We start from the raw sequence: 71,550 nt of genomic DNA, 5'->3' as shown, positions 1-71,550 counted from the left end.
CTGCATGGGAAAGACAAGCCAAACTACACTAAGAGTGCATCAGCCACCAGGGATTACTGAGGGCTGGTAACAATCAGTTAATCAATCTCAGTTCTCTGTGATTATCTGACCATACGTTCTTCATAAACATCCAAGCTGGCAATGAAGGATACACTCTATAATGGGCAAATCCAAAAAAACACCCGTGAGCTCTGAGGGAATCCATCTCCAACTAGTTCCTCGGAAAGTTAAATTTCAGGGACATGCCTCTGCAAAAACACTGAAACTCTCACAGGAAAAAATCAAGATTGTTTCAGACAGAGCACATGGAGATCAGACATATACGTCAGTCCCCGCTCACTGTCAGTCATTTAGTGTCAGCTAATCTCTGTGAATCAACAAAAACAAAATATTTCTGCTGCCAGCACTTTCCAGAAAAAAAAAAAAAAAAGACTACTAATCAGATTTTCTGGAGCCAGGTTTTGCTTTGTTTTCCCCTAATTTCTTAGCTGTCTCACATAACGGGCCTACTTAGGGTATTAAATATTTTGGTCTGCATGCTTCATGCAGAGGGGGATGTATGAACTGACCAAGCTCCTGGCTGCTGTGACAGCCACAGCTGTGCAGGAGCACAAGCACAAGCACCAGAAGCACAGGTCTGTGAAGCCACCAGCTCTGCACCAGATCCTTCTCCTTGCTAAGGCATCCAGAATAGGGCAAGGCAGTCCTGCTGCTTTCTACCATAGCACCAAGCACTGCAATGCAAGGCTAGACCACGAGTAGCCCAAGATTCAGCCCAGGAATGGTGGGTGACTGCTGACCCTACTGAGAGCACTGGCTGAATTCACCTGCAAGAACTGTGGGATGAGTGGACCCAAAGTAGGCCCTGTATTCTATTTATTATTGTTTTTGTCAACTTGGCTAAGAGAACTGGCCCACTACACTGGACTGGTGATCTTTGGTCACTCTGAATGTTTACTAGATCTCAAGAAAGTCAAAAAGATACTATTTTACTCTAACAGGTGGGATGATAAGTACTGGCAGGTATGTGGTCAACAACTCTCATGACTAGGATCACTTCTACTTGGAAGCAGAAAGGATGCCGACATAAAAGTAGGTCTTTTGGCAAGAAAGTATGTAATGTTCGCCTTCTGGCAGGTTGGTCGAAGCAAGTCTTTTGGCATAATACAACATTTGAGTGAATGAATATTACATCACATTGCATCACTATATAATGATGACATTAGTCAACAAATTCACAAGAAAAAGGATGAAAACACACAATTTTTTTGAAGTTGGCTATCCTAAAGTTATTGAAAAATAAATGATGCATCTAGCTTCACTTTAGTCTTGCCTTGCTTATTTTGGTATTTGTTCCCTGGGATTTATGAATGGCTTTACACAAAGGAGCCATTTTGATCAGAATGCAGAGGTTTACTGAGTCCAATTAGTTTTCATCTCCAAAGAGAAAAACCTAAATTTCTTAAAATGAGATGACTTTAATACCAATAAAGGTTAAAAGAGTCCTGGATTTAAAAAAAAAAAAAAAGAAAGAAAAAAAAATCCTTAGACACAAATTGTTTCAGAAAATTCTCTGTTTCTTAGCAAACTTGATTAACAAGCCCCAGCTGTGGAACAGAATTTCACCTCTAGCTCATATTTAAACCCCCGCGAAGTACATGTATTTGTGTTTCAGTCCTTTTTTTCAGCCATGACCCGCAGCCAAAGAAGACCTGCACATTGTTAAGCTGGTTGCTACATCTCTACCTACTTCAACGCAGTTCGTGGTGTTTTGGAGGAGGCAACATCCCCCCCATGTCTTTAAGTGCCTCCTTCTGTTATCTAAAGTTTGATAGAACAGCAGCTACCCAGGAATCCATTCCGAACTTTTCACGTAGTTCTTAGCAATAAATGCGGACAGTGACTCAGTGACTGGCTGCAGGAAATGAGTCACAGAGCAGCATCTCTCCTTACTGTGCTGGAGTGTCCTACCCTGTGCCAGTTCCTCCGAACACCGAAGTGATTGGATTATGCTCCTGCTGTATTCTCTGAAAGGAGTTAATGAAATAAAGCTGGAGGGAAGAGCTCTGGACTCCAGCCCTGCAGAGACAGGGCTCCCCACAGTGTACTGGGGTACTGCTTCTCTCCGTTACATAGAAAGGCAAATACCTTCCATCAATCACAGTCCCAGCTGATGCAACCCACATTCTTACGGAAAACAGAACGGGAATGGGTCTCTGAAGGTCAAGCGGTCTTCCTCCCTCCTGCATAATATTGTTTGAAATAATTAATTAATACAACCTGAATTATTTCTATGGGGCACGGAAAAGCATGCAGACATCCTGACAAAGCAAATCTGAAACAACCTTCTCCTGCATAACGCATGTAGGTCACTCCTTGCTTCTCCCCAGGCGTGTTGTAATACAGAAAGACATGAATTTGGGGCACCATCATTTCCTATTACAGCCACTAAACACAGTATAAACCAAGGCTATAAATTCTTTTAAAAATATCAGGCAAAACTGACAAAAGCATGCGGTTACTCAGGAACAGCAAATTAATCTTTGTGTCCAATTAATCCACCTGTATTCTTTCTAGTCTCATTACCCATGCACCATGGCTATTCTCTTGTTATAGTATCCGCATTAGACCTGTTTGAGCTCACATTGCCTCAGAAACCTGCCTCCACTGGGGGAGATGGCTCAGAATATATCAAGCTCTTCTCGTGCAGTTGCTTCCAGCCATCTTCCTCTCCCAGGAGGGACTGGGGTAACCTGTCATCTGCTAGGTTAGCTTAGATTAAAGATGCCTATTGGAGACAAAGAAAACTAGTTATTTAAAGTGCTGGCTGAAAATATACATATACATACGGTCATGTTTTTCAGCAGCTCTGAATTCTCCTATCCTTGTAATTTTCTAGTATTCTCTTAAATCCACATATAGCTGCATTTGATATTTATATACAGTTAGACTCTACTTAGCCAGGGAAATGCCACTACATGGAAGGAAGCCATCTGTTCTAAAAACAATCAGGTTGACCTTGTTTTCCAGGAGGCTTGGAGCTAAAAGGCAGACACGTCCTTGCCTCTCTTCGGAGACACAGTATCGCACTCTCAAAATGCAGAACAGCTTCATGGGAACATGCAGAGTTCCTGTGATAAAGCACAGAGAAGCAGTGCTTGCGGCATGCAAGGATCAGGCTGCCAAAGCAGGGAGTGCTCAGAAAAGCTAATTTTAGTCTTGTTAAATGAGCTGCTCAAGGCATCCTCTAAAGTCACTAGATTCCTAGCACAGGGCCGGGAGCAGGATCACAGCCACACCGTCACTGCTGGCCAAGGCCCCCTGCTGCCCTGGTAGCCACCAGCCCTGCACCCAGCACCGTGCATGCCAGCCTGCGCTCTGCAACAGGGTGCCCCATCTTCATGGGCACAGAGACATGGCTCAAGCCACAACTGACTCTGAGGATGCCTCTGAGCTGCTTTTGGGAAACAAAGATTAGGCAGTAACCGCACCAAGGTCAGGCCTTTGGTGCCTTACCTGTGATGCTAGCCCACAGCTGGCATGTTGGAGTCATCTGACCTCTTGGTTGAATCGTGACATATAGCTCTTTGTAAATCATGTGGGGTGATGTCACATCAAGGATGGAAGCTGGAAAAGAAACTCAGCCCTGGCTCAGGAGAAAACAAATCTATCCTCAGGCATGGGAGAAGCACCTCTTCTAAGTTTTTAACTTGTTTAATCTAACTTTAGAAACTATTCATATGGAAGAAACAAAGAACAGAAATGTCACAATGCAACCTTGGAGTACTCCGTCAATAATTAATGACAAATATAACATAATAAACTATGGCTTTACAAGAACCGCTAAAGGCTTGCTGTGTGAGTAAGACATTGACTGCAGCCTTGGAGAGGCAAGAGGTTCGAGGAGTCTGGACAAGCTCTCCCAAGCAAAAGCCACGAGGCCACAAGCGAGGCTGCCATGGGCCGACCAGCAGGTGATGTGCTTTTTCCTGCAGCACTGACTCTGACCGCCGAGCCTCTGCAGCAGGCAGGCCTGCACCTCGACCATGGAGCATGTTAATCATGTTAACCTTTCTCCAATTATTATTTTTCCAGACAAACTGAAACTTTTTTTGCTGGGTATAGAGAGCAAGAGATTAAATGGCTGGCTGAATCAGTTATTTTTAAAATAAACTATACTTGCTTTATAATTAGGAGAGAAAAATGTGTCTGGAGAAAGTTTTCAAGCTTGTTTGTAAACCTGCCTGCCCTTTGCACAGAGCGTACCTCCAGCCTAGAAAAGCCAGAGCGAAGCCTTCAGGTGCCTTCATCCACACGGAGAGGCCTCCCAGGAGCTCAGCATCACGCACAGACTCAGGCTTCAGTGTCTCAGAAGATTTCTTGTTGCTGCCTGCTGCTCAGCTTTGTAATATACCTCTCACATGGGCAGCTTCTCTGGGAGGCTTTTAATAACCTCTTCAGACTTTACTGCTTTCTTGCCTCTACATCTTACAGAGATACTTTTATTTTTTAATATGTTACTTAACTATGCAATGCATCTGATTTCTTAGGGAACAATGACTTCAGTAGGTGCCTTTAATAAGAAAATCAAAAAAGCATCTTTTGTAGAGTCAACTGCTGCACGGCATTTGACACAAGGCCTCAGAAACAGTGTTCTTTTTACATTTTAACTGATTTTCTCCTTTTGATTTTGTTTTATTCCCACGCTTCACAAGTTCCTGTTTGATTTCAGTATTCCTCAGCATTTCAATACCAACTTTGCTCTGAAAGATGACTTTCATTATATCATATGCTATACAAAACGTGCTCCATCCACAAGTAAGATTTGATTTGCTGGTACATTTTCCCCTGCTAGCATAAATAAAACTGTGATATTCAAGTGGGGCTCTATCCCACGTCCCAGACACTCTGGCTTGTGATGTTTAGAATTCGAATCTCATAATATCTCTGGTTATTCATAAAGCTAGATATAACATCATTAATCTATTAGAAATACAGCCTTCAGTATTTAAGTTCTTCCAGAACTTAAAATGAATAGGAGCTTGAAAATAGCTTCTGCCTACACATCAGTGGGATATCACAAATCCATGAAAACAATGCCCAAAGGTAGAAAGGTTTTTCAGACTCGAGTGGTTTCATGGTATACTTTCTTCTCCATTCTTCCGATACCAGCCAGAATAGCAACTTTCCACTCACATCCTTGTAGGTGACTGAAGTAACTATTCATAAGCAACCCCTCCGTCCTAACTGCCCCAGCAGTCCCACTGTGTAGGTGAAGTTAATCTAACATTCTGTCACAGACAAGTGGCGTGTTCCTGGTTTTACTGCGCACTTAGGTAATAGGATTACTTTGGGAGTAAAAGTGCTCATCTAACTCTATCCCTGGGTAAAAGACAGCAACTATTACCTAGGGCCCTTGAACAATGGAGATGAGCTGAACAGAGAATAATTCACCATGCAGGAATTTATCCAGTCTGGACCCTGGTGGAGATAACAGTCCTACTCTTCTGAAGCTGAACCTAATAAACTCTGATCATTACAAATTGGCAGCTGAAGTTTAAGCTCATTGTAGCAATGATGAGTACAACACATATTTCCAAGATACTGAATCAGCATTAACTCAAAATGATGGACCGCTGCCTCCTGAACAACACCCTCAAGGAAGATGCTGATGAGCAGAAGCATTGGTGAACAAACCTGGGCAGCCCTGCTTCCTTTGAGAATGCATACGGTGGATAGCGTCAGGCTATGAGATATGGCAGATCTTCAGTCTTTCAGTAGAATACGTATCTTGCCCTGTCGAAGGCATTTGCTTCCTCTAGAATACATAGATATGGTCAAACAGGTTGCAGCTACAGAGATGTAGCTGGTGGTGAGAGCTGTATTACATAAGCTTTGCATGAAATTGTTAAATCATATACATGCCTGACCGACACTGATGACTCCAACTGCTATTTACAGGGATATCAGCACATCAGTGAGATCACTGTCCTCCTCCTCGCTCCCCAGTACCTGGATTCTAGCAGATCCAGGTAAACCAACTGAGTCTTCATAATGAAAACAGAAATTTAATTATTCACAAGCATTCCCCTTGAGCTTTCTCTGGGCTTTTTGTGAATGATTAACAGAGCAGCTGCTCCAGACAGCTCTCTCAGTCCCTGCTTGCTGGCCTGTTAAAAGCAATGACTCATCAGCACATGACGTCAAACCCTCCACTCTTCTGAAATGGCAGGAAGGAGGTTTCATTAAAAAGATAAAAAAAGGTATCAACATAACAGCCTGAGCTTCCTCCCAAGCACACACTGTTTGGCCAGGGGTCATCTCTGCTGCTTTGCTTGAAGCACTGTGCTTACAGACTGCTCCCTCCGATGGTCAACTTTTGTTTTGGGTTCAACACAGCCTGCTCATCAAGCATACCTCCTCATGCAAGCTGGTGCATTAGACAGCGACTCAAAACAAAACCAGCAGCGTTAGGCCTCCTGCTAGAACCTGATGGTGCTTCCAGGAGCGCACCTGACAGGGATGGGCCTGTCACCAGGTGCTCACAGGACACCCTGATGAGCACTCCTTGAAGCTGCCCAGACAACACTCCCCAGTGCCACCCGATAAGGGCACTGTGGTAGCCCTGCGCCCAGGGCCGAGTGCAGGCCGCTGCAGCATGTCCAACCAGGAGCATGCTAGGCCTGCAGCAGGCAGCAGACACACAGTTCAGCTCCTGGCTGCTGCAGGGCAGCACCACTCGCAGCCAGCCATGCCAAGATCCCTAGCATGCTGCTGCAAGCCGGAACTCTGCTCTCACTGAGTCCCTTCCCCACAGGTACTCTGTTAGAAGCACACACACACACACACACAGCCAATGTGGTGCCAGGGCTGGGGAATGCTGCCCCAGTACAGCCCTACTCACCTGCTGGCTCAGGCCCCAGAGCTGGGCATGAAAGCCTGAGGATGAACAGAGCAACTGACCAGCAGCAAACAGGCTGAATGATCAGGGAGTGCAGGAAAGGGATGGAACGCCTCCCCTGCAAGGACAGTCTGAGAGCTGGGGCTGTGCAGCCTAGAGAATAGAAGGCTCTGGGGAGTCCTGAGAGCAGCCTTTCAGTATCTAAAGGGGGGCTGTAAGAAGGAAGGGAACAGACTCTTTGGCAGGATCTGTTGTGATAGGACAAGGGGAAATGGTTTCAAACTAAAAGAGAGATTTGGATTGCATAGAAGGAAGAAGGTTTTTTTTACAATGAAGGTGGTGAGGCACTGGCACTGCCCAGGGAGGTGGTGGATGCTCCATCCCTGGAGACACCTGAGGTCAGGCTGAATCAGGCTCTGAGCACATGATGGAGCTGTAGGTGTCCCTGTTCACTGCAGGGGAGCTGGACCAGATGGCCTTTAATTAAAGGTCCCTTCCAACTCAAACCATTTTATGACGATTCTATGAAAAGTAGCATTACAAGCAGACAGCTGTCAGACCACCCAACACTCTTCTATGAAGAACTAAACAAAAAAACAGACAATAAAGATCAATATTATTTTTACATTACTTTAGAAAGTTCACAACAAAATTGGCCTCTGGGTGCCTGTTTGAAGTCCAGGCAGGAGAGCACTCCACAATCACTGTCATCTCTTCTGCTCTGCATCCTCCTAGAATTGTTTAGCAAAGAAGTCCTAGTGGACTTGAAGTTTGCACACACCTCATAACGTCATCCTTGGGCCCCATGCAGTTCCTATTTCAATGTTCTGACAAGCTACCACAAGCCACAACCGAATATGGCTCACACATGGGAACTGAGGTTAAAAACACCTGGTACCCCCACCCTGAAAGTACAGCTGCTCACCCACCTAGGAATTACCTAAGCATTACCCGGAAGCTGCAGGCAGCAAAACAGAGTCCCTTCAAAGGGTGCTGCACAGGCAAATGCAGTAAGGAGATTTCTCTCTCTGTGCTCACTATCACAAGGAGTGCTGGGCTCACAGGAAAGGGAGCTGGGGTGGTCACCAGGAAGAGTTCCCTCTGGCAGGAGGTTCTGCTTCTGGACAGATTGTCCAAGACCATTTTAGGATCTTCACCACAGGCTGACTGGGAGAAGTCAGAAAAATATCACCCAGATACAGCTGAAGGGCAGCTGATCCTGACTGGGAGAAGGATGATTTCTTGAGGTCCTCATCTTGCCACTTTATGCCAGGTTTAAACGTGAATATTGGAGCATACATCCCTACATAATAATTTTGACACACTGATTATTTCCATCATCGTTTCAGACAGAACTGTCATGTGAAACATTGCGGTTTTCCCCACATTAACCTGATTGGGATGCCAGAAGGAATCAACAATTCATTATTACATTTAAAATAACTTCTAATTTACCCACTGCAGTCCCTCTTTTGCCAGCAGAACATTACCAATTTGTGTTAAATCCTGCCAAACAGAAGCTGATCACCCAAGCTAGTCCCTGAGGACAAGGACCCCCCTTATCGTTGACAGTACACACCAGAAAATATCCTTCCACCCCAAATGCAGCTGCCACCTTGCAAACCCAGCCAAGTCCCATCTCTGTTGTTTTTCACAGAATATTCCTTTCTTGCCACTTTGTCAGACTGTTCTTTCAGTACAGTTCTCCAGCTCACCCCAAGCACATCCCAAGTACACTAAGAAATAAAGAAAGAACATATCATTTCACCTGAAATTTCTTTAAAGATGTTCCCCTCTGGTTTGCCATTATCAGCTCTGCTCAGCTGAGGCTGGCTTCTCACCATCAGCTTCCAGAGGACCCTGAAGCATGATCTCCACAAGGCAGTGAGGCTCACACGGCTGTTGGCAATTTATTTGTGCAAGATTCTGGTCCAGGGAGCAGCTGAGAACCGTGGCGAGCTCTAACGGATTTGTCACTCTGTGTGCCTAGGGATTCCAAACCCTGCATTGTTTTGCACAATTAGGTCTCGTAATCAGACACACAAGATTCACCTTTGCAGGAGGAAAAACGTCAGCACTCAGAAGACTTTTATATTTGTGCTCTCTGTTGCAGAGCCTGCTGTGTAATGATACACGCTGGCTTTGGAGCAAGGAGCTCTGGAAGAGAGGAGAATTCTCAGCAGAACTTTAAAAGGAGGTGACAGAAGGGCAAAGTAAACTTCAAGGTACCCCAGCGGATTTTTCCATAGGAATATGTGCACAGAATATGTACCCTCCCTCACATACCTGAGCTATTCTTTAAAATGAACAACCACAACCGAAGGCAAATACCCTCAGCTGGTCTAAACTGCTGGGTGGGAATTCCCAGGCATGTTCCAGCATCCCTCACCTGCCAGTTTGGTTTCAATGCAGCCCTTCCACAGAATTTGGACAAATACTGTAGCACACTAGGAAAGAAGTATGTAAATAAGATACTACTTATTTCTAGAAGGCCTAGAGATGAGTTTTGAACTATTTTATAGCACTCTTTTTATTAAATCTCCTGGTTACTAGAGCTGCTAAATAAACAAAAGGACAAGGTTAAGTGAATCAGCCAACAGAACCTGAAATAACAGTAAGTTTTGGTGATATATATTGCTGGTCTTCATGAGGGTTTGCTGAAGAGTAATTTCAAGAATAGCTTCTTCCTTTCCCTTAACCTGGGTCTCATTAGTCATGTTTCAAGGCAACAGGTTTCCATGACAGCCAACGTTAAGTCTCCTGCAGCACAGCCCTTTGTTCCTGCTCTAAACACTAAGCTTTCACTGCTACACCTCAATCCAGACCTGCTAACTTAATGAAAAAACACCCTGAATAGTCCTAATAGATATCTGAGTCAACAACTGTATTTTATTTCTATTATGACCTTGCAAAGGAACATGCCCTTTATTGAATTCCGTAAGAATGTCGTCACATTCTTCAGAAGGATGCTTTTACCTGTTCTGAGCTCACAAGTTCTTGGCAACTATTTAAAACAAAAAAAAATATCTTTATGTAAAATAATGATGCAGAATCCATGCTCATAACATTAATGAAAATCCCACACAGTGACTGTCTGCACAACTGAGACCTCTGGTTATAGATATTTTACGCATGGTGAAAGCAACATTCCCCTCTCGCACAGAAGCTGTGCTAACAAAAGCATATCAAACACATTTTTAGTGGAGTAGAACATCATTAACAAGCACAGGTAGGAGTTTTCTCTCTCTCCTTAGGATATGCATTGAGTCTTGTTATTTTGATGGGACTGTTGATTTAATGTCTCTAGGTATCTTTGAAAGCCTCACTCACACTGTTAAACTCCTCTAATCTTTCCTTACAAACCAATCCCTCCTGACCCCTAATGTACCATTACTGCATGCTGTATTACTCCACTGCAGCACAGTGCTAAGCAGAGGATAAAAACAGCAAACAAACGTGTAATCTATTGGAAGGAACATAACGCAAATGAAAAAGAATCCTTTCACATGTACAGCATTATTCTGCCAACACAAATTTAGACACAGAACCGTATCTAAGCTTCAAAATAAGTTTCCTACAGGTTTCTGAAAACAAAGTTTTTCTTTTTGTAGGAGGCGGAAGGGAAAGGGTTTTGAAGATTCACTATCAATGGCTTTTTGTTAAACAAAGGCTGATAAGAGGTAACCAAAACACCAGTTGCCCTTGAGTTATTTTTAAGAGCTGACGCCTTTCAATAAACCACAGCAATTGGAAATGTACAATGAAAAAACAGAAATGCTAATAACTCATGAATCCTGCGAGATCCTGACACTCTTGCTCCTATCTCATGATGATTTGTCATACTTTTTAATATTCCTTCTGACATTATTACTCTTATTTTTATCTCCGTCTAATGTGCGTCTCTTTCTTAAATCATCAGGATATGTTTAAAGATGTCACAACTCATGAGTTGCAATTAGTTGCATGACAGAGAACCAGTCCTGTCACATCTGGTAAGTAGTAAGATCACAGTAAGAATCCTTCAGGCAGAGATGTTAACAAGAAAATGAAAAAGTTTTTTGTGAAATGCAGTTGGCAAAAGCAAGGATGGGAATCTAGGCTAACATGACCATGATTAAAGGTTATTTTAGTAAATGCTATTTTGCAAAGTAGGACGTGCTTGAAGCTTGTTAGCAAGGCAAGAGTTTAGATAACTGCAAAAGATGTTAGTGAAATTGGGAAAACTGTTAAGGAATCTATTTTCTAATACTTTTTTTTAATAATAATTTTATTAAGTAATAAGCTCAGACAGCTTTCTATTGAGCATTTCCTAGGACAGTCAGACAGATTGAAAAGGGAAACATCAGTACCAGACAGATGAAATGGGCGGCAGTGCTTCAAAGATATTTGCGAACATACACAATGGCCTGCTTTAAGAAAAATCAAAGAGCTAAGATATCAAGAGAAACGTCAAGTTTCTGATAAACTCTACTCCAGAGTGCACTAGGTCAAGGCACAGTCCTGTTGATGGCAATGAACTTCCATAAAGACGGAGGCACAGATGTTTTGACACAGTGACCTACAGGTAACCTGACAATAACTGGGTTTCATCTGGGCCTTTTCTCTTTGAAGAAGAAGGTTTTAAGTGAGAGCTAGATTGATCTGAATGCCATTATAACATCACTTAGGTGAGTGACCCCCTTTCTCACTGGAGGCTGTGAAAAACACAAATAAAAGCTTTGTGTTCGTGTATTTCTTTCTTGTAAGGTATTCTGCACATGAAATAGAAGAGAAAGAAATCCTACTGCTCTTTTAAAAATGACTAAATAGACAGGTTTAAGATATTCTTATTGATACCAATAAATCTTTTTGGAAATTCTATTTCCATATACTTCGTAACTCAATAAATTTAACAGTTGTAAAAGTCAGAATCACAGCATGGCTCAAGAAAAGAGTAAAGGTAAATGAAACTACCAATTATTTCATTGAAGATACTTATAAAAGTAAAGAGCTAGACTTGGAAAGAGCACATTCTGAAGTGATTTCTTAATTATACACTCTAGACTTTAATTCAAATCAGAAGAAAATAATAAACCACTCCTACAATTTCATTAATTTACCATTAAAAATGTGTATCTTCAGACCTATTAAAAGCCCTTCAGCAATTTCACTACTTTTTCAAAGCTGAAAGTATGTCTTTGACATCAACACAGAGAAAACAGATGGAAAAAGTAATTATAAAAAGTGCAGCATGACGCTATAAACCAACTTACCATAGCTTCACTAAAAGACAAGACAGGAAGAAAAGTGAGCTGACAACTTGCAAAGCTACTGTGTTGTGTCAAAGTGCTCCTACCCACCAATAAAAGAGAAAAAAACTCCCTGGGAAGATTCGTCAGACTGGGAAGGAAGGAGCAATGAGAAAATAACTGTGCAGGACATTTAAAGATTAGAAAAATCCCTGCAGGAAAATACTGACTGTACGTCCTAGAATCAAAGAAAATAAATGTTGAAGGGTAATGCAAATCAATGCTTGGATCATTCAGGCATGTTTGTCTGATAACTTACCTAAATTCTGTATAAGGTAATCTCACAACTTGACAGAAACAAAATATCCAGCTGCAAGTAATGGGATAAGATGATTTCTCTTGGCTTTGATGTCTGTTAAAGACAAAATTAATATCTGCAAGGATGCCAGTTCAAACAGTTTATAAAGTTCAAACAGCACTGACAGCAAGATAGGCAAGTTTACCCACCTAGATCCCTGCACACACATTTACAACATTTTATAACTCCAATGTCTTGTAACACATAATAGAGCGTACAGTCCAACCAATTCTTCTCCTCTCTATTTTGCTCTTTTTCCATTTGTGGAGCTTGTGAAGTTATAAAAGGTTAATTAAATTGTTCAGCCTTCAGAAAATAGCCTATGTTCATCTACTAGAAAGCCAGTTCATCCTATAAGGTGTATGAACTGGGGAATGGAAAACTCTCTTGACAAAGATGGTCACTGGTGGAAACCAAGTCAAACGATACATGAGATTCTTCATCCTAAAATCCCCCAAACTATTTTCTCATCTTAAGAATATCTCCTGCTCTCAAGCCATATGTTTCTTTCTAAAGGCTGTTGCCTTTCTCCAGGTCCAGGGGATCCAGGAAGACAGAAACAGGCCATCTACCTGCAGCAGTAAAAAGGATTTGTGAAACCTGGGAAAAGTCTGTCATGGGTCAGAACAGTCTTCTGGATTAAATGGCAGTGCAGACTGTGCTCTAATAGCAGCCGGAGAACTGCTGTACTAGCAGAGTAGAGCAGAAAACAGAAGGAAGTATGATCAAAAGAAAGTGGGTGGGTCGAAGAGAAATAAGTTTCTTCTTACACCAGATGGGTTAATCTTTCCAAAACAGGCTTGTTAAATCAGGGCCCACAACAATATGTCTTTTAGAAAAAAATTATTATTACAGCAGAATAATCATTACATTCAAAATAATTGACATTTGTACAAAAGTAGAGTCATATGGTCAGCAGTGGACCAAAACTAGTCAAAATATCTCTTCTGTGTACTGTTAGATTAACATTTTATGATGACAAAACCTGTAGCTAAAAGACATGGTACAAAACAAGTGTTCAGTTCAGCAAGGAAAAGAGAAACCAGACCAAGGGTAAAAACAATTCTGAGAAACTTGCATGCAGAGTAATGCAAATACAGAATTGTTAAACCCCGCACTACATTAGCTGACCTTCATCTTGACAATTATACAAACAAAGCCTTTTAGTTATTGGTTTTGGTTTTTCTCTGGCACATTGGGAAGCAATTTCAGCAAATGCATTTTGCAGGTGTATACAGCAGTTCTCTGTCCAGGTAGTTTTAACATTAAAAGGCAGGCTTGTTCATGTACTCTTCCACTGTCTGGAGAAAAAAGAAAGAAACAATTGACATGTTATGGAGTAGTACAGTAATATAAAATCATTGAACCAAACCCTCTGGTCTTACTTGAGAACAGTTGTAGTTTTGCATGGAATTAGATCAGATTAATGTAGAAATCATGCTACTTTTGAAACACTAACAGCCTTTTAGAATCTGATCTTCAAATAACGACATATCACAGCTGTGGCTAAACTCACGATGTCTAGGTAGGCACTGTGCCTAGCTCATTTGGTTTCATATGCTAGTGCCAGCCCAATTTGAAAAAAATAGGATTAGATCTACCTGTGTGCTGTTCCCTTCAGTACCCAGAAAAGTAAAGTCAACCCATCATATACAATTGCTTCTGCAATTGCTAACTCAGTGGTACAGGTTACAGAAGAAAATTGCAGCAGGGTTTTGAATAAAGGTTACGTATCTGTGCCTCGTAGAAAAGCAATGCGGGTGTTTAAGAATAAAAGGAGTTTTCCAGCATATACTGTTTCCAATTTTAAATGTTAAGTGTAGGCCATTTGTTTCCAATGTATTAGTGAAACAGAATACCTTTTTCTGTATTTATGTACACATACGTAGACATAAAATATAATCCCAGATGACTTACATATATGATTAAACACCTTAGGTGTATCATCATCTATTTCTTATTATCCAAAAAACCATAGTATTTAAATAGCAAGAATGCAACTGAAAGCTTATGCAACTGCTACATTAATTGTATTGTTACATTATTAAAATTGAACTTAAGACACATTGGGATAATTATGTACCAGAAGTGCGTAGCTGAATTTTAAACTCCTGTCCAACAAAGAAGATGTAGGAAGACAAAGTGCTTGCCTTTAGTCTTCTTCAGCCTTACCTCCTGCAACATGTCAGAGTCTTCTATGGCTTTCACTGCAGACCTCTTTGAAGTGTCTTGTACTTCTCCACCAATTATAAACTCATCAAGAATAAAATAAGCTTTTTCAAAATTAAAGATAATATCCAGCTCACACACCTGACAGAAGAAAAAAATATCCCACAATTTAAATTATTTTAACAGCATTCTAAGTGTTACTGGACCAAAAATTTTTGAAACAGTCAGAAGTATTCAGCATATGCACCCTTGTGGTAGGTAGCTAGGTGAAGGAGGATACTGCATTTTACACAGTATTTCAGCTTCTGCATATAGCAAGGATATTCTACTTGCTATATTTTATATAATACACTACCTGCATGCTGAGTTTCTGAGAACAAAGCTGACGTCCTGGCCCACTAGCCTTAAAAAAAGGCCTTTTACAGAACAGGTAATATGGGTTACATACGTTCACATGCTTTCACAAAGGAGGACAAACTCCCTGTCCCAGTGACCTTACAGTCACCAACTGTTTTTTTGTTTTGAGACAGTACAAACGTGAGTCACGGCACAGTGATTTAGATAAGAGATGAATTAAAGTAGTAGGAACAATTTCAAAATTATTCATAGAAAAGACAGGTCATTTACACTTTTTGAAGACTTTTTCAAATACAACTTAGTATCTTCTTTAGGTCTTTTCTTTGGAAAAAAAAACAAACAACTCCACTTTATTTTTCTCATCTTATCCAATACTATGAAAGCACTCACTTACTGTTTTTATAACTGAAGATAGGAGGGAGAATTAAAATACCATCACCAGTTTTGTTATTTTTTGAAAACACTATTCCTTAAGCTGTCCCCTTAAATTCTATTCTCAGAAAAAATATGTAAGTATCAACATTAACTTTGTTTTGGGAGAAAGGATGTAAAATTGATCTTGTGTTATTTTCAGCACTATTTTATAAAATACTCTAATCATGCATTTCTTCTGGACTGAGGGAGAATATGGGACAATTAGTGCAGACAGAAACACAAAGCAAAACAGTTTGCTGTCTGTTTATCAGCCAGTCAGAAATGCAGTTCATGGTGGAGAGCGAAACTTACATTTCCAAAGTATCTGTCCAGAAGTTCCACATATCGATGAACGACCTCTAGCGTCAGGAGCTCATTATCCTGGTCTTCTATTGCACAACAGAAATACAAACTAGCATATCTAGAAAAACAAAGGCAAAAATGTGAGAGTGAGCAGCTGCATGCTCAGTGCTCTGCTCTTAGAAGTTGCACAAGTGATAGATAGTTAATGTCTACCTTGTCTCTAAAATAATTATTTTCTTTCATTCTGATGGTGTCTTGGAGAGCACTGAAGAAGATTTGACAATTTAAACAAATCATTACTTTAATTAGAAAAGCAAATTCCAACTCTTGTCAAATCAGAACACCTACAACACTGGTCTGAATAAAATGAACAGCAAGTCAGTAGTACTTTAGAGGTCTCCCTCACCTGCTGCAATAGCACTACAGTAAGTGGGGTTCATTAAACTATAGAATGAGTCACTACTGTTTATTAACAAAATAAAAATACAGGAAAAAAACGAAGGTGGAAGGCACTATATCTCACTAAGCGTTCTGGATATCAAAGGACTGGATGTGTTTCATCTAGGGCCAGAAAAAATAAAACTAGTTAGCCCAATCAATCTTGCTACTTGCACCAAAACTTTCAATTTAAATCAATCCCAGACGAGATTAACAATCTACCTCAACTCTCTGGTGCTGTGGCTGAAGCCCCAGCTTGTCACAGCCCTGATGAGATGTTTACACCCAACACTTCACAGCAAGGAAAGCAATTTTTGCTTAATGAGAGACATCACTTAGTATGGTGTGCTGAATATTAAACCTACTTCTGTTTACTACTTACCTCTTTGCAAGAATTAAAAATCAGTTATTGCCTAGCTTTCTGTAAATGGGCACCAATGATTTGTTTGGAAAAGGAAATGGCAACTAACACTTTCCAACAAATATTTCAAAGATAAAAGTAGACAAAGTGTTGAAAGTGCCTCAGAACTCTTCTTGTACCCTTTCTCAGAGTCTGATGAAGCCTCACTAACACATGCCAGCAGACCACCCCGAAGAATGCCAAGGGGGAGCAAAGTTAAAAGCCTCCTCATAGAATTTCAACAGCTAATACTTACTATATTAGTCCATTTGTCTTATTTGACAAATAGTGCAAATATTTTTTTTTACCCCACAATTTACCCTGCTTATTTATCCAGGGCCATTGTGCCATTAGACTCACAATGGCAGGTTCCCAATATCTTTCTCCTTAAAATAAAACCAACAAGCCCCAAGTGCTAAAGCGAGCCTTTGTTTTCCCATTTGTAACACGTTATTTATACGAATAGTAATTATACGTTCTCATAAAATTACTCACACCTTTTGTAAACAAGCTTGAGGTCTTTCCAGTCAACAAAACTACTTGTTTTCTGATTGCGAGCCAAAACAATCTGAACAATTTCTCGAACGATCTTTTTCTTCTCTTTCTCAGGTAGTGTCGTATACCATTTCTGAAGCCTTAATTTCCCCTGTCGACTGAACAGCAGTATAAAGTGTATCTAGAGCAAACAAAGTGACATGGTTAATGTTGGGGCATGGCCTCAGCCCCGGGCAGCGTAGGAGGCATCCCTGTGCCTGCCAGGACCCCTCAGGCTCAGCTCAGGGTCTCTGACTGTCCTCTGACAAGAAGGACTGGGGGAGGCTGAGCATGGAAGCTGGGCCCCTTCCCCGCTGTCTCCTGTCCCATCCCTGGCAGATCTCCCCTCCCTGCATAACCCCTCGTATCCTCTCCCACTGCGCTTCTTTACTTTGTGCAACTGGTTGCTTTGCTTTCTATTTTGCTACATCACCACTTTGTGACAGTAAGAAGATGGGCCCAGCCCTTCCTCCAGCAAGATTACACACACTGGAAAAGGGGATGAAGATGTATAATACATAAGGGCTAGAGAGATCACAGATACACAGAGCGTGGCATGAGAGGAGAACATGAACGCCTGGTAGCGATGGCCATCACCAGGTTCTGGTAGTGCACTAAGTGGACTTACTGAGCACTGTGTTCCTAGAAGGGGCTACTAGGAGCAGAAGAAAGAAGCCAGCTACTTTGGAAAGGGAGCTCAACTAGTTTTTACCAAAGAAATCCCTGGATTCTGAAACATAGATGAGTGTGATGACACAAAATGGACTTCACCAACCTGGGATGTTACATGACAAAAAGCACTACGCATACAGATCTGAAATTTCAAAGCCAGTCAGAGTTTTACATGATTTGACCCACGATTTTTGCATGTTTAGCATCAACAGTGTTACTGACATATGGAAGTGCTAGATTTTAAATGCTGGAGAGCCTCTGGGAGAAACATATCCCAGAAATGTATACAAATAATTTTATAAGCTGATTAAAGAACTGACCACGATAGGCCTTTAAGCAGCACAGTAAGTCATTCACCCACATCACAGAAACGGCTTTAAGAGCACAGGAAATCTACCTGAGGATGACATTCCTCTCAACAGGATTCCCCCTGTTAAATGACGGAACCCAGTGGGGCATGAGATGGTGGCAAAGGAGAACATGAACTGCTCTGTGCCATACACACAGCTCCTCTCCACCACGCCACAGCCAGGCCTGCTAGGAGGCTCCCAGCTGCAGCCAGACCTGTGTGGCCAGCGCTGGGAGGAGGAAGAAGCATGGGAGCCTCCTCTTCCTCACCTGCAATGTTTGTAAGATCCCAGTAGAAGGGAGCCTGGGGCTGGCAGGTCCCTGGCCACATCCCCATTTCCCTTAGCCTAAACACAACCATCCCTACAGCTGCAGCCTGCACCCTAGTCCCTGCTCCCTCCTGTTTTCTAGTCTAGCTCATCGTTGGGCCTGTGCTCCCCCGTTAATCCATCTACCAAGTAAGGACTGAAGTTAAGGGTTACAATTACTATCAAGATTTTAATGCAGATTTCTGTGAAGAAAACTTAATTCCATGTGCTAGTGAAGTCCGAGCAGAGTTGTTCACCAGAGAAGTTTCAACTTAAAAGAAAAAGATAGCAACTAGACTTCATACAAATTGCAGTTCATAACCAGTCTTTAGCTATTAGGTCTCATAGTTGTTTGGTAATCTGGAAGTAGGATTAACTGCCTGTGGCAGGATCTACTATTGGAAATATGGCTCTTGCTATCGTTAGACTAATGTGCTTGATAGAATTACAAAGATTTTGTAGCTGCCTTGTGTCAAGCACTACAATAATCTCCAGATGAGTTTGCTAAATAAAACAATTATGCTACTGGCAATACACATGGCTTGATTACAGCGAAGATCAAAGCACCATGTTCTTCCCTTTCTCCATCCACATTGCCAGCTGCTTTTTGACATGGTAATATTCCAGCTGTCAGGGTTACCCCTTTGCAGCAGATGAAGGGGCAGTACTTATTGTCCGTACGCTTTGTCCAGAGACAAGCTGAATGAATGAAAGACTCTTTTGCTTGCTGCACAGCACATTCATTTTGGAACCTTTGTAAAGGGGAGTGCATTTTGAAAAGCAAAATACAAGTTCTGAAGATAAGAGCAGCAAGACCGCAGATGTCCATTTAAAAGCGATCAGGCACAGGTAGCAGCTATTTGATAAACAAATCTCAAAATATGCTGAAACAGATGGGAGAGGATGATCATATTCAATTGAAAAGGCAAGGCATCAGACAGTGAATCCCCAGCAAAAGCTGAGAGTGTCTTCAGCATAACAAGGTCACGTTGTTTTAGACAAGTTTCTAACATCCTCGGGAAAAAATACCTACTTAGAGTGCTTTAACAGGGGAAGATAATTAAAGGGTATTCAGGTTTAGTTTCACCTGCTGGACTTAATGAGCCTTACATCTAAGATCCTGCAATTAACGAGTATGCCTTTCCAGGAGAGCAACCCTATGCCTTTAAAGGGCTAAATATCAATAAGCCAGGGAATTTGGTATTATTGCCATTTTCTCCTGACTGGCATACTTTAGCATGCTGTGCTTCACCCATAGAAAAGCGAGCTGCTCTCCACTTGAAATTACTTTGAAAACTGCACTGTTTCTTGTATAGATGCAGCTGATGTTTCACCAACACTTTCATGAGTGAAGTTAGGGTTAACGTTCTTTGCAACCAGAAATTAACTATAGACATCAAGATTCATACACAAGCTTCAAAACTCCCATCTTTTGGGTCTTCCATACCATACTCTATTTCATATGCAAAACGTAACTGCAAACCCCGATGATCAATTTTATTCTTATGGAAGTATTTACAGCTGGAAAACAGGTAATAGCCTCTGCTGTACTCCATCTCTAGTTTTACAATCTGCAGCAAGATAGCACACCCCAAACTGTAGATACTTACAAGGACTTTTTGTACAGACTTTTTCCCCTCTTTTCACTCTTCTGCCTTTTTCTAACTTCTAAACTCTATTCAATCTGGAGAACTCTCTAGGAGGTAAGCAATATTACATTCTCAAGAGGTTGAATGGCTTAATTCCTGAGTGTATACGTCAAATTGCCCAGCCACATTGACATGATACAACACATTTTTCAGTCTCACAGCCCTGTTGATTACAGCTCACTGGAAAGATTCTGATGCATCAGTACAACTGGAAATGTTCAAGTACTGCGTAAACACAAATCTAACAGCTCATCTGTTTCTTGCTCTTTGACTGTGAAAGCATGCTTCCTTTTCCACAGTGCCACTAACAAGATGGATGTTGATAAAGGAACGTTGGGCTGGCTTTCAGCAGCCAGGCTAGAAATAGAGGTAGATTATCCTGCAACATTTTACTGATTTTAGAAGCTCTAAACCTGAAGGAAAGCAAAGACAAAAGACTTGTTTCAAACCAAGCACCCCCAAAGCAAAATGCCTTGTTTCATTTTGGACAACTCCAGGGTGTGCTGGCTATGACGAACAACCACCAGACCCATGTGCGAGGCCAGAGAGGATTTTGAGGTCCAAGCTGGAGTGGGTCAGAATGATAAGTGCAGTTCCTACCAGAACTGTCTTCAAATGTGGAATCCAGAGGAGACAGGCTACAGGCTGGGAGTTGAGTGTAATTCTGTTAGCTTGTTTTACCGAATCAGACCCAACCACTTACTGCATGGTGCCAAGTGAGCTCCCTAAATGTCCGTAAGTAGCCTAAAAAGATGCATGTTGTATTTGCAAGCCATTATTATCTGGTTGGAAAAAACAGATTTTTTTTTTAAATTGAGGATTCAAACCATATTTCTAAACCCGAACTGTTCCCTTCCCTGAGCCAGCTGTGCATATGTTATATAACAGGTCAGAAATTTACAGGCCTTCTGTCTTATTGAGATCTACAAAACTAGTCAGGATAACACAACACTTAGTTCCAGGGATACTGGAAAATCAGATAGTAGGCTTTGGACACAAAATAATTTCAGGGTAAATAGAACAGACATCAACAACACCAAATACAGGTGGTTTACACCCTAGGACAACCAAACACTTCACATTTGGCTTGCTGGTTACAAACTTGGGTCACTTGTGGTGTTCACAGAAGTTTCAAAACATACACAAATATGCACTGCAGCATACAGTAAGACTGTCTAAAGGACTGTGAACTAAATTGTATTACATATAGAACAAATCATCAGCAAAGATGTCAATGAAGAACACTACACAAGATGACAAAGCAGGTCTTCTTGACTCCCAGGGTTGCTTTCCCAGTTTGCTGTCCAATGATATAAACATCTGAAAGATGTCACATTTCTTCCTGCAAAGTGAGCTCAAGGGGCCTGTGCTGCAGGGATCTCATTCACCCCACTGCAAGAAGAACCCACGCTAACAGTGCTCTCCTCTTCCCATGAGTTGGCTTACAGACAGCATTTGCCAACGGGTTTAAAACCTGTCCTGTTGCACGTGGCTGCCCCAGGTCCCATGGTGGGAAGACCCCGAGTAGCCAGGGAGGGAAGGCAAGAGCTGGAAGGCTGCAAAGAAATGCAGGCCTCTCTCTGCTGGGTGCTTGGCTTTGGCAAGGAGTTGCTCCATGAAGCAGCTCCACTACTCAAGCAGCATGGCGTTTAGATTCTGTTTCAGCTGTCACCTTCCCAAATTCAGCTAAGAGCTCTCCCTAATCAAAGTCACCTTCATCAAACAGAAAGGCTCTTGAACAAGTATCTAGTAACAGTGAAGTAGGAATTACCATTCTAAAATGGGTAGCTTGGCAGAACTCAGAACTTCAATTCCATTTAAAACTTGTAAGTTTAAGCCTGCTGTCGCCAGCGGAGGCAATATATGACACTCTAATAAAGAAAAGCTCACAGAACACATAAAAAGAAAGGGTAATGGAATGAAAAAAGCCACACCTTTGGCTGCTGACATGACAACCACTGCTAACAGCAGCCTGGGGAAAGCCAGACTGACCGGCTATACCTGGTTGAAAGAAAGTGTCTTTCTATCAAAAAACTCCCTTTTAACTTATTCCCTTGAAGTCTGCTTTATCTTCTTTTATTGCTTTTGTCTAGCTGGGTTCATACTCTGCACGTCTTCTATGATTTTCCATTCCCACCTCTGATATGAAAATTTCCTGCTCAACATAGATAGGCATCCAGAACTTTTATTTCTTAGTGCAGGTTTTTACAATGCATCTGGAAATTAACAAAAACTACTGTCATTAAAATGTTTATTTTAAAAAGACGTACTGAACGGACAACGAGTCACCTAACACACTAACAGCCTAGCCACACCGGGCTGGGGGAACAACAGTAACACACAAGTACAGGGATTTTAGCACTCTTCTGCTGCACGAAGTCCCCAACTGGTCACTGATCTTTAATACATGTATATTGAGGCCTAAAGGACTTTCAGAATTGTGGTGTAAAATAAAAAGGAAAAAAGCTACTTTATTAAAGATATTAATTTCCTTTGTGCATTGTAATAAGTAATACAATAGAATGAAATGCAATAAAAAGAAATGCAATCCAATGCAATGCAGTGGAATGCAATGCAACCCTAACCCTAAGACAAAAGCCACACAATGGAATGCAAGGAAATGAAATGCAGCGTAATGGAATCCTTGATGCTGTTACTACAACGTGGATATCACAGAAGTCAAGTGGTTTATTAAATACTGCACAATCTTAGCTTTAACATCTAAAACAGCCTCTCTCTGATGTAAGCAAGTCGGAAAAAGAAAATAAGTGAGAAATCAGCAATGCAAGAATACCCAGTGTATTGTTGCCCAGCTGGCACAGAACTCCTTCCAGCTTAATCTTCATTAGGAGCATTTCTGAACAACTTCCTCTAAACAATGCATCCAAAGTTCGTGTAATAAAGCCTGTGCCAGATCACTACAGGCACATGTGACTCTATTTACACACTGATTTTATTCTTTTCATGATGAAGAAGTCAACCCTACTTTATTACCAAAGTAAGAGTTTCAATTGACTGACATGCTAGCACTGAAAGGATATGCACTCCATGTAGTATTGATCCAGCCAAGACCTCCCTGACGGCCTCATTCCAGTTAAATAAACCTATAATTGAAACAGTGAAGCTGAGCTCAAGCTCTGAGCCAAAATCACTTCTGACCCTACCTGAGGATGGGAAAACAGCGCTCAAAGCAGCATCTTGTCCCAGTGCAGAGTGCTTGTGCTTGCCCCCAAAGCAACAGGAACTTGCTGACGCTGCAGAGAGCAGCACCAACTGAAGATGGTTAGAGCAATTATGAACTGCAGTCACATTGCTGGGTGAGAAAATGTGGGTGAGCTGCTCTGAGGAGGAGAAGACAACGAACTAAGAGGCCTCACCTGCTGCTGGGAGTACTGCCCCAGCGACATGAGCCAGCAGAAAGCAGGGCAGTGCCAAGGCTGTCCACAGTTTGCAGGGGTGTTTGAATGCCTTTTATTACAAGAAGTTGAAGCTTGTGATTCATCTCAGCCCCAGTGTATTTTACAGCCACAAAAAAACCAAAACATTTTCCCAGTCTGGTCCTCAAACACCTGCAAAGAAACAGAGCTAAAATCTAACTCACTGGACTCTGGCAAAAGGTGCGGCCTCTGTTACTCCCATTTCCACTCTGTCTTATCAGTTATTTGCAGAGCCCTGCTGCGCATACTACAGTGCTCTTCCCTTCCCTCTGACCTCTCAGAAGCAAAGGAGGAAGGCTCTGCCCTGGAGCAGGGCACATAGCAGGGGGAGGGCGTTCCCTGGCATGCACGCCAGTGAGGGTCAGCACTGCTGCCCAGGGACACCAGTGCCCAGCAGGGAAGCAGCACCAAGGGTCTGGCAGCAGCATCACACCTGCCCCTCCAGCTTCCGTTGTCTCAACAGAGACTCACTGGGAACCTGAGCTCTGCAGGCAACAAAGATAGATGTGAGTTTGGATCATGCTTGTGGATAACTTTGAAAGAGTATGGAAGTAATTTTCTGGAAAAACTGAAGCACTCCACTGAGGCATTTTCAGTAGAGACATGCTCCATCTTCCGTTTTAATCTTCCACAGAGACCTTCAAGCACCTCAGTCCGGGAGCTGTCAGGTCTGAGCATTTCATTGTAGGTCACATAGCCATTCCCATGGCTTTTCTAAAGCTCAGAGCAGACAACCAGACATTCTCTGAACACTACACATGATGCAAGACATAAAGCACAACATGGAAAGCTTCTGCATTTTCAACAAACAAAAAATATTCCATTTCTTATTTCCTTGTACTTCATGTCTATCGTCTGCCTCGGGGGACCAAGCAGAAGGTGACGACCATGCAGGAATCCCTGTGCTGGTAGACAGGAACTGCAGGCCTCTAAGCAAATCTACCTGCAAGCAGCAAGCCAACCACATTTACTGGCTGCTGAAGAAGGCTTTTAATGCCCTCTTTCTTCTTCTCAAGCCTAGACAGAAAATAGCAGACAGACATCTTACACAAACCCAGTAAGTCAGGGAAGAAAAAAGACTGCTGCACAGCACAGAGGACCCGCTGTTACATCTGTCATACTGAGAAGCATAAATCCAGGACACGTTAGACCAGAAATACATGTCGGGCCAGAAAGACACATCATTCTTGCCTTCAAACAGACGAATGTAAATTTTAGTTCCCAGTTCTAGCCCACTGACTCCTCATGCTGTATTCCTACTCACAAATGAAATATCATTTGTGGACAGTTGGATCTTACACCACTTTAAACTGCCATGCCTGCAAAAATAAAAAGGCCCAAGGCTGACTGCTCAAGAGAGCTCCATTCAAAGCAGCCAAGCAAAGGCAGATGACAGCGTGCTGCAATAGGACAACAGGGAACCAAATGGGAAGAAAGTTTAATTAGTAGATGTGCATGGGTGATATAGAAAAAAATATTTTTCAGCACCAGTACCATTTTAATTTAGGCATCACTGGAAAGAATACAACTGGCTTGCATAAATGCCTGATGCACGTGCCAATGCTGAAATATAAATCCTCTAAGTACTGCAGCAAGAGCTGCTCTATCTGCCCTCCTCGGCCCATTGGTTTCCTCAGCGCCTCTATTATTTTGCTCTTTTGCATACAACTGATGCCTTCAGAAGGTCTACAGCACGGTTTGTAAAGCACAAGATTCTTTAGTAATTAGAGGAAAGATACAGAAAAGCTGCAAAGGCACAAACATTTTCACATTGTCCATGCACTAAACGTACTACCCAGAGACTGTAAAGGGTGAATCACAATTACCACATAGCCAGTGAGTCCAGGTGGCGTCTAGAACAGTCATACTCTGTAATGACAGTGAGCACATGAGAGAACATCCAAAACTGAAGAGGATCACATCAGCAGCCAGAGATTACAGATTTCCTGAGAAGAACCTAATCCTAAAAAACATTTTTCCTAGTAAATCCCACAAAATTGCATTCACAAGTCCAGCTGAATGATAAGGTGGTAACTGAATACCAAATTATGGATTCCCCTCAAGCCCTACTCTGATCTGAGCATTTCCCAGAACAGCAGGCTGTAAGAAGCAGGACATGCATAAAATCATTCTTCTGGTACTCTTCATTCTCCAAGAATCACAGGGTTACGTGTTTAGGGCCAGAAACTGGATCCAGACAACCCACCTGTGGGCCCATCTTCTATAAACTGCATGGCTTGACTGCCAGGACAACCACTGCACTCCTGGCAGGGACTGAAGTCTTTCACCTGCATGAAAAAGTACTCTCTTTTCTTTACATTTAATGTCTAGAAATTTCACAAATTGTATCCTTACTCTCACCTGTTAGAAGGTGTTCTTTACAGCATTCATGATTTCATATATTTCTGTTATTTCCCCTATAGTCATCTATTTCCAGGCTGAAAAGTCTCTATCAGGATCTTCTCTAGAGAATGCTACTCTTTTACCATTATCCACTCCCATACACATTGCTCACTACATGACAAACAAACATCACACGTACCCCCCAACCACGTATAACACTGCCTCAAACAACCAGATTTGTTTATTTGTAATTTTCTTTTCTTCTCCCATCTATTTTTGTCTACTGTCCTTGACATCCTTCCAAGTTAAATTCCTAGAGGCGAGGTTCATCGCCTCTGCTAGGCCGATACACAGCTGTGTCACTGAGGGGGGAAAAAACAGGCAAGGTTTAGAGCACATTCTTCCTCAAATCACTGACAGTAAGTTCTGCACAACACTAAAAATGTCTTTTACAGACCCGTGTTTATTTTAGCAGTTAAGGGCATTGAGACTGTTGGGAAGTCAATATACAGAAGAGCTGAGAGTTCATTTACAAACGCCGGGCAGGTGTCAGCTCCTGCCATCACCTCAACCAACATTTCCAGCCACGCTTCTAGATCTGTGATGAGTATCATAAGCCTTGCTAGGTGGAAACACCGCTTGCCAACTCCTTCCCAAGCACACCAAGTATGCCTTCAGAGCCTCCTGTTCGCCATGGGCTTCTTTTGATCTTTCTCCAGCACTTCAGATCAGTACTGATGCTTCGCACCGTACTGATGAGCAGCAGAGGCAGGAGGGAAGCAGGACCTTTTACTCCGCAGGCACCAGTTCTGCACTCTGAGCTGTGCAAACAGAAAACATGATAATACTGATAATGGCGAGGTGGCTGTGAGACCGTGGTGTTGCAACACTTATGGGCATGAAAGATTGCAGCAACACATGTCCCTGGGGAAAGAAATCATTTTCTCTCTCCAATCCCGGCTTTCACTTTCTGATCTGTTGAGACAGCAACCCTTCACGCCATGCTTCTCTGCTGCACCCTTACTCATCAGAGAGCAGAATTCAGTCTTTTTTCTAAAAAGCCTTTAGGTTCTGCATGTCACAAGGTAGCAACTGGGCAGTAACGCAGCCATTCTCAGCAGGATGTGATGTAAGCTTGTCTAAGTAGAGCTTCCATGAAACCAGCCTGAAAATTTGCAGCAGAGTGGACAACGGCAACAACCCTCCTACTGAGACATGGTACCATTTGCAGGAGTACCTTCCATTCCAATCTCCAAGTGTTTAACACTGGAGACAAGCACAATCCCTCATACTAAACAGAAGGAACTGATGTAAGCAGAGCTTTTAAACGACCTGCTGAAAGTTCTTCAGTTGTGAGCCTGCATAAGACTTATTCTTAGCCTATAACCCAGTAACTCTATTCTTGATGAGCAACCCAGCAACAACCCTTCCTGGAGAAAAAGGCAGAGGAATTTTAAGCACAAGTACTCTGACAAAAGCACCCTTTCATCAGCACTGGGTCTACAACAGGAGAACAGGGTAGGGCTGACAGCACTGCTTGGTCTAACAATGCCAGCAAGTGTTCACACTGGGAGCTCAGAGAAGGAAAAACAAAGAATACACACTCGCTTTATGAAATTATAATCATCAATACGGCAGACAGTCCTGCTAATAAGTAGCACCATTGTGAGCACCATTCCCTTGGGACCATCCTGAGTGCTCTGAGAACTAGCATTTGTTTAGTGCATGCACCGGGGAGAGGCCTGAGATCCGCTTCCCCGAAATCACCTCCCATATTTACTGACCTTCAAGGGCACAATATGAACTCCAGTTATTTACATAAGCATTACACCAGGGAAATGGATATGGAGAGCTGTGTCAGGAGGTAACCGGAAAGGCTGCATATATATATACATATATACTGGGACTTGAGGTGTGGAGACTGCATTGCCATCTGTAAATTCATTACCGCACAGATTTTACATGCAAATCTGAACGACAGGTACATCTTTCCAAATACGCAAAATTAGACAAACATACGAGGAGGTGCATTCTGACAAAACCACTGGACAGAAACAACTCAGCTCCACCACTGAGGATAGAGCCAAGTGTCAAAATTGAGCCGCCGATGAAAGCACTGTGACTCAGTGCAGCTGCACTGCTGTCAATGATAGCACAGACGCACACAACAGGCAAACTGTGCAAGACAGGAGCTCCGGTAATGCCCGCAGAACCTGCCCCAGGCCAGATCATCACAGCGAGATGGTTTCTCAATTACGAGGCATCGCTGACCATCCTACTGCTCGAAAGCCCACAGTCCTCCTTGGGGAAAATCCAGCCATTATTCCAGGGATGTTGGTCATCGTGTTTAACAAAGGAGAATAACCGTGCAACCTCTCTCCAGACCCTAGCAACCACCCACCAGACCCTCCATGAACAGCCTGAATTTTCAGCCCAAGGGGCTACCCTGGCAGGATGCCCATAACCCAAAGGCTGCCGTCCCATCCAGCCCACCCCGAGCAGCCATCACCACCTCACCCGGCTGCAGATCCGCACTGCACATGTAGTGGCTGCCAGCACACAGCAAGGAGCAGAACCAGGCCCACACGTTCCCTGTTGAACAGACACGTTACACCTCGTTGCTTTGCTGTGAACTGCCCCCTACCTGAGCGGCTATCGTTTAGCTCACAGCCCACCAAACCAGGGCTCATCTAACTGCGCACACCAGCACCGTGGTTGTTTCTGAACCTGACGAAACAACTTCAGCCACGCTTGGCGCACGGCAGCACCATCGCTCAATGAGCTCCTACGGGGGATGCAGCCAAGCGGCCCCGAGCGAGCCCCCGCCCCGCAGCGCGACCTATGGCGGCGGGGAAAGGGCCTTTCCCCACGTGCCGCCCCGGGAAGCCGCTGCTCAGGCTCCGCCAAAAGAACCCACGTGAAACCAAACCCGATACTCCTGTAGGCACCGAGCTGACTCGAGCCTCAGCTCCTCGGGTTACAGGAAGACTTAATCAACTATCTCCGGAGCAGCCCTATTTTCCTGGTCGGCTACGAAAGGCCGTCAGCGTGACCCAGGCTCACCCCGCGGGCCAGAAGGGAGGAAACAAAAGGAGAAATGCTTCCCAGAACAGGTGCAGACCTTGCCCAGGCTCTCTAGGAAACTGCACTCCCGCTTCTCGGAAGAGCTGGGACAGCCCTCCACCTACCTGCTAACAAACGCGCGTTACCTCCGCTTAAAGGCACCTCGGGCCATTCATTCTGGCACTTCCTCACAACCCCAAGTTTTTTTGCTCGGGACCGAGATCTGCGCAGCGCTCCGCTCCCTGCCCGCTCCCCATCACGCCGGGACAGCACAGCCGGACTGCCGACCTCCCCGAGCGTCCCCAGGCGCCGTGCAAACACTCCCGCGTGCTCCAGGCTCCGGGAAACCGACAGCCCCGACCGAGGTCCGCGGGGCCGGGCCGGGGCAGGCCGATAAGCCGCGGCACCCGGCAAGCGCGGGGCCGCCCGTCGAGGGGCAGAGCGCCGCAGCAGTGGGGCGGGGAAGGGCAGGCCCCGCGGAGCTCGGCTTACTTACCATGGTGCCACGGCCGCGGGCTGGAGCCGGCCCGGCCCGGCCCGGCTGGCTGCCGGCTGCCTCCCGCCCTGCCTGCCCGCGGCGCGCCAGGTGAGGCCCCGGCCGCATCGCGCCTTCCCACAATGCCCCGAAAGGAAACTCCCCGGCGCCTCCTCCCGCACCTGCCGCCGCCCCGGGCGCCGAGCTCGGCGGGGAGCACCGGGAGGGGACGGTGCCGCCCACTTGGACCGGGCTGGGTCGGGGTGCGGCCCGCAGAAGGCAGCTGTCGAGCCCCGGCCCCCAGCGCTGGGAGACAGGGACCTGAGCGTTCCTAGCTCCTGTTTAAATACCTTACGTGGCTGGGCTTTCCTAACTTGTGCTTCGAGCCTGAGCTTGGTGAGAGAGGAGGATGCGAACAGCTCTGCCAGCTGAGCAGCAAATCCCTGTAACCTCTGGCAGGGATTTGCTGATAAGTAGCCGATGCCAAAAGAATACGCAACTTCCACAGACTCAGCATTTCAGTTGAAGGTTCTAAGTCTAGGCCTGAGGCTGCTCAAGCTCTTACTCAGAGCCTGATCCACGTGCAAGCTACCACAAAAACATCAAATGGAAAGAGTTAAGGTGTTGAACTCTCACATTTGTAGTCAGAAGAGATGTTTCCCTGTACACCATGTGCATCTAGCCACACACATAGCTCTGGCTTCAGGATACGGTTCTCAGTGCTATAGGGAGAGCCCTGCCCTCTCCTGCACGCAGTGCTGGACCCATTGAGTCATCGGCAAAAAAGGGAAATCTGAAGGACTCCAATGGCTGCCATTGGGAATCCCTTTCCAAGCCTCTGGCTTCAGCAAAGGGGAAACATCCCTCAGACAAAAGCAATTGTGTCTGCACAGTGAAGACGGCAGTGGGGTGAAGTCCATTCATGGTTAGAAATTTTTGTTTGCAAGAGTAGAGGCAGAAGGGAAGCTGGTCCTACGTGTCAGAAACGTTCCCAGTTTTCTCCCTGCAAAAATGGAAGAACTTATGCTGTTAAAAGGGAAATGTGGGAAGAACTAAGCCTTATAACCGAGAGGTTGAGCTAGGAGGGGATGCCAAAAAACAACAGCAACATAAAAAAGAGATTTTACAGAGAGAAAACATTATCACTGAGACAAGTTTCTAGGCATGCATCTGTGTGTCAACTTATGCCTAAATCACTCATTTGACTGTATCCTCTTAACTGTAGGGAGCACACATTGGTACGAGGATGTGGTCCTTACACTCATGTAGAATTGTGGAGGCAATTTCCACATTTCCCTCAGCATGCATGACCCCTGCCCTCTGTAAGCTGTGATCTGATCTGGAAACACTCATTAAAACCTCAATTTTTGTTTGTTCTGTTCTTGTTCCTCCATACTCTAATCCTGCAGCACGGTAAGCACTGCCCTTGGTTGCTGCTGGCTGACAGGTGCTCTGGTTTTGTCTCTAGAGTGCACAACACAACAAGCGTGAGTCCCAGGTCTCTGCAGACCTCACCAATGCTTCATTTGCTTGCCTCTGGCCTTTGTCACTTCCTGAGAACACACCCTGGGCCTATAACATAGCACTATAAACACACTCCAGTCACAGCACAGCTGTGGTGCAGCACACACTATGCCACCACACAGCACCAGCCACACTGGTTTTGCTGGGGCACGCTCTTGCCATCAGTGAACCTGCCAAACAGACACTTGTTGCTATCAGCATCTGACAAAGTAGACCAAAACCCATTCATAGAGTCTCTGAAGGTAGCTGGGATGAGTCAACAGGCTACAAAAACTGCCATGCTGACAGGCAGGCATACTGCCTTCCCCAGGAGGTCAATGTTTAGTTTCACCACAACCACAGAATCATGCCTCTGTCCCATTTAGCCACCAGCCCTCCCTTCTGTGGCCTGTGCAGAACAATAGAGAGCTCTGCAGTCAGAAGCCAGATGTTCCTCACTGTTGCTGATCGAGAATGTCTATAGGCACCACTGTGGAACTCCTAGATCTCCAAAAGCCAGCTGCTATGCCAGGTATGTGCACTTGGCACTGGCTTTGCCTAACATGCAAGAATGTAGATGCCACAGTGCAGTTGTATGGGAGCTGCAAGTATCAATACTTTCATCTCCAAAAAGAATTAGAAATTAAGTGTTGAACATTTCTTCCCTGCTCATTTTCCATCTCCCTGACAAAAAAAAAAAAATTAAAAAAACCTATCTTCTGCAGCCTACAACTCACCTAGTTATGTTGTTTGCTTCAGTGATGGCCAGTAATTTCTTTTTTTTTTTTATTTAGTCTTTTGCCAATAATCTTACTTTCCTATGCAAAGACCTAGCCTAAACAGGCCTATGAACTCAAGAAATCTAACCCGCTGCTTTTGTGGCTTTGCAAGGACATCAGAAAAAAAACTGTATCAACACATTATGCGTACAGTACATGTTAATGGTAGTGACCAGTTTCAACATGTTAAGGCCAATCTTGCAAGTCAGCAAAGAGATAAATTTTGCTACCCTAATGTAAGAAGGCTGCATACATAGGATCATGCCTAAATTAGATGTTTTCCAGAGCAGAAAACCAGGTTGTACTCAATGACTAACTGGAAGAGAGGGTTGGAATTCTCCCCCTCCCTCTTGCCTTCCCACCACTAGCACAGTGTGCCTGTGTAGTGTTTTGATAAGAAAGCTCAAACTTCCCGAGTAGCAGCTACTGATGATTATCAGTGCTGCACAGCAGTGGGAGTGGGGGTAGCAGGTGAGGCACAGGGCTGTGCCAGCTGCACTGGTGGGGGTGACCTTAAGCCAGAAAAATGCCATACCGCAGACTCCTCAGGGTTCTTCCCTTAGGCCCAGTTAATTTGAACACAAAAGCGTGCAAAGAAATGCAAATGTATTCCTCTAACTCAAAATCGGCTGCAAAAGACTCTTGAGTCTTTTCTCTTTCAGCTTCTGTCTCTGCCTGGAGAAAAAATGCTCATATTCCTTTCTTAAGGCCCTTTGACGAGGCTTTTAAGGAAGGCAAACAGTGATGTTTTTTTGACTGCCGCTGGGTGTTGCATTCTCCTAGCCTACATTCCACTCTTCCAGCAGCCTATCACATTCAGAAACAGAAAATCTTCAGATCAAGTTACAGTGGCTTCAGAGAGTCTTGTGCGCGTAGAACTGCTGATGAGGCATTTCCTAGCTCCTAGGTGTAAGTTTTGGTGAGTTTCAATGTTATCTATTTGAAAGTAAGTAACTGCTAAAAAAGTCGGATGTTCTGGACTGATGAAGTCCTCGACCTACAGCATACTTTGTATTAGGAAGGGCACAATATACAACATTCTAATTTCTTTCTAAAATCCTGCAAAAGTTCATTCGGAACAAGTCAGAAACAAAACACCCTTTCACGCAGGGAGAAGCCTCTTTGCTGACATCGAGTACCACAACCAGTGACGCAGAACACTAACCATTTACACTGATTCTAGCCACTGCACTCCACAGCCTCATTTCTTCAGCACCTAAACTGAGCTTCTGGCAGGCAAACAGAGCCACAAACTTCTTCAGGTAAGCAGCGCTTTGTGAACCAAGAGGTTCAGGCTGATGAACACTCCTTGGTGAATTTCCAGGAGTCCCGCTGTGAAGGTTTTTTTCCACTTGATACTAGATCCATAGAGGAAAGAAACAATTTAAGAGCCCAATCTAAATTCAGCTGCAGGAGGCAGCTTTTAATTGCACTTTGGATCAATAAAGAAGCAATTTAACACTTTCTTGTGTTTATAAGCAGGGGTTTGTACTTTTCCAGACAATTCTCCCCTGCTTTCCATATGTTCCCTTTTCCACATTTGCTCACAAGATCTGCATTTTCCACAATTTAGCGGCAGAAAAAGCATTAATATCCCAAAAGAACATATAGAATTATTTATCTGTGTCATAGATTTTGGCACCTTATCAACAGAAATAGCATGTTCAGTATGCAGTTCCAACATTTAAGTAGTTTAAGGTAATAGTGAAGTGTTAAAAATAGCAGTCTCAAATTGTTATAGCCTGTAGTGAAGTGACAGGGGTACACAAGGACTTAAACAGTACGAAGTATTATTTTAGTCCATTTCCCAGATGTATAAAACTGAGAGCAAGCCATGAGGTAGTTAGACATTAATAAAGCTCTATCCAGAACTCTATTTCTATGAAGAAAAAGTGTTATTGTAGCCCTGTTGCATTCAGTTGAGTTATCAGCTACTGGATACAGAGTCTTCTTCCTTACATTCCCTTAAGTGGAAGGCTAGAGTGCCTTTGCATGCTCTAACCGTGCTGCCCTTTGAATTTCTGCTGTTCCAACCCCCTTCAGTTTCTTTCATGTTTTCCCTCTTTCCATTCCAACTGTAAAATGTCAGTTTACCCACGCCATGCTCTGCAACAGCAGTGCTCAGCTGATACGTGCACGCAGCAAAACAAGAGAACCTCTGTTCTGGAGCAGCAGTAGGATTAAAACGTCCCTCACTGCCTATAAGCATGTTTATTTCCCCAGCATTTCCTCTCCACAAAAGGGCCACAATGAACACAATTTACAGCCATGTTTCCTTATTTTAGATTATGCCTAAGAGATCAAGTTTTAAACTGAACATCCCACAAATACCAATCAGATGTGCAATATTTCTCCTACCCTTACAGAAAACACCCCAACATTCATTTCTCTACCCTTACAGAAAACATCCTGACGTTTTCCAAACCCAGCAAGTACTATGGATCATCCTATGGATCTCAATTCTTCCCTATTGATCACCAACACTGAAAAGTACAGTGTCCACCAGTTAGCTGGGACAGACACCACACAGTCAGAGGTATGAGAGGTAATGTTTTTTACAATATGTTTTTCCAACCTGCAAGGGATGTAGCAAACAGAAGAGCAATGATGGATGGCTACATTGCTGTGAGTGCTGAATGAGATGGAGTCTTGTCAGGATGAGGTAACAGGTCAATTCCTAAAGACACTCACCTTCCACATCTGCTGCCTTAATTCAGCCACTGCAAGACCAGTTCACTCTTACGGATGAGAAGGCTCAGGCAAGCAGTTAGGTCATGCTTCAAGAGCTCATGTCATCCATCTCAAGGAGCCAAAATCCAACAGAGACTTGCTGCTGCAGAAGAAACCTGAAGAAGGAGCCACAAACTAAGAGAGAAAGAAGGAGAAATGTAATAAGAACAGAGAAAAGACAAAAGACAGTGACTAGAATAGAAAAATAGGTATAGCTTATCAGCAACTATGTCAAGGAACACTGGCAAACAGTGCCCACTCCTGATCAGAAGATGCACTTCAGTTCATGAATATTTTAAAGACTTTTGACAGAAACATACACACAGATCTTAAGACTAGACAAAAGCATAAAGAAAACAAGCTTCAGAAAAGAAAGATCAGTACAGATGTGTGAGGATCATGGAGTCATTTTTACTTGAAAAGCAGTCATGAGAGTAAAGTTAAGAGCGATTTTAACCCTATTCTGTATCTTTCCCTATAAGCAAGGTAAAGGAGAGGAAAGAGCGCCCCTCCAAAACATTCACTCAGCTTCCTGAAAAACTGCATAGCATAAAGCATTTCAGAGGAAGAAGGGAAAGACTGCATTAAAAACACAGATGAAAAATTCTAGAATTAACCTGTATTTCCACATGAATTCAACTGGTTTTGGACTGGATAAGCGCTAAGAGATCCTAAGCCTCTGGATGTCTTACACAAAATATGATTCTTAGCATACCGGGACCTCTCTAAGCAAAATTAACAGGACTAAATAATTCAGTTATTTGGCTAGATGTATGGTAACCCATACTATATGTGTGACAGTCAGCAACTCAAAGATGAACATATAAAATCTGCAGACAACCAGACAATCCTACCCAAGTTAGTACAATCACATAAAGAGTAAATCAAAGAATCGAATCTGTCTTCTCTGTGCAGGTGCAGTTATAGAGCAAAACCAGTACGAAAACGTACTGCAGCCTGAGTACACAAGCATGCTGGAGATCAGTTACGGCAACTCTGAACCACACTGAAGGGAAAAAAGCCTCCTGCTATGTAAGCAAAACCAGAGAATAGGCTTGGGTTGGAAGGGACCTCAAGGATCATCAAGTTCTAAACTCCATGCCAAAAAGCAAAAGTTCTAATGACCTCATGTATTTATTATTTGATAAAATATATTTAAATTATGAAAATACATAGGTTTAGTTTACTGATATTTTGTTAATAATGACTTTACTGATATTATGTTAATAATTTCTTCCATTGCAAATTATAAAACCATTAACACCATCTCTGAATTTGTTCAACTATCAGCTTTTGCATATTGACAGTTTAATAGCCCACACAGCTGCCTAGAGACTACAGTCTTATTTTCTCCAAAGGGGAAAAAAATGCAGGATCATTTGGTTTCAGTCACTTAAGAGATCACTGAGATGGGTTGCTCTGGGTACATCATACAAGGAACAGATAAAGCCTCGAAAAGCAAGTTTCAACCCACTGAAAGAAGTTTAGTTGATTATCAATAATAATATTCAAGTAAACTAAGCTGACAGAAGTGCAACATTTTTCAATGACTTTGACTGTGGAATTTCACTGCTAGCCAAGCCATTCAGAACTTGGGACTTCAAGTCTACTCAAACAAAAAAGCCTTATAGAGATTTCATTGTAGTACACAGATATAAATCTGAAGTTAAAAGAAAAAAAATCAGTGTCTTTCTCAAAACTAGCTTATTATGCAATCTGTCCATAGTGTAAAGTCAACACCACACCAAAAAATCTCATCGCTAGACTTGCCACACAGCATATCTGAAGCTTATATTGATGCAAATCACTTAAGGACTACGGAAAATGTTTAGCTATGCATTCTCACTTACAAAACCAACACATGTATTTTATCATTTTTACTACAAGGAACTCATTTGCAGTTCTCAGATATTTTAATACTCAATCAATCTAGAGTTCAGATGTATTATTTAAAACCTATTATGTGATGGTCCACAGAGACCTATGAACAAGTCTTCCTGACTAGAGATCATTAACAACTTGCATGTTTCTGGTCAAGTTTTTGTTGCAGCTAGAGAATAGCGTATTCTACTTCAGGAAAGGTAAGGAGTAAGGTGATCAAAATGAGACATCTTGTTAAAAAGAAAATTGCAGTACTATTCTGCATAAGCCATTCAACAACCTTTCAGAGGTGGAAAGAGCTTGTCAAACACTTTCCGATTCCTTCTATTGCTCTTAAATATTCTCGGGAGCATTAAGCTACATCATACAGGCCAACATTCAGGCATTCTAAGTGTTACGAAGCAACCAGTGCTATATTCGAGGCTGTGAACAACTGTGAGGCATAAGGATGCTTCCTTGCTTGTCCACGTCCTTCTTCTGTGAAGAAGTATCATGAAACAACCATAACCAGATGCTGTGGCTGCAGTTGGTGTCCTCTGTATCTATTACGTTGTACACTCTACTTAAACCATCTAACATAAATCCTAACACCACAGGCAGGTCCAAGGGATCTCAGGGAAGGGGTTGATCCTCTAGCACTGTGTTGCATGCAAAGGTTCTTACATCTGAAGAACTAGATGAATCAGAGAAAAGGTCTGCATGAGCTGGCAAGGACACAAGATAGGGAGTACAGCTGTACATCCCTAGCTGGGACCATTCAGCAGCTGTTTGTCTCTAGGCTCACTGGTTCATCATAGGCCTAGTGTTGCGGCTCATTCAGCTCCAATGCAGCACATCTGACAAGGCATACTTCCAACCTAGAATTTGGACATGGGCTGTCTGAAGAAGGAGACAGTGCAGAATGGGCGTTGCTCATTCATACAATGAAAGAAAAGATGGATCATCCAAATAGACTAAGTGAATATCAAGAAATATTTTATTGTACATGTAATCAAAGTTTTAAAAAACAGACAAGAAGGAGCAAGGGACAGATTTATCTAGCATCGCTTAACTATGCAGAGTACAGAAATACAACTAGTAAAGACTGAGCACATACTAATATCCTTTGCTCCCCTTCCCTGCCCCCAATGAAAGAGGTTATACAAGCAATATTAGTAAAGCTTCAAATCAAGCTTTCTCAGTAATTGCACACTTGAGCTGACATAGTTGAAGTATGTTCAGTTTCATGAGAGAATGTGTATTCAAGAGAGTTGTTTATAAACCAAAACACCATCTCTTTAGTGGTTTCTAAGCATTACTCGTTTAACACTAAGAGTATATTTAGATGACTAATGACTTAGCAGCCATAATTGTCTTGCTATATCTGAACTGACACTATATTTAAGTATATCAATTATAGAAAATAGATTCCTTAGGTTTAAGAATATGTATTAGAGAATATATTATCTAGTGTCAAAACCTTAATGTAAGATAAGTGGTTGTCAAGAAGTGGAAGTATTCACAAAAAAGGGGAGGGAGCTGCATGCTGATTTGGGAAACATTCACTAATCAGAACTAAAAAAGCTGAAGCTCAGGAGTACTGGCTGCAAAGGAGTTATTACACTTCAGTATAATTTGTGTAAGAGTTTCAGAATGCTTGGTTTGAGAAGAAAAAAAAAAAAGCTATTCATCCCACATCTACACTAAGCTTCCAGCTTAACACACAACCCCAGATTGTCCTTACCACAGCACGGTAGTATCCTAAACAGCTCTCTCCATGCAACCCATGCTCTGCCTTACACACTGCAAGGAAGGAGACTCTCATTCTCTTCCAAAACCAGACAGCAAGAAGTCTGAAAGTGAATGCAGAGTGTTATCAGAGCTTACTTACTCCCTTCAAACAACCAGCTAGCTTCCTTCCTGATTTGCAAGGGTGAAGGCCTTCACAGCAGAAAGCTGTACTTTTTTCTAATACAAGCCGATTTTCTCTCAATAAGAAGAAATAAACATTTACCAAAAATGTAAGCTATACAGCATGTATCAAAGGATGAATCAAATCAGTTTGATAAGTGCTAAATCCTGAATTGAAGGCAAGACAATTTTTGGGGTTGACACAAAAGACAGATTTGTTTATTTTTCACTGGCTTAACACATCTGTCAAATTAAATGACTCCTAGCAAAACTTCTGGAGAAGGGCTAGGGAAAGGTAGACAAAGCCAGATCCAAGATAACAGTAACTACCATATTCTGGATTCGAATGCCTTTTTGAAGACTATCAGCTTTTCGGCTTAAAATAGAAGAGAATCATGGTTTATTAGTTATACCATGATCTTCATATACTTTAGCCTAAAGCATGGTCCAGTGAAGATTAGTGTCAAGTTAGACAACTAGGACTTGAACTCACTAGCACGCATAGCACCACTTGATGGTTGCTGCATTAAAGTCAGTCTAACCCTCTAGTCCTCTGCCAGAAAGCGCCTCATACCTTTGACAGTTGTGCGACACTATCTACTCTGGGCCAGCTGACCTGCCCACGTTTCATCTTCACAGATATGCACCTGTTTTCAGAGACATCAATAGCTCTAAGCTTAGAACTCTGACACATTACCTGAGCTTTCAAAGTTCTCTTTTCAGTATTCAAAAGTTGGAAATTCATGCAACTGACAGACCAATGTATTGCTAATCCTCAGTTATTTCCCATGTGTGCCAAATACAGCTGTTAAAGCCTCCCAGCTCCTCTGCATACTTCTCAGCTTTGAAATAAGGAAGGATCAATACAGATCTTAGAATTAACAGACTTGGGTGCAGGGCAAAAACCAGTAGCTATTCTGTATCTCAGTAACTACTGCTTTGGAAAGTCTCAGTATTTATAAGTTTTAGGTAACACCACAGCAGTATTTAAATGTATGCTGCATTTTAGCAGAGACAGGCTACCTACCATTTAAAGAAACATCAGCCTTTCCACAGGAAAAAGTCTCTAAGACTTAGCTGGCCATTTTTTTCTTAGCCATAACATTTAACAAGGCAGACTTACTTAGCATCCCATTCTAATAGTATTATGGAATTCTCAACGCATACGGCTCATACCTATGGCCTACCTTTAAAGTAGAGTAGCTGGGCTGCACATTTTAGTAAGACCTACAGAACTTTGTTAGCTATGCTAAAACTCTACTTAAGACCCTAGAAGTGTTCTTGAAGAATTACCAACTACCTAAACAGTTGTCCCACAGAAGTGATTTCACTGGTGACTGAATTGGAAGACAAACACTACAAGAAAGTCAATAAAGGAAATCCTGTATGCTCAAAGGTTCTCTCACTATCTCATCTGAAAGAAGCTACCTGCCACTTTGAAGTATTTCCTCCTTCCATAGGAATAACCGGCATACCTTTTGGAGGCAGTATAGACAGTGACTGCTCAAAAGTATTTATACAGAACTGCTTTTTGGAAGAGAGAATAAATTATTTTACTACTTGCACAAATTGAATGTACTATACTCATTTTACTCTGATAAGTTTAAGCTACAAAGTATCTGTACAAGATATATCAGCAGAGATAGCACATTGTTAACACTACATGTAAACCAAGTAACAACAGGTCCTTTCATCAAGTTGTCATATTGCAGGTAAGCCATTTTACATTAGTCCGAGAGGTTGTGAAACTGCACTTCCGCACCAAGGAGATTCCTGGTGAGCCCAACAGAAAAGCTGTGCTCTACAGAGGTGACTGTCCATCCTGGAACAGCAGCAGGAGAAGAATCAAGCAACCAGTGTTTGCAGTAATATTCTTAAGAAGGATTCCACTCATTGGGTGCATATTGCTGTACATAAGGTGCATAAACCTGTCAGGTATTAGATCAACGTGAAGAGAAGCCAGTTGCAAGGCTGCAACCAACTACTGGCGTCATGTCCCAGATCTAGAAGAAAATAACGTGGAGAATTATATAGCAACAATAAGACCTAAAAGATATTTCTCTAACAGGCATAGAAGCAGACAAAGACCTCCCTGGACATGAGGTAGCAAATCATGTTTAAACTGCATTTGAGGAGGACGAGGAGGTATACCAGCCTTACAAACTAACAGCCAAACTTCGGGCTCAGAAAAATTTACCTTCTAGCACTTCTCTGTAGGCCTGGTCTAAAAGTGCTATGCAGTTTGATATAAACATACTTAGAAAACAACAGGGACAGCCTGGAAGAGTCTCAGTTCTGGCTAGCACGGACGATGCATAGTTCAAACATAACAAGATTCTGCATCAGTCTGATTTCCAAGTCTCTGTTTTATAAACAGAGCTTTTAGTGGCAATGCTCCAAGAAGCCAGGAAGCTCAGAGCCTGCACTTTTTATCATATCTCTAAGACCACTAGAAGATTCTGCTACTGCTGACACCTGGTTTATTTACCCAGAAGACACCAATGGTAACCATTTCTGACATCTAGACGCTATACAGTGGACTTATGAATAATTTCCTTATTCAGTTGCACAAAGAACAGCCTGCAACAAATCTGATTCTTGCTACACACAACAGTTAGCTTTATAGCAACAGTTGTCGGAAAGAAAACTAAATAGAAACATCAGTTCTCTACTAAATTTCTCTAATAGATGGAGGAAAGAGGGACTTGAATACCTTCACAATCCGATCACTCCCACAGGTGACCATTAGTCCTCTGGAGATGTCCATGGACATGTGTGAAATGTTGTGCTTTCCTTCATGAAAGGTTGCCAGGGAAGTACGGCTGCAACAGAACAGGTCAAACAAAACTCAGTCATGAGATGAAATCTGATGGCACCATTACAGCAGTGCAAAATGAGCTTCCAAGAAAATTCTCTAAGTACTAGTAAATCAGTCCAAAGAACTGCAGTGACTTATTAAAGGGGACAGAACTAAATCAGTGAGTCATGTTAAGGCATTGCTCGCATAGTTAGTTATACAGGTGTGACAATTCCTGGTCTTCCCTGCCTGTTAAAAATGCTAGAGCAGAAGTAGGAAACTGCCTAAGTAAATAATGGTATTCTTCCTCATTACATTTTTACCTGCTGGCTACTGCGAGTCAGATAGGGCACAGCACCTCCTTTCCAAAAATCTTTTTGATATCAAGATAAAAAGAGTGCTCCTTCACAATGCTGCCTAACGAGATAGCAAATGATGTCTAACCCAATTTGCTTGCATAGGAAAATAATGTTGGGCTGTGAAAAACACTGTTGAAGAAACAATTTTCAATAAGCATACAAAAAGTAATGCATATACAGCCTGGCATCTGTGATGCATTATCAACCACCCATCTGCATAACATTATGTGAAGATGGATAGCAAGCACAAGAGTTTCAGCACCTCAGCAGCATCACTCAAATTATTACTCCTTAATACTCACTCTTCATCCTTGATTGACTCAAAACAGGAGTCACAGACACGGACCTGGAACTCAAATCCCATGATTGGGTAACTTGACCGTTTGGTACTGCACTTGCCGCATACTGCTTGCCCACATTTTCTGCAGTGATGCTTCAGGGAAGAAAACAAAAGACAAACCAAAAAAATCATTACACTGTACCACTTGACCATTTTATCAGACGTTTGTTGAGTAACAACATGTAAGGAAGCCTTCAGTTCTTTAAAGCTGAAACAAAACACTCTGGAACTCTGAATGGCTTTCTTGCCACCAGCAGGTTTACCTCTGTATCCTTCCTGCCCATCTCTTCTCCTTTCACAATCTTATGGGAGCAGAGGAAAAAGGGCTGGACTGCCAACCAAGGAAATACGAGTCCAAGAAAGCCAAAAACAGAGAGCCTCAGTGCCTGTCTAGACCGTCCAGATACAAAGATATCTGGAAATGTTTCACACTGTTGTCCAGTAAAAGAAGGGCCGTCACTGCTTCACTGAACTTGGTACTCCACAACACATTAGGCTGCAGTTTGCTCAGTTATGGGGAATTGTGTGTTACTTTACACAACGCTTAAGGAATATCTGTCCACAGCTCCAGTGCACTTAAAAATTCAGAGAAACCCAATCGAGCACTCCCAGCACAGCCTTCTTCGCCCTGAGCTACAAGTTTGATGCAACACTTCTCACAGAATTAGAAAGTTTCTCAGCATGATCCAAAAGCTGTGAGCTCTCAATAAACACTCACTTCAAAGCAGCAAAAATACTAACAGTATAGAAGATCTAATTGTGTTAGTCATTTTCTGTTTGCTTTTTGCTTAAGTGTTGAAGTACAGCTAAGCACTCAAATGAGTGATCTCACCTGTCTCAACCCTAATGTCTTTGTGTCCCACATTTGCTTTATATTCCAGAAGAAAGGCTGTTCACACTTCTGACAGGAATCACTTTCTAGCCACTGAGGAGCCTATAAAACAAGAGAGATGTAAGTAATTAGAATTCTTTTCCCTCAGCCAAGGAAGTTTGTTTTAAGAACCCACAGTGAAGTTTCACTTGGAAAAGTGCCCTGTCTCAGCTCTGGATATTAACACAATAGATTACCTTGGGTACAGTACACAGGAAGTTTAGTACTAAACACAATCTCAAGTCCTACAGTTATTTGTTACCAAGAGCTACACACCTCCTACACTTTTTAAGCCCATAGCTGTACGTGATACAAAAATAAATTCAAACATTCAAAGACTGCAGCTTTGGCTGCCTAGATGATTTCCAATGCCTTGTGTAATCTGAGTTGTAAAAGTGACAAGGCAGTCATGCTCCTCTAAGGCAAATTCCAGAAGCATATTCTGGAAGCAATCATCTTTTCTTCTTCCCTAGGATCACAGTTTAAAAAAATTAAGAAATCATATGCATTTGCCATCCTGTCCACATTTTCATTAACCATTCCTCCTACCGGCACATAATCTTCTTGACATAAATGCACTACACCAAATGAAAATAGGGCTTTCACGCCATTTCATCACACTTGGATACTTTAAGGGATAGAAAGAGAGTCAAGCACATAGACTTGAACTGGAACACGTATACCACATACAACTTTAAGCACCCAATGAGGTGACTCTCCTTGAAACCTGACAGCAGGAAAGCTGGAACAATCATGAAGCATTTATCCTCAGTTCACTTACATCCATTATTGATAGTAATAAAACAATAACATTGTCAGTTGCACCACCTCACCATAAACTTTTATTAATACCAAATATCCAGTCTGTAGACCTTCAAGCTTGATTGCATCCCCTTCCTTCCACCATGTTAGTGGAAAACATTGTAAAGGGTAGTAACATGTCCAGCATGGGAACTGGGGAGTATGGAGGAAAACAGAGGAAACCTCACTCCATCAAGTGAAATTTTCGTATTGTTTCTGTTACTTACAATAGCTGTTTTCACTTGATAGTGTTTTTTAAAAGGCACCAGTTTGACTTCCTAGCTTCCCCTAACAGAAGTGCAGGATCTCTTCTTATTCTTATTTTATTTTCATGCATTAAGTAGGCCCCAAGACTGCAAACACTACTACTAACACACAGTTGGAACTGCCCAAGATCAATAGGTACAGCTGTCAGTGGAGTTACCATTCCTTCCAAACAAAAAAAAAATGTGTCTTCTAATTTTATGTGCCTTACTGCCTATTTGAAGTCACCCCATAATGTAACTCATTATCTAATCCTTCAAAGGCAGTACATGCAGCACTCTGCAAATATTTCGTTTCTTTGCTTTTGGATTAGGCTTGGTTATGTTTTTCCAACAAGTTCTGAGACATCACAGCTGTTTTAAGTTAACTGCATTATTTTAATTGTGTTAATATTGTCCATTATTTCGGAGCTGTCTTAATCCAGAAGAGAAAGACATGGCCACGTCTCGTTCTCCTAATCATATAATAAGTCAATTGCTTGTAATCACAAACATGCACGAAGTCACTGATACTCCAGAAGTTTTGAAGAGAGATTTTCATGCTAAAAATGTTACAACCATCACATACAGCACTCAGTGTGTTCAGCGTAGGTCAGAAAACAGTTCTTAATCATGACAGTTGTATATAAGACAAAGCAACAGGATAGGGAAGGCTGAACCTTGACTACAGCTTACAGGAACAACCAACGCTAATTCATACAACTATGGTTAATGAAAGGTAGCAGTAATATTCATCTTTTCAGTTCCTATGGTGTGTATGAATTGATGCAGAGAGAATGTGCATGGCAGGTTCAGTTGATGTGTTCTGAGGTCTTTAAAAAGAACAAACACACACTTTATGGACTGAACCTCTACATTTTGACCCGCATCTCAAAATCAACATCATTTCTTTATATGCTTTGACATGAGTTGAGAACTTAGTTCAAGACTTCTGAAGTACCAGTTTCTGTATTGCAAAGGCTTGCCTACTTTAGAGTGTTCCAACAGCAAGGGCTGTAGCCATTCCAGGCTCAACATGCTGTCTCATTGACATGGGAAGCTAAGCAGTCCCAAGCCTGTCCTGCACATCAACTCATCGCAATGCAGTATGGACAGCCACTAGAACAGAGCAGGTTTTAAAGACATCATTCGGTCTTAAAGTTTCAGGCAACACAAGGGAAACAGCCAGTGTAACAGACCAAGAAAAGCCATGCCAGCCTCCAAAGAGGAAAAATAAAACTATATCTTTTACCTAGAGCATGATCTTACCTCTTCTCGGCTGATATCCATGTTCCAAACAGCAATTCCCCCATCAGCTGAGCAAGATACTAGCTGCCGGGTCAGTTGAATGTAACAGATAGCCTGCACCTTGTCACTGCAAACAGAGCACGTTATTTACCCAAAGGCATTTAAATAAAGCTTATTTCCCAGAAAACCCTGATTCATCATTGTAAAGTTACCTAGAAAGCCAAAACTGATTTCTAAACACTTTTTGCTAAGTCTATATAGAGCTATGATTATGAGTGCATTGATACTGCCATGTAAGTGCTACCCTAGCATCAGGATGTTGACTGGAATGGTGTTAATACAGGCTTGACCAGAATACCAGAGGTACAGCTCCATATTAACATTTGCTGGCAGAAAGCACTGACAGTGAGCTGAGTGTAATTTGCCTCAGAGCATGGTTGCAAACTGTGTTAGCAAGGAGAACCACTTACCAAAACAGAGACAACTGGAAAAATCAAGAGAAACGCTTGTTTCAGGATACAGCTAGAAAGCAGATGGAGCTTCTAACTTTTGCTAATAAACCACAGTAAGTCTGTAGTTGCAAAGAAAAGCATGCATTCACCAATAAGACAGACAGCTGAATATTGAACAGTCACGGCAAAGTGAAAGTCAATCCAAATAAACTAAACAAATGATCTCAAAAATTTGCAACATCTAAGATTAATAAAAAAAAAAAGCCATTCTGCTTCTCGGAACTCATTTTCCCATTCAGTATGAAGTTTGATGCTTAGTGTGATGTTTAAAGAGAAACTAATAATCTTATAAGTCTTCACCGGGATACATGATGCAGCAGTAACAGCAGTATGAAGTCCTCCAGTCACTGATGTCAGTTACACTTTTGTAACCAATACTCTATTATTAGTTCTTAAGTCATAAAACTAAAACCTCAAGATTTAACAAGAGTTCTACAGCTAAGGCTATGAGTCTTGATCAAAGGTGGATGGAGGCATCTACAAATATAACAAAAGGAGAATGCACTATACGAATACATCTTTAAACATAGACTAGATCTGTACTACCACTGCATTTCTAAGTAGAACTTATCTTCAGTGGTGAACTGTCTGTCAGACTGAATTAAGGCCCTAGATTTAAGAGGCAGCTAGGTAGTGTTGTCTCTCCAAAAATACTGAATTGATTAAATACAGACAACTACATAATCCACAGAACAGTGGAGACGTAACATGCTTTTATGAAGTCCAGAGACCCACTCCAGTAATTCAGTTTATCACCTCACAGATCCTCACAAGTAACTCAGTGAAGTGTTTACAATACAGAAGCATGCAACTTTAAGTACAAGTTCAAGCAAGGTGATTGAGGACTTTTACCCCTCTCTTTCTATAGCCTACTTTTATGTCACATTCTCATTACCTATGGCTTAGAGGGACCAAATGTGCCCAAAAAAATGTCATCAGTAAACGCCTTCCTAGTACTGATTATCCCTCTTTCCCTCAGATGTCTTTAGTTATGCAAAACGTTCTCTTCATTATTCAAAAAGATTTTGCTGTTTAGTCTTCCTAGGACTCTGTGTCCGTTACAGAATATTCAGAAAAGACAAGACACCATTACATACTGATGGCCCTGGAGCAGCAACGTTCTCCCTTTCCTTCCACCAATATCCCACATGATAATGCTGTGATCAGAGGCACCCGAGAAGAGCAGCCGTTGAACAGGATCCCACCACAGGGAAGTAATACTTCCTATGAAAGAACATTCTGAAGTTAGGTCTAAGGGAATAAGTGCTACTAAAGTGAAACCTGACATACTCCCTTACTACAGTAGCAAATATTGAAAGCCTTAAGGCAAAGGACAGTGTGCAACAGCAAGATGTAGTCTCGCTAGAGAGGCAAAGAACTGGTGACAGAAAAAAACATTCTGAAGAAGAAAGTTAGAAGCAAAGCATATTTCAGAAAGTTTGAGAGTTACCAGTTTTCTGCCCCTTGTGTTTGTCTGCTTGGTTTTGAGAGCAGGCAGGTTGTTATGTGATCTTTGGAAGGTGAAAAGTGTTAAAGCTTTCCAAGCAGAGAGTAGTATCCAGAATACAGTAAGGTGCTCAGTCAGTGGGTGCAGACCCAGTGTGCAGTATTCACAGGTAAACCAAGCCCTTTACGTAACTATTTTTAACATTAAAATAGTTGGAATAAGAAACTAAGTGACCATTAAACTGGGAGTCTGTTAGTAAATTTGGACACTATGTACTAAACTACAAAAATCACTTTCAGAAGGCCCAACGTGACTGCGCCTCTCCTTATTCAGATGAAGAATTCAGTCATCCAACAGCTAAATCACTATATGCATGGTAATGTAGATAGGAGACTGAAGTATTAATTTTGTTACTCATGCCACCTATGTTTTTGCGGTTGTGGGAAGTTTTTTTTCCCTGCTTACAGACACCCTTCCCTTTAGCTAAAGCACACTTCCACTGCTCAGTTGTTATCAAGTCTTGTTAATCTGAAAGCAAGATGAAAAGTAATTATAGCCCAAACCATTTCCTTCCAGCTCTCTGCAGCAAGAGATCTGTCTCGTCTCTCTTAGGACTATTATTGCTTTCAGACCGACCCATGTGGGAGCAGTTATCTCAGAGAACAGTGACCACCTGTTCCATACAAGGCAATTTAAATGTTATTTTCAGCATTACACAGAGTGGCCTATAAAATACAGAGAATTCTGGAAGTTGACTTTTGAGGGATAAGCTCTAACGCCATTTAAACTGCAAAGTAAACAGTGCTTGCTTACAAAGTCAAAGTTAAAGCAAGCACTGGAAAGGAAACAAGTCGGAATGAGACCTTTGAAGTCTAGCACACACAGCTGTACTCAGAGAACTAGCTGCCATTCAGGTGTAGAGTTACCAGGCCTAGGGGATATTACACAGATACCTGGGAAATAGGCTACACAATCTGTTTTGCTTTAAGAAGGGGAAAAAAAAAAAAGATGGAAGAGCTCAAATTACGGAGATGCAAGAAAAACCTGTTTCTGTCTCTAGATTAACCAACTTCTATACTAGATCAGTTCTTAGTTTTGAGGACCACAGTACTCTTAAGAAATGTATACATAAGCCAAAGCTGTCTGCTATGCAGACAGTGCTTGAAAGCTCACTGCAACTCAACAGATAGCATATGCATTATATGCACTGTGACATCCAGACACGCTGCTTCCAGACTAACAATACCATCTATCAAGGAGATGCGTTTGAATACAGACTGCTGCAATACATACAGAGGTAATGCAGGGCCAGGAGGATTATTCTGCACTTAACTGAAGCAATCTGAAACTGCTTGGAAGCAAGAGATGCACTTATCATTTGAAAATTTCAATTTGCCTTTCCTACTCAAAGCTGGCTTTGTCATTTCACAGTCATCTGCAAAGCAGGAGTCTACATAGCTTTAACAAAGTCTACTCTATCTCTTAGAAAAGACAGCCTTTTCCAGTGGGCCGGATACTCATGACCATGTAAATTCAGCCCTACCCAAATGCAAATTAGTTAGCTGATAATGAAAGTTGTCAGTATCACAATAGTTATTGTCTTATTTCCCTCAGCACATTAGTAAATTATACATTCCTTCTGTAAGTTTGCATTCTTGCCTTACTCATTACTACAGATACTGGCTCCATATCATGTTACAGACTACTTGGTTCTTCATCTTATAAGGGCTTCAGCTATACTACATAAGATGAGACACTTGTCTTTGACTAGATATTTGATTCCAGAAGGTTCTCTAAATTTCTTGCATATAGCTTAGCTTCTGCTGAACACAGAAAGACAAAATAAAGTCTCATAATTGAATGACCAGAGCGGGAGGACCCTCACTGGGCAGAATTAAATGGCTTTTTAGTATCTACATTTAGGTTTGCTCAAGTTACTTTTAAGCATTATATTAACACTAGATCTGCAGGGGAAAAAAAGAAAGAAAAGAAAAAGAAACACATTCTAGTTCTTTCTCTTTAGTGCTAAGGAGACTAAAGGTTTTTAAAGGTGGCCATCTAGTGGATAAGTTGCACTTAACTGAATACATGTTTACCTTTCTCATCTACAATAAAAGTACCTGTAAGTCTATACAGGACTAAGATTTCCCTACAACAAGAACACATCTCTTCCTTAAGAAGTTATCTTGTGCAGCTTAGAAAAGTTTCTGATTACTATGCTGTACTAGTTGTTTACACGGTACGTATCCTTAAGAGGTGCATGTCCAACCAAACGTCTCATCCTGATTTACAACTAGGCATTAGAACCTGGGTCCAGAGGAATCAAGAGAAAGAGTTACTTTACCTTCATGCCCTTTGAGTGTTGTGATAATTGAACATGTGTTCTGCTCAAGCTTCAGGAGAGTGATCTGTCCAGAATAATCACCAACAAATGCATACCGAGTTTCATAATCATATCTGAACATCAATCAAGGAGAAATCTTATTTGTTCTTAGAAGTATTTTAAGAGATTGAAACATACAGCATACATGTCAGCTATAAAGTCAAAACAAATTGGAAAAGAACATCTTAGTATGCCAGATAAATACTGACACAACTGCTTCTAAGAGGGCTGGAAGCTGTATTAGCTTAATGCTTTTCATTTCTCTCTTCTCACTCTTCCCTACATACGCAACTAACACAGTATGGAAAACAACAGACATAAGCCATGAGAGAAGCCGTGAGGTAATCCATCCCATTGCTGAAGACAATCTAAGTAGATTTAAACAATTTCTAGTACATTTTTATTGAACACGCTTGTGATCTTCCAAAAGAGACGCCTTAGGCTGCTTGTTGTATTACAGAGCTACCAGTAGAATTATTTCATTGGTCACAGGGTGCTATTCAGATTTAGATCTAGTAATTGTCCCTACAAACTCTCAGTTTCCTAGAATGTTATCCTGGTTAGCATCCCCAGAATAGAAAAGCTAAATTCAAGGATGTTGACCATCCACAGCTAGTTTACCTTACAAGTAGAAGCGTATTCCCATTGTTCTAGCTACAAAAAACAAGAGATCATCTAATTTATGTTCTCTGCTCTCCACTTCAAGATTCCTGATGCAGGTTCTTGAACACACTGTTGAAGATAGAATAGTATTTCAGAAAGGGTTCTGTCACGAAACACTGTCATAAAAGCCACAATACATCCTAATAGAATCTATTAACTAGGTCACACGCTTTGCAAAAGTAACAGACATCACAACAGTTTTCAGATATTCCATTCTTCTTACCACATGACTAATGTTTCCAAAAACTGAAGGACAGGAAGCTGGATGGAATTAAATCATTTGCCACCTCTAGAAGACTTACATTATTCAGGAAATAAGAACTAAGAAAAACCCCATACAGCTGACACCACATAACCCAAGAGTTGTGTATTAACTCATCCATCCTTTTGGAGCCACACAAAAAAACCCACAAGCAGTTGCTAGCAATGTAGTCTATTCCCCACAACAGAAAAGACTAATTTTAAGAAGTAAGAGTACCAAGAAGTCTACCACAAGTGAAAAAGCAGAGGTTTTGCAATCTAACAGCATTCTGGAATCTCTTAAGCCTACAGAAATCCTGAGACAAATGAGTCACTTTCAACAAATCCACTAAGTTCCTGAATGTGTGATCCTTTCCTCATCTTGGAAGTTCATGCTAGCATAATCCCTGTTAATCCATTAAAGAAGAGGCACTCTGCTGTGTTTTTCAGAAGCTTACATGTAGGATCATTAACAAATGAATACCAAGGATCCTCCTGATAGAGGAAATCAAGCAACTAGCAGTCACATCAGAAAGCCAGTTCTTCCAAACAGAAGTCAAAGGCGCGATCAATTTGAATGTATTTTCAAATGCCAGTCTTCAGTGGAAATTTACCTTGATCTTCATAGAAAAGGTCATATGCTTTTCTCTTCATGATAAACTGCTCCAGTCTTTACAGAAGTCTTAACTAGAAAACCTATGGCATTCAGGGAGGCTCTGAAGCATCAAACTGTTCCACCAGCAAGTCGCATAATACGCACACCAGTATTAACTCAATTCTGTGCTACACTCTGCCGAGGCGAGCAGCATGTGTAATGTTTGCAGGACATAAAACCCTGACTTCTGGAACAAGGATAGCAACAATGAGCAAAACAACTGAAATACAGCTTTGTCAGCTTTTCTGTCAGTAAGGTAGGGTCTGCACAGATCAGACCCCACAATGCAAGAGAAGCTGCTGGCAACCAAGCAGCTAGCCTTCCTCCTAGCTTCTCAGCACAACGCAGGTATATAGTAATTCCAGATTTTTTTTTATTTTTTCTTTTAAAGAGATGTAGTTGATCTCCTTCACATTTTGAATCAAACCAGTTCTACAACTTCACTGCCACTAATCTTCATACATCTGCCAGTACCTCCAGTCACTGCAGGGCCATGTCTAAACTGCTACCATTAAACAAGCGATAAAAATAGTTTTAGGATTTATGGGATTTAAACTCATGTTCAGAAGTTTTGACATATGAACTATTGGGTTTATATGTCTTTTACATAGGGTAAAGAACACCCTGAAGTACTTCGAGATAAAAAGACAGTAAGAATTCTTAAGCTACAAACATTGCAGTTAAAAGCAATTTGCAGAAAAGCAAACTGCACAGACAAATTACTAGTAGTAATGAATGAAGTCTCAATCTGACTTGTAGGTTACAGATTGTTCAACAGATGCTAGTGTGCATTGGTGTCCTAAGTGACTTGACTGGAAAGAACACAGGCCAAGCTGCAGAGACAGTTACTAGAAATTTTCACAAGACGCTACAGACCAACATCTCAAAATTAGGAACAGTACACATTAAGGTTTCTACAACTCAAGGTCACAGCATCTCTTCTACAATCTAACAAAAGCTAACAGAAGCACAGAAGCAGCAGTATTTAACATCACATCAAATAAAGATTTGCAGACTTACAAGAGATTTTAACGCCAGCTTTTGAGATAAAAAGGAAGGAACTAAAGGAGCTAAACAGAGTACTTTTCCAGTTTCTGGGCACCAATCGTTTACAAAGGATACTGTAGACATGAAGCCCAAGAGGTGAAGTAGTGTCTCCCCAGCATACTCCCACTCCTGGTACACATCCAGCTGACGCACTTGTCATGACCAGTGCTGATAACCCACTCTGATGTCAGGCAGAAGGTAATAGCAGACACTCGATTCTGATGAGCTGTGGGAAGAAAAAGATTCTGGCTAGTTTTTCCTAGAAATTGATGCGTTCTTGTGTTCATGTGCTGAGAGACAGAGGTCAAAGATGATATCTGAGCAATGTTCTACCATCACGTTGTAATTGCCTATAGGCTAATGTAAAAGGCTAGAATTGTCCTGTTCGGTATACGCCTTATGAATAGCTTAAGTGCCAACCAGCTGACTTAAGCCTTTCTCCCATAGAGGGAAAAGTTGAGTTCAGCCCAGATACCCAAGTCACTCTGATTAAGCAGCAGATAAACCCTCAGCTTCCTCTAGTTAGGAAGCAAGGACTCGCTGGGAATAATATAGCACATCTAAAAAGCTTAAATGTTTTAAGTGCCTCTTTCCTGATCCCAGTGGAGCTATACTCAGACTCATTCTTTTAAGCACCTGAAAGTCTATCTAATCCATAGCATTCAAACTGGTACCCATGAAAACAACCAAATCCCACTGGCTTTGTTTAGAATGCTACCACTAAGCAAGAAGTTACATGAGCTTTAGAAAGAACTGTCTCCTGACCCCTAAGATGTAACTATTCTATTGAATGAGTTGACAAGTCATCTACTTTAGCATAAAGGGAGTCTTGTCGCTTTAAGAACAAGGCCTTGTTCTTGTAAGCAAGAACATTGCTTCTATTGGTGTCAGGGAGTCACAAGACACACTGTACTTTGTTCCACTACATAATCTGTAGCTCTTAAAGATTCTCCATCAGGCCCTCCACATTATTACTCCAATTTTAACCAGCAATCATGTTTTTCTATTTCTTTCGAGGATGCACAAATGCTGAAAATATCATCTTCATAAACCCTAAAATAATCCCTATTTCCCACGTGCCAGGAAAGGTCTTTTTCACCCCTACTGCTCTCCCAAAAGACAGAGAAGGCAGAGACTCTCACCTTAAGCTAGAAGTAATCTAGCCCAGTGATTACAGAATGTAACAATGGAACTTGCAAATATCGAGGCACATCTTTAGAAAGCACCCTACACATTCATGTAGTATAGCTATGTCACGTCAAGAGTAAAATCTGAACTCGTTAGATACGGTTCATTACATGTGCAAGCTAATGATGCATTGAACTCTGGTAATGACTGCAATTCAGACTCAGCTGACTGAAGATTACTCAATAACAATGTTTATCTTACGGTAGTTACTCCCAACTAAGTGACAACTGGAAGAGTATTTAAGCTTTATAAATCTGAGACACCGCCCAGTTTCCCAAGCATTTTAGAAGCCCCTCTTTCATACATATATTAGTATAGACACTGGTTACCAGCTCACCTGGATAGGTCTTCACAAAGTTCATCTTATTGAAGTCCTCTGAAATATGAAACTCCTGAAATCAAAGTGGAACTGTTAGCAAAGATGATACAGTGACAGTGGAAAGAATGGCACACACAAAAAGAGCAATAACCTCATAGAACAGAATTTGGATAGCAGCAGTTTCTAGGGCTGACGCAGAGGACGCTGACATGCCAACTTCAAATTACAGTTATTATACTAACATGCATTTTTACCACGGAGTATTTTCTGAGGAAATACTGTAGAAGGAGATGAGATCTCATTAGCCCCCAGCAGGAACAAACAGAACTCCATCTTGCTGTATTTTTGATTTAAAGATCTGAGACTTCTTAATGATGTGACAAATTTAAGTGAGAGTATTCTCTATTTGATCCATTAGAACACACACAATTTTTTAAAGTTTTAGCTTAGTGATAGTTAACTACTTGTATTTCTGACATTCACTTAATACCCTGTCTCCCTATAGAACACTAATCATTCTGACCTTATCTTCAAAGAGAAAAGAAACCACTAAAATATCTGAAAGTCATGGGACTTCCTCTCCTTTGCCAAGAAAAGATGGGAAGAATAAAAACTTGCTTTTTATTCTGCTGTTTGTACCCACTCTCCAGGAGCAGAAGAGAAATTACAGTTGGTGTATAGGAAAACAGAAAGACTGCTTCTCTAAAAGAAGACAAAGACATATTTCTCTATACGCACAAGAGAAGGAATGCATTGAACCTAACCCCATCTCTCATCCTTTCAGGATGAGAAATTTCAGTATCATGAAAAGGTCTGCAGCAAGTCAATTCAGAGTGACACATGTGACTAGATACAGGCAGATCAATACTTCTGAACAGATGCAAGCTAGCTGCATCACAGTCCCTGTTCGCGTACCACCAGGGCACTTCACCCAACTTAATGTACTTCTCAAAATAATTCCCTACAAAGCATAATAATCCAGGCTCATTGCTACACTAATGCCTCAGTGATTTCTTGAGGCTGGCTAGCTCACATCTAGACAGGGAAATCCTTCTTTGCAGTCCTCCAATACGCAACTCAGGTGAACTGTCAAGGAGTTCAGCCATTTAGTAATAACTGCATTCCAAAAAGAAGGGAAATAAATTATCAGCTGCCAGCAACACTTGATGCTCCCAGACAATCTAAGCAATTCTGATCCACATACTGAAGAAAAGTCAAGCTACTTACCATGATGGCTCCATTATCCTGGCCTACAAATATTCTCCTGCTGTCATGATGATAAGCCATGGCTGAACATGGAGCTGTCAAAAAAAGAGCAAGCCCATTGAAGTTGCTTAACTTGAAAACTACAAGAACACAGTGTTCTAAACCAATATCATCTTTTTTAACATCTCAGAAAACATTGCCTTAAGTGTACTTAAAGTTTTAAAGCTACAGGACAGTCTGGAACACTGCAGTGATTAGGGACAAATCTATCACTACAGACATGCTTTATTCTGTAAAAATCTTTTTAGAGCTCAATCTGAATAGTCTATTTTCAGAACTGACAAATGGAATAATTGCTGTAGTTCAGACCAGCTATCAGGAAAAAAAAGATTACAGTTGGCATTTTTAATCTAGATCCTAGGCTACTCGGTCTACAGCTGATAAGACACAGAACATCAGGGAGACCAATTCTTTGGTCTTCATTTAATATTTGAATACAAATTACTTCAGAAATTGTCTTTGGAATGACTATCTTTGGTTTTACTGATTATTTACTTCATCATGGTATTCTGTCTTTTTATATATATGATAGGTATCTAGGCAGGAATTCTACATTAAAGAGCCATAAATATAATGTTTCACTATAGTGAAACATTCACGCTAGGTGATGCCTAGTACTGACACTCAACACAGAACCGAAGCAGCTACTCAATATTACTTTCTTAATTATCTAAATGTTTAAAAGTAATAAAAAATATATACCTTGGGGAGCAGAGAATATTCCTTCAGTTAACAGTTTGAAAAGTTTACCTATTCAGCTGATGAGCTATTTGCCAGCATTTAAAACATCTTCAGCAGCAGATCCATACAGCAATTTACCTGGTGAAGGATGTGGTTCATAACAGAACACAGCTAGTTTCAAATTAAAGCCTGAGGGAGAGTTCCAGCAAAGTTCCCAGATTAAAGGTCACCAAGTGAATCCAGTGCTTAAGGAAAGAAGTTTGCTACGCTTGGCCATCACTTACCATTTCCAGCATTTTACTTACATGACATGGTGTGGTAGATGCTGGGCCAGTATTGTCCACTGTCTCTCTTTAGCCATACTCGTATTGTTCTGTGTTGTGGGAAGAGTGGGGAGAAGACAGTTGTAAGTAACATCACCTTTTGCATCTGAACCAGTTTATTACTTAAATATCAGCTCCAGGGATACAAGAGAATCAGCAGTGAAGTAGAAAGTTAGCGTCAATTAAACACAATGCTACAATAGATACACTTGAAGGGAACTTACATCAACAAATTAAGAGCACACATGCAGACAGTGTTAAAGTTACTACAGGTCTACTTGAGACATCCTCTCCAAACTGCTGTGTGTCTTCTTTGTTACTATTTAAATTGAACTTCCTCATTCCTAAATGGAAGCCTAAGTGATCTGAAAATATAGGTACCTGGAAACAATTTCAAGAGACTTCAAATCAGGGATGGATTTGCTAAACCACATCAGATCATTAGTAAGAGTTTAACAACATTTGCATAGAAGACAACAAGTATCTTACATCAGAGCTAGAACTTTTTAGAACAGGTTGAAGATGCAATGGTAGCACTCTAATTTTGTAATTCCCATAGGAGCTTTCCTTTAAGAGACAACTCAGGAAACAAAGCAGACAATACCCATGACCTTAATGTACTACTTCCCTCTCCTAAAAGATGAAATCTTTGCAGCTGAGTACGCACTGCCTCAAAACAATTAAGATTTTCAGCTTTTGAAAATACACTTTTCCACCAGGTTCAGTGGCAAGTGCATATTACTCCAGTTCATTTAATACTTCCCATTAAGATTGTCTCTTAAAAACCATTACTTCCTCCTTACTCTAACCCATACCTTCATGGTATGGATTTACTTCACGGTCAAAAAGCTAACACCTCAGCCACCACTTCCCAGCAACATGCATCCACGTCATCCTTAGATGCCAATGCCAGCTGTAGCAGAGGTTAGCTTTTTCAAGCAGTTAAACCACTTCATCATACTCAAACTAAGCTGTCCTGAACATCTCTGATGGTAGCTTACACCCATACTAACGCAACTCTTTCACTTCTACCCAAAATCAAGTAATTATTTTTGCTGTAAACAGACTAAGAGTTACTACAGCAATTGACACAATGCACTGTTGATTTTTCCACAGTAAGCTTTGTTTCCTCACGGTATTCTGGCCAATTGCACCAGACTGGGAATTCACATGAAGGAAGCAAGGATATGTTCTTTCTAAACAAATTTCTGAGAAGCATAATTCGTGCAGTCATCATTAACAATACGGTCACTTCCTAAAGTTGACAGCCTAAGCAAACAGTTGCCAAAGCCAGCAAAATTAACTTCTGAAATCTTCTTACTTTGGTTTAAGTAAGATTTTAGACTTCACTAAATTAATGCTTGCAAGGATAAGCAGTGAGACAGCTTTCTATCTAATTATATAAAGCTCTCAGCAAAATCTGAAGAGATTGCCCATAGCAGTTCACTAACAGCCTGCGTAAAAACCCCACTTCTCAGTTCTCTCTCCTACAGATCCATAGCTAGGGCCTGTCTCCTTTTCCTCAGGAGAATTCATTTGTGAAATACCAGTTCTAGCTTAAAGAACTAAAAAAGCTCTACAAGTTCTGCTCAGAACCTGGTTTTTATTTAACGAACAGGCCCTGTGCTCAGTACCAGAAAAGGCTGGCTGCTACTCACCTTTCTACATGCGCTCCCTATTAAGGGCCTAGAAAGACACAGGTTTGTTTGAAGGTAGTCTCAGTATGGATGTAAAAATGTCAAAATCCATTAAGGATCACTCACAGACAGACACACACCTTTTAAATTACAAAAAACTTGGGGATATTTGAGAGTGGTGGGAAGAATTTTTTTTTTTAAAGGCTTGTAAACTCCTCCTATATTGGTTATTATTCATGGAAGAGCGATTCAAAGGGGTTTTGTTTGTTTCTTAGTAATACAAAACACAAAACCATCTTGAAGCAACACTGAACGTGGCCTTACCAACTTCTAGTGATTTTCTTAGTTTCCCAATGTTTCATTAACAGAACAAGTAAGCAACAGATAGCGATGGAGAGAAAGTTTGGGGGTTGAACAGGGAGAAGAAAATCCTATAGCATTCCTACAACGTTTGTGGCTCATGCAACATACGCTGCCCTCTAAAGCCAAATGCACATGTCAGAGAAAAAGAAGAGGTGGAAGATCAGCAGGCAAATCCCAACTTGTTCCAGTACAGAGGTACAGGTACTATGCCGCTACACTAGTCCCATCTTTCGAACACATTCACACCACTAACAACTGCTTTTCTACCTGAGATCAATCACTAACAGTTGGTTTTCTGGCAGGAACAGAAGACTGCATTTTCCTGGCAGTCGAAATACAGTAAAAGTATGCAGGCTGCTATTGACTATGTTCCCAAAACAGCATAAGGAATCTGGTTTAACCACGGTGCAATGCAAGTTCAAGGATGGAGCCGGCAGTTGATGCTTTTTGTCGATTTCTGCTCACTAAAGCATTAGTTTTGACCAACATTTAAATCCCACAACCAGAAAAACAAATACTGCAATTTAAGCAGCAATTCCAATGCAACGGCAGCTGCTGATGGTCACAGAGCACCAGCACTCGGGTATGCTAGAAACTCTGTGGAGCCTGTTAGGTCACTATCAATACAGAACCTTCACCCAGCCGCACAGAGGGGCTTGTACACTAGCTTACTATCCCTCATCATCCCCAGCTACAGCTGGGAAACATTTATCCTGCCGTTTGTTTGCTGAGAACAAGGACACGAAGGTCAAGCGCAGAGATCTGACCATCACAGAGCCACGCAGCCCACGCTCCTTCTCAGACCTGAGAAGGCACACAAGCCAGCTGCGTGCAGCCAGGCCTCACCCACAGCAGGCTGAGCAAAATGCTGCAAGCAGTTCAGACATAGCCTGGGAGCTGGGGGCAGGCAAAATGCCTGCAGTGGCAGAGGTAATGATCCTTGTCAGGAACCTTCTGAGAAAGCTTCAAAGATGGTAAATTCCCCCACTGAAAACACAGATAATCCTGCAGGTATTCCTGCCTCTTTAGGGGCTTCAAACACACTAGATTTTTATTGGTATTCACAGACCTGCTGTGGTATTTTTTGTGTCCTCAAATAAAAATAGAACCATTACTTCTTAACGTAGAAAATATCCCTTGAAATAGAAAGAACTCCAACACTTCTCATGAAGATAATCCACAACATTCATGGAGGATGTTTGCACACCGATAGTGTTTTCCTCACTACCTAACTTGTAAACACATTCCTCTGACCGGTTATTCTGAAATGCTTGCCAGCCTTCGCTAATTAAGGTTTAATCAAAAATACTTAGGGCCTACTGTTTTGGTTTACTGCTCAAATGGGTTGTATATAGCAACTCTTTGCTTCCTGAACTCTGTATTTGCCTGCTGCTAGCAGCAGCATCTGTTCTGCAGCATTAACACCTACGCCCCATTTTTATGGAACAAACAGGAGAGTAAAAAGTTTGATGACACATTAAACCGTAGGTGAAAGATACGCGAGTGAGTAGGCTTTGATGTATTGTGGGAGATACCTCCGATCAAGGCAACCACAAGCAGAGCCTGAAAGCTTAAAGATCTCAGCGAACTCCCTCGCTACGCCTGCCTGCAAGAATTTAACTTCAGGAGCGCAAAGCTCCTCTCAGAAATTAACACACGCCAAAGGTGGACGGCAGCCTCTGTTCTCTTCACAGGCCTCTGCCAGCCTGTACCACTCAGTTTCTTGTCAGGGTTAATCCAGAAGTGAGCTCTTCAGAATCACTACTTCCTCACCTCTTCCTCGCGAAGCACATCAAAGCAAACTCAGTGCAAGCATGTTAAGATTCAACCCATACTGCCACTGAAAAGCCACCTACACCATGCACACACAGGTTGAACAAAGAAGAGATTGCTCAGTCTCATCCCAAACCTGCTGTCCAAGACAGATTGCAGAGTTTTTTTCTGCGGGGAGGGTAGAGACCAAGACCATCTTTCAGCCAAAGCCAGAATCACTTCATGCAGGCAAACATCTCAGCTTGCTGCAAACGGGGTGCAAAGACTGCCTCTTGTTGAGCCATGGCAATGAGTACTGTTCCTTCAGAGGGTCAGAATTTAAATCCTGATGAATTTACATAGAGAGTACCGAGCACAGAAAGCTGTTTACCTTTTTACATGGCAGAAAATTGCTAAGCTGCAGAATCAAACCCTGAGAAGGCAGGTGCCGCTCCCTGTGTTCTGCAGGATCACAAAACTCAATGTTTCCCTTACGTGTTTTCCAAAGGGCATACCTTTTAGTATGCACTTTGCACGGTATGACACCCTGCAGTTTAAGATAATGAAAATGTTTAACACTTAACAATATTCAGCTGCTCGGTTTGAGAAGCACACATGCCTTTAATCCTCAGACCCTGCTAATGCTGTTCCAGCACCCTGGAAGCTTAGGAAGAAGACCAAGCGGCCAAGAAGATGGTGGTATAACTCTAACACTGGTTCCTCAGGACCAGGAGTTACCACTTCAGAGCACATCTCTGAAGGCCTATCACAACAGGCACCCAATCTGCAAAATAATATTGTTTGGGAACAGAAGCCTGACTCCAAGTACTTCAGAAAACCATTCTCAAACAGCCTTTAGATGATGTAAGGATGTCTCTGGCTTGAGTTATCCCAAACTTAACGGGCTTTAAGCATGCAGCAGTGAGCTTTTACTCCACTCCTGATGACTGATAGCTCATTTAAGAATGAAACATGCTAATCTTCACGAAGTTAAAAAAAAAAAAAAAAGGCAGAGGGGAATAAATCCAATTAGCCCTTTAAGAACTGTTTTGATTTTATTTTCCCTACATGATAAATAGAAACCAAAAGCAGAAGCTAGTTGTTATGTCTGCCTTTTGCCAAATTAAACTACTTCTTAGTGCTTTTTTTCTAGAAAGCTCAGCTAGCACTTGTGAGCAAGTAATTCCAAGCATGCCAATGAACAATACATTCTCACCACCTCTTCAGAGACATGGCGATAGACCAGCACTCAGATTTCTCAGAAGTGCTGGTAATCAGTTTCAATAAGCACTGTGGCAGCTTTACATTCTTTAATAGCAGATACATGTTGTCAGGTCACTGAGAAGCATCACAAGCATGGCCGAGTTTCTGCTTTATCCATGCAGGTGTATTGTAACATGTCCTGTACACACTTTGTTGCTTCAATAGCAGAAGACTGGTGAATTTCATTTAAAGCAGGACAAGTTAGCACTTACCCCACCCCACTCCTGCCTGAATGCCCTGCCTACCAGTGAGGTTACAAAACCAGGCTGCGCTGCTGCTAAGCTGTTCTGTTTGTTCTTTTGGACCTCACAATAAATGCCAGAAAGTCTAGCTGACTTTAACACAGGTACCCAACTGTGTCGCCCACTAGGGTCAAGCTTTTCAAGGAAAAAATTCATACGGAAATAATGCACGGTCAGACAGTAAAACGGTAAAGTTATCTGAGCGCTAAATAACGTGCTCGTCTCAAACACGGCCTCAGGTTTCGGACAGGAGCGCTCCCGAGGCCTCTCCCAGCCCTGGTCATGCTCACAGTCCCTCCCCGCAGCGCCGAGGCAGCAAGCCGCCTCCTGTTCTCTACGGCCGCCCTCAGTGCTACCCGCTCCCTCCTTCCCGCTTTCACTGGGTCTCCGTAACTACTTAACGCCGTTACAAACTCCTGCCCCAGCGCTGCCGCACCCCGAGGGCCCCTCGCAGGGCGTTATCCCCCGGCAGAGCGCAGCTGCACTGATTTCCCGACGGCTGCGGGCGAGGAGTCACGGCCACGCGCCTCGGGCACGGTGCGCGGCGCTGCCCCGGCCAGGGACCATCCCCCTGCAACATCCGCGCCGCCCGCCCCGACGGAGCAGCCGCAGCCCCAGCCCCAGCCCCGGCCTCCTCCTGCCCTGCGCGGGGCCTGGGCGCGCCGGGCCGCCCCCTACCTGTCCTCGCTGGCCGTGATGACGCCGTCCTCCTTGGGGATAAGGAGCGCGGCGCTCACCACGTCCTGGTGCCCCTCTACCTTGCTGAGCAGCACGGGCCGGCTGCTCTGCGGCCGCGAGTGGATCTCCGCCGCCATGTTGGCGCGGCGCCCCTCAGCTGACGGCGCGCGGACCGCCCCGCCGGGCCGAGCTGTGCCGTGTAGCGGCGCGCGCCCCGCGCTGACGTAGCGTCCGGTGCGCGGCGGCCGTACACTCTAGAGTAGAGGAGCTAGCCCGCCTCTCCCGCCGGCCGCGTTTCGCAGGGCGGCTGCGCTGAGGGACAAGGCCTTTCGTCAAGGCGTCCCGTGCTGCAGCGTGGCCGCCAGAGGGCGCTGCGGGACGCTTGGCAGCGGGAGCCGGGCCACTGCTTCAGCCTGCGCCAGGCTGAGGGAAAGCCCCCGGCCTGCAGCGGGGGTGGGGGGAGCGGCCATCTCCTTCCCTCAGCCGTCGTGGGAGGATGGGGCCGGAGGATGCTCGGGGCCTGCCCTTTGTAATTAGCTGATTCTCACAGTGCCCCTAGGGCAAAGCAGCTGATTCAGCCCCCTGTTGCACAAGCACCTTTCCAGAGCTGGTACTTTTTAATTAGAGGGATCTAGGTGCATGAGAAGACCAGGTGAAATATTTAAGAGAGTGTAGCAGCCAGAAAAAGCTCAGGGAAGGCAATCCCTGGCTCAGGGCTAATTGTGTATTGGAAAGGTATGGTGAAATGGAAATGTTAGTGTGTTAATATACATTGGTTGCTGTGAAAGCAATGCCTCCAATTTATTACCATGAAAACAACATCAAATATAAGAAGCATGACAACACTGTGTGATACAGCAAATTCTCAGCCACAAAACTTCTTTTCAACAGTCACCACCATGAGCTATGTATTTTCAACAGCAATGAACAAAAAAGCCTGCACCCACAGAGGTGACCTGCTGTTGCTGTCACACCACCCACCGCCTCACTGTGCTCACAGCTACTCTTTGGTCTCCAGGAAGCATCGATGAATGTCACTGGGTGCTATTTTTTTCCACAGGAAGGAATTCAATCACATATCTTTGCTTCAGTATCCACTTCCATGTCAGACACCATTTTGTCAGACTGCCCCTCTGCTGCCATCTGTCACGTGGAAACAAAATGTAAGGGAAAGCTCAATCTCTGCTGCCATACCACCAACATCTGCCTCTGATGTTGTGGGCTGGTGTAATAAAATAGGAGGCATTACTTTCAGAGCAGCCCTCGTACGTGCACATTACATACACCCCCAGACAAGGTCTTACAGATTTTACAATGGCACTGTTATCCCTACCCTGGCCTTGAAAGTAAAAATAGCATTCACGGGAGCTTCAGTATGATCTGACAGACAAAACATTAAGGACAGTGTAGCACTAAAATGTTAGCTCACAGTAGCACGGTTGCATCCACTCAACAGGACTCCATATCTGCAGCATGCAAAATAGCATCATTAGTCAAGAGCCCACAAAAATTGTCTGTTAAGTGACCAGTGCCCATCTGGCTGAAGCAGTAGGCCCAGCAAACAGCAAGGAAATCCACATTCTGTCATCATTGTCTTTAACAGCAGCCTCCCGGAGAGGTGGGAAGACTGCATCACTCTTACTGCTTTTAGGAGGGCTCATCTCCTCCTGAGTGTCACATCCAGTACCAGAGACTATCACCCAGCACCACAGTAATAATATAAATTACTATTGCCAGACAGGTTTTAACTAGTACAGCTAGTACCTTTTGGTAGCATTGCTAATAAATAATACAGTTTGAAGTGATGGAGCTAGACTTAAAGCCAAAGGGTTTCCTTTTCTTTGAAGCACAAGGGAGAGTATTTAGAACGTTGCTTACAAAGAGGTATTTGAATTTCTTTTCTTTTTCATCTTTATTAACCTGCTGTGCTGCTGGGAGGCAAAGCAGCCGTGTCAGAAGAGGGCTTCCAACAGGGTGTTCACTGTGATGCCAGAGGAGGAACAGCAGTTATCCTGTCATACTACCCTCCCCACTCTGTCCAGCACACAGGATTTGAGAACTACAAAGTGTAAATGAAAAGCGCAAGTTGCAAAAGAAAAGCAGCCTTTTTAGAGCTCTATGAAGTAATGAAAGCAAAGTTGAAATGTTTTAGCAGATTCCTAGCCAGATATTTTTTCTTCCTAATTACTTTATAAATAACCACTTTTTTCATGATGGATCTGGCTTGGGAAACGCATGTTGGGCTTTCTATCTCAGAGAAGTTTACAAGAGATGAATTATCTCCACTTTTAACAGCAGTGAAGTGGAGGCATACCTAGGGAACGCAGCCAGTTACAGCAGGCCAGCAGCAGATACAGAATGAGACTGTAACTTTCCATGAAGTTACTCCTTTCATGATATTATATTCCTTCCTGAATTACCTGCACAGCATTAAGTTACGAGCTTTACCCACTCGGTCTCTCACCATTACTGTTCCTCCTGGAGGACTCTTCTTGCCCAAAGTCCAGCATGGATTCAGAGTTAGTGCTAACAACATCCCTCTGCCTATGCTTCGTGGATGGCTCCTGTTGTCAGGCAGTGCGCTGGGCTGCTGGGGCTCAGTGACACAGGTGACCAGGCTTTCAGGGAAGATAAAGTTCAGCTGTGAAGCAGTTGGGACTAATACAAGAAGGCGGCCCAAGCAGCATAAGCATTTGTATTAGGCTTTACATTCCTGGAGACAAAGAAAAAAAGATAGACGCTGAAGTCTGAAGGCAGATTCCCAAAAACCTTTCAGAAGCAGACAATTGTTACAGGAAGGGTTAATAAAACTACAGCCAGCACACACACACAACACTGAAATAGTTCCAGCAGGGCTGGAAATTTGATATGAAACAAGGAACTGGAGAGCTTGGATAGTATTTTTATAGCATTAAAAAGAAGTAAGCTTTTAGGGGCTAATCTAACACCTTCCCTCCCTCTTCTTCCAGTTCCCCTCATCCTGACCTCCTTCATCTAGTCCACAGGCAAAGATCAGAGTATTAGTTCAAATCCGCTTGTTAAACTTTCCTTTCCCAGCACTTAAAAAAAAAAAATACTTGAGTGTCAGTAACAGTAGAGCTAAAAAGCCTTTTTCTGAGCTGTGATACATTTCACCCACACACTGCAGAGCCTTAAAGCTCCCATGTAACTGGTGCATGGGACATTCCCCACCTGTTTGTTCAGGCAGTCCAGGCCCCATCAAGCTGAGTAAGCCCACTCATACTTACAGACACGTTCTTCAATGACCAGTTTTGTCCTGATTGGGAGAAAATTGAAAATACCCAGTTACTCTTTGTTCAGTGTTGTAAGCAATCATCTCATTTCACAAGCTATTTCTAGACTAACAGAAGGGACCAGAAGTTCTTTACAGAGAACCTGTGTTAAGGCAAACCTTAGAATTTAATTCATTGCATTTTTCTAGCCCAAATCTATATTCCAAGCCTGCCTGCTGCACAGAACACACACAGCCTCTGTGTGCAAGCACTGTGGGAGTTCAGTTTGAGTGCTAACCTCTTAATATTTGAATTCTTACCAGAAATATCAAATAGAAGCAACTGGAAAATTAATGCTCCCAGAATTTTCAAAACAGCAGTGCTGCTATTCTGACATACAATCCTACTCTGCTAGAAAGTTGCTTTGCATCCTAGTAGTTGCTTCTCACTCTGGGAAGACATACAACAAAGCTTTGTGAATCCCACTTCCTAGTTATATAGTTTGAGACATCATTTGTCAATTTTTGCAGAAGAAACCACACCTGAGCTAGACACAAAAGAAGACAAACCAACACTGAGTGACACTGTTAATATGCAACACTCAAGTCTTCTGGTATTACTTTTGCTCCTTACCTTCATAGGACATAAGGAATTGAAAGCAAGCACAGTAAAGCAAGCTGAGAGCTTTCCTAACTCAGTACTAGAATTCGTAATTATATCAGTCACACATCTGGAGCCTTTTCTTGCTGCCTGCATGGCTCACTTTCTCTTGAGCAAGACAGGAAGAGAACTAGATCACGTAAGATTTTCCATTTGCCTCTTTTGAGCAGAGCACAGGAGACAGTTTTGGGCAGGCACTGCCACAAGAAGAAAGTGTGCAGAACAAACGCTTATCTCCCAGGTTATGGGAACTGACTGAGTCAGCTAATATGTCCCATAAAAAAAAAGAAACAAAACACAGATAGGTCAGAACTATTTACTTGATTATTGCAAACAGGAAAAAACAAAAAACAAAACCAGCAGTTAGAACCAGACATTCTCCTTACAAAGCTTTTCCCTCTCTCCCTTGCTCTTAAGTTGGTACCTGTGTTTTACATGCAGCAGGGTATGATGAAATCTCACCCTGGTTTTTGTGTTGGCTTGTCACTGGTCATCCATAACACAGCTGGGTACATTCTGCTAGAAGTTTGTTCACCTGACCTTGTATTCTCACCTGCCAAGGAGGATCAGTTCTTTGCACATCTCCACAAACTGGAGACGTGCAATCATCTTAAACCAGTGCTGAGCCTGTGAAACACTGCAGGAATTTCTCCAAGACCACCATAAGACAGTCACCTCTTACTAGGAAACCATCCTTAGGAGAAACAGCTAATATGAGAGATTAGCTTTTCCATCCAAATCTCTAGGTTGCCACAGCAGCAGTAGAGCATGCTTTCATACAAAGAACTATCTGTGACAAGCCAAGATAATTTACTGCTGCTTTTATGAGTTTTGCACCCATGCAAGTACTGAAGACATGTGAGTGCATGTATAACTTACATCATAGGAAGTAGGAAGAAAGACTCCAAGGGAGCACTAAGGTGTCCTCATGTGGCAGTTTCAGCAGTAATCTGAGTGTGGTAAATACAAGGAGTTTGCTCTTCAGGCACTGAACATCTGTATAATTCATCCACAGCAGGATGACATAGGTAGAAAGGGTAAAACGTGCCATAAATAAAACCATGAGAACAAGACAACCTGTCCTTTACAAAACGAAGTTTCAAACAACAGCTTGAGTGGGGTCTGGACCCAAATGCTTTTCAGCATATCCACAATTCACAGCATTGACTGTTCATAATGCAGTTTTATTTTTTCCTTTGTACAAAAACAAATATAAAATTTAAATCCAATAGAAAGTGTATACTAGCAATCTAGCAATGACAAGTTTACATTACATTAAGACAGGACAACGCAATGTGTATCTAACACCACATTAGTTTTAAAACTCTCCGTGATACATGCACTATATAAAATAAAAACTGCTAGAACTTTTAATCTATTTCTACCAAGAACACCCAAGTATCAAGATACTCAAGAATCAGAAGTAATCTTGATAGGGGTATCTACAAAATTAGACCTTTTCCACACACAAGAAAGAAACCAACATTAATAGAAATGTTTAACATTCTTTGTTAAAATCCTCTCACAAAAGCCATACATAAAATTCTTAGTAGATACAGAAAAAGCTCAAAAGTTTGTTAGCATGGGTAACCATTCAGTAGTTCAGAGAATCTTTTAGACATTTCAAAGACATACTGTAGTTTTCAATCTGTATTTTTCCCCACAGCGCCAGAACTACGTTGACTCCCGTTTCAAAACCTAGTCAGTGGTTAACACTAGTTCTTGAGTGAAGTCAGAGTAGCATACAAAATATTTAACAGAACAGGGGTGTGTCACATGAGTCTGTTTACTTCTTGAAGACAGTCTTCCACATTCAAGGTTTGTTTATTTGTCCCATAAACAAGATTGTACCTGAGGGAATGAAACGGAAACAAGGGTTACCACAGTCTGCAAATACAGTGAAATTTTTCCATGAAAGCATAGAATCCACAGAGCACAATCAAGCAACCTCTTCATAGTCTTGCCTAACCTCCCCCAGGTTTGTTAGCTCTGAGTAGACAGCAGAGAAGTGTACGTTTGGATAGGTGGCTGGCTCACATTTCTCGAGACACACATTTCTTCTGATGGTCTGTAGAGCCTCGGGATGGGGACTGCTGCCAGAAGCCTAATTCTTCCCCCCGTGCTGGCAGCTGCATCATGTTCCGCCCTAACTAGCGTATCATCCACATGTCACTGCAAGAAGTAGATGTCTAACTCAAAATAATTGGGTCAGCTCTGCTCTAAGAGTCCACTCATGCTGTAGAAGACCATGACCACTATGCTTGTACACTCAATTTGTTCACTGCAGGCCAAGGCAACATTCCAGATTCCTGAAATCCCTATTACTATACTTGGCCCCACTACTATTTTACAGTCTATCAGAAAGTTGGGCCCTATTCACTAAATTCATTATCAGTAAACAGAGTTATTTCCTTTCTACTTAGGGGATCTATGACGATTAAAAACTGTAGTTTTTTACCCATAAACTTGCCATGCCAGTTTACAGCCAATACTTATTCCCTGTACTGAGTTGTATTCCAAAGAAGATAATCCAATGTTAAAGGTATTAAAAAAAATACTGGGAGAATATTTTAAAATTCTCTTGCCCTCCCCCCCACCAATACACGCACATACAAAAGGCAACAACTATTAAGTAGTCTAGACTTCTCCTATCTGGGAATTCTGTCTGTCACAGCTTTTAAGCAAAATAAAATACATACATGTACTGCTTACCTGTAGGATTGTGCCGAATGAAGAATACAAATGGTCTGTCTACTATGAACCAAGGAGGGGATGATCTGGCTATTAAAATTGCAGCTTGCAAAAAAGACAAGGTTTGAAGTTAAGCAGAGAAATTACCATAACACAGCCAGTATTCTATTAAAGTGAATCTTCCTGGCATACACAGTTTGCACGGGTAGAGATGAAAGGCTAAAATCCACTTGAACATTTAAAGAAGCACAAGTCACATTTTGTTCCCATAGGAACCACAAAAAAAAAAAGCAAAAATACAACACAAGACCCACAAGAAGTTGGAAAGATGTCTCTAGTCATCATATGTAAAGGATATAGCAGCTTACTCTTCTTTGCCACCTAGACAGCAGTGAACTTTATACTGGTGGCCAAAGCATGAGCTACTAGAAAACACTTTTCTAGAAAAAAAAGTAAGCCTGTTTATACTTCCTAGAGGACACTGATGCTCTGATCAATATTAGCAAGTGATGTTCTGAAGAAGCTGCATAAAAACATCAACTAATTTAATCTGAAGTAAGCACTTTCCTGCAGTGGTATCCAAGCAGGCTATCTTTGCTTAGTGATGTAGTCTATTAATCCAGTTTTCCTGACTCTGCCACTTTATCAGTACAGTTACTTACTTGTTGCTGCAGAAGCTTTGGTTCCATCTTCACTCACTTCAATTTTTGTCTTCTGCAGAACACGAGATACATGAAGACCTTCTGTTCCTGAAAAAAAAAATTAAAAAAGTATTGTAGTTAGCATGGCAAATAACAGAAGCTGCTATAATCCTGCTCAAATCCTGACGCTGCAGTGAAGAACACTGCATACAATCACTAAGTCTATAATCAAATAATCTACAAACAACAAAAAAAAGCTATTTACTCCTCAGTTTTCCTCATTTACTAGCCTTTGTTTTTATTGTCAGAAGTATGCACTCACATTTTTAGTTTTAGCAAGAATGTGAGAGTTCAGTTTTTTGATTTGCTGTTGGTGTTTTTTTTTTCCCCCCAGTCATTTCTTTATCTGCATTTAAGTCACCTTCCCACTTCTCTCAGTGTTGAGGGGCAGGGTGGGGGAAAGCACTTAGGAAGACACTTCACTTTCATTGAAACAGGAATTTGTTCTCCAAATCCGTTAAGCAAGCACAATGCAAGCTTTTTTGTACATTGCTGTAGAAGCTTATGAAGAATTTGATGGAAATAGAGAACAGAGATATGATGACATTTTGTCAAGCTCATGACTCTAATGTCTACATCCTATTTTCAGATAGGATGCATTTAGTTCTGGTTTGGTCCAGTCCCCTAAGCTAGATGTTTAGTCCATTTGTTTCCTGCTACTCAAGAAAATTAAAGTTATTAAATATGTACTTCATGGAAAATTAAATATTGCCATTGTATCTTCAGTAATGATACAAAGTACTAAGTCCTGCCATAGATTTTAAGACAATGCTTAGGACCCCCAGATTGTAACAAAATCTTAACTTGTGAAGCTGACCAATGTGATTTACTGCTGTAATGCAAGGCTAGAGGAAAAAAAAAAAAGACGACACTACAGTATTCAATAGAAGCAAGAAACCATGCTTGGCTGGGTACAAGCCAGAGCTTTGCTCCAGTATCTTGGTAATGCTTATCCAAGACAAAACAGACAACTACACTGGTAAAACACCACTTTATTCAGTGCCAGAAACTATGAATAAAGACCACCATAAATTCAGTAAAATAACTTACTTGTTATTTTTGCAAAGTTTGCCTTTGACTCATCAAACATATCTGTAATACCAAGTGCTTTCAGAGGGTCCTTTAAATCTGTTTCTGCTACTGCTGTAAATCTAATTAGAAGAAACAAAAATAATGTATCAGTATTATGTGAGAAAGTTACCTTAAGTGCCATGTTCCTCTCCTGTCAGAGGATGTATCTGCATACTGACTCCAAAACACTCCCTGAAGGAGAAATGGATGACACTAGTACTTACTTAGGTAAAATAACCTGCACTCTTTTTGCTACCATCGTTGTCATCCAACTTCCTATTGTCTTTGTGCTGATGTGTGGAATGATAGCAGAGAGTGGTGTTGTGCTTTCCGTAGGCAAAGCAATCAACATGCTTATCATTTCCCCATGGTACGGCAATTCTATTATGTTATACCACAGCTCATTTGGAGTACTTGTAGTACCTAAAAAAGAATAGAGACGATGAGCTATAATTCCTACAACCTTAAATCTGTTCTGTTTTCAGATACCTGTTGCTATTGGAATCCACCAAGAAACCTTTTCCCACACCTCAAAACTGATTCTAGAGTCACAGACTGCCTGACTTCCGGCTAGGAAGTCCTTCAAGAAGTGGTATGCGTACAGATGCTAGCCAGACAAAAAATATAATTTGGATGATATATATATATTTGTGTTTGATCTGCATGTTGTTTCCCAGTCAAATTCCATTACCCCAGACTTAAAAGCAGCTATGCAACAAATCACCAGGTCCATATATCAGTTGGGATCTAGTTCAGATCTCAGTTGTAGCAGAGCTAATTGAGCTCTGAGAAGCAAAGAACAAGAAAAGGAGCAGATTATCTTTCCAAACTGAAGGAGTCTTGCAGACAAATGCTTTTTCCTTCAAGCAATTAAACGATCTCCTGTTTGAAGTAGTCAGTTGCATTTACTTGCTTAATAAGAATCTCATTAGGAAGCAGTTTTAAGTCCTTCCAAGTAGTGGAGAGCAGTCACTTTGATATAACAGAGAAGGCCAATTGGATGAGTGAGAACACAACACCTGTAAGTTACAGCAGGTGTTGGGAAGACTGGCTTTGAGCAGCCCTCCATAAGTTCCCTTCGGTTACAGTGAGACTTTTGGCATGTGGCTTCTTACAGGAGGTTCAACTGAAAACTTGTCAGTCTTACTACAGACAGGGTTTCTGGGAAAATTTTAGGATAGCAGTAAGAACTTATCTTTCCCTTTTCTTCATGTAAGTCTGCAGTTGTCAGACCAAACTGAAAATTGAGATCTTCATTAGAAATTTGATCTTTTTGCCAGAGCCATGCTTTGAGCAAGTCTGTATTGCTAGGAAGCTAGTAGTATTACATTTATTAGGCTGTAATTGTGCCAAGTCTTGTGGTTTATTTCCTGAGTCTGAGAACCACTGTCATAATATGACCTAAGGATCAAAACATTGTTGCAGAAGTCTCTACAAGAAAGTGACAAAAGGTAACCTTTCCAACCATCAAATACTACTTAACTGCTGTACACTAGCGTCATTGCCACTGAAACATACAAAACACAAGGATTTCATCTTCACAATCAAGTGATGGTCATTAAAGATTCACAAGTTGTTTAAGAAGTTTGAAAAGTCTTAAGACATTTTCTCTTGCTCCTTTCTAGATTATTAGCATTTCTAAACTAAGTTTTCACCAACATAATGAAGTCTTTAACCAGCATCAACAGAATACTAAA

At 42.0% G+C, this 71,550-nt stretch overlaps 4 protein-coding genes across 8 annotated transcripts in view; all 4 read right to left on the bottom strand.

The window, feature by feature from the left end:
* SCG2 (secretogranin II) overlaps window positions 1-9,110 on the bottom strand; it is a 33,614-nt gene extending 24,504 nt beyond the window's left edge. For both annotated transcript variants that reach the window (XM_021393763.1, XM_021393765.1), the window contains exon 1: window positions 8,670-9,110. The gene's annotated coding sequence lies outside the window, so the exon portion shown is untranslated. The remainder of the gene's footprint in view (window positions 1-8,669) is intronic.
* On the bottom strand, window positions 13,314-37,103 carry AP1S3 (adaptor related protein complex 1 sigma 3 subunit). Of its 3 annotated transcripts, none has more exons than XM_021393770.1 (5): window positions 34,371-37,103; window positions 17,066-17,244; window positions 15,740-15,848; window positions 14,660-14,797; window positions 13,314-13,788 (listed from the first exon to the last, which is right to left on the bottom strand). In XM_021393770.1, exons 1-5 carry the CDS (start codon window positions 34,377-34,379, stop codon window positions 13,753-13,755), a joined length of 471 nt encoding a protein of 156 aa, XP_021249445.1. In that variant the 5' UTR covers window positions 34,380-37,103; the 3' UTR covers window positions 13,314-13,752. The 3 variants fall into 3 exon arrangements, with proteins under 3 accessions (XP_021249445.1, XP_021249443.1, XP_021249444.1); XM_021393768.1 differs by lacking the exon at window positions 34,371-37,103 and adding an exon at window positions 29,419-29,575; XM_021393769.1 differs by lacking the exon at window positions 34,371-37,103 and adding an exon at window positions 23,457-23,501.
* Window positions 37,249-61,725, bottom strand: WDFY1 (WD repeat and FYVE domain containing 1). The gene is made up of 12 exons (XM_021393767.1): window positions 61,498-61,725; window positions 55,545-55,612; window positions 54,520-54,593; window positions 53,311-53,365; window positions 51,861-52,011; window positions 49,142-49,254; window positions 46,448-46,574; window positions 44,860-44,965; window positions 42,509-42,610; window positions 41,639-41,769; window positions 40,894-41,002; window positions 37,249-40,183 (listed from the first exon to the last, which is right to left on the bottom strand). The coding sequence occupies exons 1-12, from the start codon at window positions 61,632-61,634 to the stop codon at window positions 40,124-40,126; spliced, it is 1,233 nt and encodes a 410-aa protein (XP_021249442.1). The 5' UTR covers window positions 61,635-61,725; the 3' UTR covers window positions 37,249-40,123.
* SERPINE2 (serpin family E member 2) overlaps window positions 66,554-71,550 on the bottom strand; it is a 23,848-nt gene continuing 18,851 nt past the window's right edge. For both annotated transcript variants that reach the window (XM_021396985.1, XM_021396986.1), the window contains 5 exons: window positions 70,078-70,276; window positions 69,833-69,933; window positions 68,744-68,830; window positions 68,103-68,186; window positions 66,554-67,241 (listed from right to left, as the gene is read on the bottom strand). In XM_021396985.1, coding sequence (XP_021252660.1) covers window positions 67,204-67,241; window positions 68,103-68,186; window positions 68,744-68,830; window positions 69,833-69,933; window positions 70,078-70,276 — 509 coding nt within the window. In that variant the 3' untranslated portion in view covers window positions 66,554-67,203. The remainder of the gene's footprint in view (window positions 67,242-68,102; window positions 68,187-68,743; window positions 68,831-69,832; window positions 69,934-70,077; window positions 70,277-71,550) is intronic.

Source organism: Numida meleagris, chromosome 4, assembly GCF_002078875.1.
Source record: "Numida meleagris isolate 19003 breed g44 Domestic line chromosome 4, NumMel1.0, whole genome shotgun sequence".
Classification (NCBI taxonomy): domain Eukaryota; kingdom Metazoa; phylum Chordata; class Aves; order Galliformes; family Numididae; genus Numida; species Numida meleagris.
Note: the sequence above shows the minus strand (reverse complement) of the source record. Positions and strands in the feature narration are given on the sequence as shown.

Excerpts from the sequence above, each read along its gene's own strand:
- AP1S3 (XM_021393768.1), bottom strand. The coding sequence starts at position 29,526 with ATGCGGCCGGGGCCTCACCTGGCGCGCCGCGGGCAGGCAGGGCGGGAG. Across the intron at positions 17,245-29,418 it reads CCCGCGGCCGTGGCACCATG|ATACACTTTATACTGCTGTT; the intron begins GTAAGTAAGCCG and ends TGTTTGCTCTAG. Across the intron at positions 15,849-17,065 it reads CTCAAGCTTGTTTACAAAAG|ATATGCTAGTTTGTATTTCT; the intron begins GTGTGAGTAATT and ends TTGTTTTTCTAG.
- WDFY1 (XM_021393767.1), bottom strand. The coding sequence starts at position 61,634 with ATGGCGGCGGAGATCCACTCGCGGCCGCAGAGCAGCCGGCCCGTGCTG. Across the intron at positions 54,594-55,544 it reads CATCTACCACACCATGTCAT|CTCCATGTTCAGCCATGGCT; the intron begins GTAAGTAAAATG and ends TTTTTTTGACAG. Across the intron at positions 53,366-54,519 it reads AGGATAATGGAGCCATCATG|GAGTTTCATATTTCAGAGGA; the intron begins GTAAGTAGCTTG and ends CTTTGATTTCAG.